General features: G+C 45.4%; 6 protein-coding genes across 15 annotated transcripts in view; 3 read left to right on the forward strand and 3 right to left on the reverse strand.

Annotated features, from left to right (window-relative positions):
- The first annotated feature begins 5,806 nt into the window (after window positions 1–5,806).
- sub1b (SUB1 regulator of transcription b) lies at window positions 5,807–7,892 on the forward strand. 2 transcript variants are annotated; one of them, XM_029133356.2, is made up of 5 exons: window positions 5,807–5,959; window positions 6,556–6,625; window positions 6,799–6,924; window positions 7,404–7,512; window positions 7,580–7,892. In XM_029133356.2, exons 2-5 carry the CDS (start codon window positions 6,557–6,559, stop codon window positions 7,657–7,659), a joined length of 384 nt encoding a protein of 127 aa, XP_028989189.1. In that variant the 5' UTR covers window positions 5,807–5,959; window position 6,556; the 3' UTR covers window positions 7,660–7,892. The 2 variants fall into 2 exon arrangements, with proteins under 2 accessions (XP_028989189.1, XP_028989190.1); XM_029133357.3 differs by lacking the exon at window positions 5,807–5,959 and adding an exon at window positions 5,975–6,135.
- Window positions 7,893–10,270: 2,378 nt separating this feature from the next.
- LOC114845400 (ubiquinol-cytochrome-c reductase complex assembly factor 3) lies at window positions 10,271–11,017 on the reverse strand. The gene is made up of 2 exons (XM_029133358.3): window positions 10,876–11,017; window positions 10,271–10,504 (listed from the first exon to the last, which is right to left on the reverse strand). Exons 1-2 carry the CDS (start codon window positions 10,984–10,986, stop codon window positions 10,391–10,393), a joined length of 225 nt encoding a protein of 74 aa, XP_028989191.1. The 5' UTR covers window positions 10,987–11,017; the 3' UTR covers window positions 10,271–10,390.
- Window positions 11,018–11,084: 67 nt separating this feature from the next.
- On the forward strand, window positions 11,085–27,767 carry zfr (zinc finger RNA binding protein). 3 transcript variants are annotated; one of them, XM_029133339.3, is made up of 20 exons: window positions 13,255–13,413; window positions 13,588–13,669; window positions 15,118–15,397; window positions 15,760–15,898; window positions 16,176–16,394; window positions 17,228–17,463; window positions 17,676–17,879; window positions 18,353–18,656; window positions 19,173–19,366; window positions 19,447–19,566; window positions 19,807–19,952; window positions 20,738–20,903; window positions 21,308–21,510; window positions 22,054–22,204; window positions 22,582–22,723; window positions 24,699–24,796; window positions 25,595–25,690; window positions 25,995–26,106; window positions 26,286–26,383; window positions 26,684–27,767. In XM_029133339.3, the coding sequence occupies exons 1-20, from the start codon at window positions 13,377–13,379 to the stop codon at window positions 26,864–26,866; spliced, it is 3,210 nt and encodes a 1,069-aa protein (XP_028989172.1). In that variant the 5' UTR covers window positions 13,255–13,376; the 3' UTR covers window positions 26,867–27,767. The 3 variants fall into 3 exon arrangements, 2 of the variants coding, with proteins under 2 accessions (XP_055360125.1, XP_028989172.1); XM_055504150.1 differs by lacking the exons at window positions 13,255–13,413; window positions 13,588–13,669 and adding an exon at window positions 11,085–11,145 and having other exon boundaries at window positions 15,084–15,397; XR_003783870.3 differs by lacking the exons at window positions 24,699–24,796; window positions 26,286–26,383; window positions 26,684–27,767 and having other exon boundaries at window positions 25,995–26,039.
- Window positions 27,768–28,062: 295 nt separating this feature from the next.
- Window positions 28,063–43,298, forward strand: LOC114845395 (endophilin-B2-like). Of its 7 annotated transcripts, XM_029133346.3 has the most exons (14): window positions 28,063–28,419; window positions 28,798–28,939; window positions 29,689–29,700; window positions 31,930–32,058; window positions 32,483–32,616; window positions 33,214–33,306; window positions 33,530–33,541; window positions 35,986–36,048; window positions 38,065–38,088; window positions 38,255–38,344; window positions 38,680–38,780; window positions 39,264–39,275; window positions 39,610–39,811; window positions 41,863–43,298. In XM_029133346.3, the coding sequence occupies exons 1-14, from the start codon at window positions 28,357–28,359 to the stop codon at window positions 41,968–41,970; spliced, it is 1,185 nt and encodes a 394-aa protein (XP_028989179.1). In that variant the 5' UTR covers window positions 28,063–28,356; the 3' UTR covers window positions 41,971–43,298. The 7 variants fall into 7 exon arrangements, with proteins under 7 accessions (XP_028989179.1, XP_028989183.1, XP_028989180.1 ...); XM_029133350.3 differs by lacking the exon at window positions 33,530–33,541 and having other exon boundaries at window positions 28,066–28,419; XM_029133347.3 differs by lacking the exon at window positions 39,264–39,275 and having other exon boundaries at window positions 28,067–28,419.
- Window positions 43,299–55,728: 12,430 nt separating this feature from the next.
- Window positions 55,729–59,052, reverse strand: LOC114845397 (lymphotoxin-alpha-like). Its single transcript, XM_029133355.3, has 4 exons — window positions 58,669–59,052; window positions 57,957–57,987; window positions 57,796–57,855; window positions 55,729–57,577 (listed from the first exon to the last, which is right to left on the reverse strand). Exons 1-4 carry the CDS (start codon window positions 58,909–58,911, stop codon window positions 57,147–57,149), a joined length of 765 nt encoding a protein of 254 aa, XP_028989188.1. The 5' UTR covers window positions 58,912–59,052; the 3' UTR covers window positions 55,729–57,146.
- A 738-nt stretch (window positions 59,053–59,790) lies between these two features.
- The window catches only part of si:ch211-158d24.2 (multiple epidermal growth factor-like domains protein 9), a 16,937-nt gene continuing 7,565 nt past the window's right edge, over window positions 59,791–69,162 (reverse strand). Inside the window, exons 3-6 of the mRNA XM_029133343.3 lie at window positions 67,094–67,233; window positions 65,161–65,310; window positions 62,367–62,633; window positions 59,791–61,521 (exon numbers count right to left, since the gene is read on the reverse strand). Coding sequence (XP_028989176.1) covers window positions 61,019–61,521; window positions 62,367–62,633; window positions 65,161–65,310; window positions 67,094–67,233 — 1,060 coding nt within the window. The 3' untranslated portion in view covers window positions 59,791–61,018. The remainder of the gene's footprint in view (window positions 61,522–62,366; window positions 62,634–65,160; window positions 65,311–67,093; window positions 67,234–69,162) is intronic.

Consider the following 69,162-nt stretch of genomic DNA (forward strand, 5'->3'; position numbering starts at 1 on the left):
CGTCTGTCCTTCCTCCTCTATACACAACCATCCTGATGGTTCCAGTGGCTCTGTCAACAAACCCAGGGTCTGCTTTGCTTGTTGTTGCTCTTCACAGCTGGAGGAGAGGCCTTTCATTCTGCACCCTGTGGTTCCCGGACGCCTCCTCGTGTTTTAGTGGGATGCCTGCAGATCAAGTCGCTCCTGGGAGCTTAACCCCTGGCCCTCAGGAACCCAGTCATGCAGACAGACAGACACCATCACAAGTCTGACCCCCAACACAAACCTGAGTCTAACCTCGGCCCTGAAGCCACCATCAAACATGTTATGCACTAAAATGCGCGCACGCACACAACAGTGATTCAGAGTGAAAGTCTTGAAAGGTTTTTGATACTCACTTCACCCTCGCACTGCAAAGGTGGATAAACAATTAGTCAAATATTATCAGCAGAACACACACACACACACACACACACACACACACACACACACACACACACACACACACACACACACACACACACACACACACACACACACACACACTACACAACCCTGAATAAACCAGTTGGAGGAGAGAATTTGCTAAAGCTGCCTCAACACAACTGTTGCCAAGGAAATGGTGGATTACGCTGACTAGCTTAGCAGCTGCCTCTTCACTTGTTACTTTGAAAACAGGAATGTCAATTATCTGAGCTTGAAAAGGAAAAGTTTGAGGCGTCTTTGTTTGCCTCATTTCTTGTGAACTGCAGTGAGTGTGGTTATAAATCAACATGGCTTCTCATTAACAGCGGTGTCAGACATGCATTCCTACCTGCTACGTCTCTACAGGTCTGTTTACGTCTGTGCTCCATGGATGCGCTGCAGACTGCAGACATCTAAGCGTTTAATGGAAGATTCTTTGTGCGTTCGTCCTCCTCGTTCTGTCCATTCATTCCCTTTTCATCCTTCACCTGGAGGGTTGAGAGGAGACTTTCTGTTCCCATTGGTCTCATATTTAAGTCTGTGTGATGTAAAACACGCAGACCTTCAGCAAGCTGACATTCATCTCTTCACCTTTTAAACCCTGTCAGACTCTGAGCACGAGGTGCCAGCTGTTTAAATGGATGAGGTTTACAGGTTCTCACTCAAACCCAGAAGCTTTAAAACTACTTTAGTGCTTCACATGTCTGTGTCCTCATTGTGATCACATTCCTTTGTGAGTGTGCCTTCGCCTCAGTATTGGTGCCATGCTGAGCCCAAAGTCTGGTGATCACCCACATACGTATGGATGCTGCTGATAGAACATGGTTCAATAATTCAACTCCCACACTGGGAGACTCTCTGTCAGATGCTTGTAATAATGTTAAGCCTAAAGGCAAGCATGCTTTCTTCAAGTCCAGCCTTAGACCTTAGTTTTAATGAAGCCTAGTCTCTTAAAGAATATTTTCTGTGTATATTTTATCTTTTTCCCCTTTGCTTAGCATGCAGCGAGGAGGACCCACCGGGGCCAGAAATGGTTAGGAGGCCGTGAATCACAAAGGTAACTGCCCCCAGTGCCCCGGGGGGGCAGAGGTAGCTACAAACAGGACGCGGGGGCAGGGCAGGCACGTCCCAGGCAAGAACTCAAAGATCTGAGCCTGTGGAGTCCATGAGGCAAAGCCCAACGAGTCCCAGGCCCCAGAATCACTGACACGCCATAAGAGCTTCAAGAGAGATGTAGAGAGACAAGATAACGAGTGCAGGTCAGCTGGAACATCTCTAGAGACACAACTCAGACTATGGAGCTGAGGTGAGGAATGAGTGAAGCAGGTGTGCAGCCAGAATGAGCACATGACTCAGGTGTGTAGAGCAGGACCGAGAGAGACAATGCTAAAGTGAGTGTCCACTCAGTGCTGATTATGAATGAACAATACTGAAGGAGCAGGCGGAGGCTTGACTTTGTCTCATGTGTTGGAAGGTCACGCTGGTTGGAAGCGTGGACGACTGATATGTGCAACACAGCAGAGTCCAAACATCATTCCCCCTGGAGACACAACGGAATGGAATGTGTGCTGTGTACACAGAGGCTAGTGGTCCCAATAACAGGACACGCAGCATCTTCATTTTATGATCACACTTGTTTACAGTCAGCGACTGCTGCGCGTTAGACTCACAGCAGCAACAGCAGCGAAACACCTAAAGACACCGAGTTCATGGTGACGGCAGTGAACACAATAATAACATACGTGTCATCACAGTACAATCATTTCCTCCTCCTCCTCATCATCATCATCATCATCATCACACTGGTCATCCCTATAGTGTAGTTAATACAGAACACGGTGAATAAAGTCTCATAACTGTAGTAACAGTACTTGTTGTTGCACTTGTTGTACTAGTATTCTGATTTTAAAACATGAGTTGTCAAATAAATGTGGTTTTAATTCATTCAGTCAGTCGGTGGAGCCAGTTCTCCTCATTCTTACATTCTTCGTCGTGCATCTGCCTTCTGCAGCTTTCTTGAGCTGGATGCCCTGCACAGATCTGTCCAGATGTGTCCACAGCTTTTTAGGATTGGTGGGATCCGTTCTAATGCTTTTGAGCCACTGGTTACAACAGACTGAGCCAAAGTTAATGGTAATGAGTCTATCACTACAGTGTGAAGTAAGTAACAATAACATAATTAAATGTGGTTTATTGAAAATCAGATCTCTCTCATCTAAATCCTTGTTAATAAATGACTTGTGACCATCACATAGATCTGTTCTGTCTCACTGAAACCTGGCTGCAGCAGGATGAACATGTTACTTTAAATGAGTCGACTCCAATGAGTCACATCAACTATCATGTTCCTAGAAGTACAGGTAGAGGTGGAGGAGTAGCAGCAGTTTATAAATCAGATTTATTAATTACTCCTAAACCTAAACATAGTTATAACTCATTTGAGAGCCTCACTCTGAGCCTTTCTCACCCAGACTCTAAAACTCACTGTATTGTTTACCGTCCTCCTGCTCCATATTCTTAACTGAATTCTCTGAATGCTTATCTGACTAAGTTCTTAGCACAGATAAAGTCATTGTAGTGGGAGACTTTAACATTCATGTAGATGTTGACAGTAACTGTCTCAGCACTGCTTTTAACTCCTTAATAGACACTATTGGTTTTACACAGCATGTAAAGGCAGAGCTTTTAGCTACCAGGCCCCACTGTGGAACCAGGTTCAGCTCATATTCTAGAAGAAGACACCCTCTGCTTTAAGACGAGGATTAGAGCCTTCCGTTGTGGTAACGCTTCATGTTAGAAGGTTTTAGTTGTGTCAGGTCTTAAACCTTGTAAAGTGCCTTAAGATGACTTTTCTTGAATTAGTGCTATAGAAATCGAAGTGAACTGAACTGACAGCCACTGTAGTTGCGTGACACAGGATATAAAAGCTAAAGCCAAAGCAAACTCATTAATAACCAAGTAAGGAGTTGCATCTTGGGACCTGTTCAGTGCTTTTACTGACATTATTTGCTCTGTAGAAAACACAGAGAGATACGAGGTAAAGAGGCATTTACAGTGAGCGTTTCCTCCACGTGTGGCTGTGAAGCCGTAACCCTAGCTCACCTTTTCAAGAGGTTTGACAGCATAGCGTTAACAGGTCTGGGCTGCTCCCTGCTGGACAACACGGAAGTGTTCCATGTGCTGTTATATGTAACTTATGAGCCGCTGTATCGCTGGAAGCCAGAGTCTATCACAGGGGTGATTCGGATAAAGAGGTGGGCAGACAGGCAGATCGGTTATTCATCCCACTGGGAAATTCACATTTTCACACACTAAATAGAAAGTAAAACACAGACAATAAGAACAATGACAACAACAACATAAATCTGTCATTAAACAGTAACTATAAAACAATAGAATGCATAATACAGTGATAAAGTGCTGACAAGGTACAGTAGCTTCCCTGAATAAATATTGCATCATGGTGTGATGGATTTTGTGTCACATATTTCGTAATGGTTATAAAATATTTTGGGTGAATGTTAAAGCATGAGTTCTACCGTGTAATATACTGTAGCCCTGTCAATGCAGGTGATGGGTCCACATCCTTGTTCCGTGTAAAGACATATTCGAACGTTTACTGGAGCCTAAAAATGACATTCAGCATCTGAGTTTATTAATGCAATCTTCAGGTTGTTTGTTTGAGATACATTTGAAAATGTGAATGCGTCTTTAACATGACAAACATGAAAAAGGTGGTTTGCATTGCCAAAGTGCACATTGACGTCTCAGTCGTCTGTAGACACGACTGAACTGTGCTGAATCAACACTGTAACGTGTGAAGATGTCGAACCTTGTTAGAAAGAGATGCTCACGAGCAGCAAGTGCCTGGGAAATGTCAACAAGGACGCCGCTCCCTGAGGGCCACCAGAGAACAGTAAATGCTGTTCAAACAGATGCCATGGTGCTTCTCTTCACAGCAGCCATCAATGATGCAGTGACCTTTATTTAATGCAGGCCAGTCTGGTGCCTTCGCTGGCCAACCTGGGTCCAAAGGCACCAACAGCAAACATCTGATTCACGGCTGGAATGTTCCTACGAAACAGAAGCTTGTTAGGAGAACATTATCCGCATGCCTAATGTTACACATCACATATAGAGCAACATTATCAGTGTTTAAACAGCAGCAACAGCTTCACTGCTAGTGATGTGCTCCTTACTGGAAAATACTTCTCATCCCAGTGGGATGAACAAGTAGAGCACACGGTGCCAATGAGGCTGCTTTAGTGTTTATTGCGTGTAATTAGGCCATGTGGGGTTTCTTAGATTCATGCCTACTACTGGTCCAGAAATAGAACACACTCCTCAGTGGCTACAGATTTTTCTTTGTTCAACTCAAAATAATTGATATGTTGTTTCCTTCAAACTGCATCTACCTTAAAACCGATGCTCAGTAACAATAACTACAGGATATATTTGAAGTTAACTTAAAACGCACGCACCCAAAGCTTGATGCTGAAAACTATAACGAGAAGAATATTCCCGTTGACCAACATCACTGTTACATTGTAGTATTAGGGTCATGTGAGATCTGGTTACTTGCACTGACATAATAATTATATGAGATTTTCATCTCGACAAAGGCCTGAGATCCTAAGACCTTTCCTTTGACCTAATGGGACCAGTAGTTTTAGCTTGTGCATGCACTTACGCATTACAAAACCTACATCGGGTTCTGTTGAAAGGTTCCTATTGCAGGAGCTCATTGGTCTCTGGTCTCAGACAGTGAAGGCCACTCCCTGTGACTACGCCATGAGCTGGTTTATCTCTGTTTAGCATTTAGTTTACCTTCTAGTCTACCTCTAGCTTAACTAAGTTAACTTAGTTTTACTTAGTTTAACCCTTGGTGTAACCTTTAGTTTATCTTTACTTTACCTTTAGTTTATCTCTTAGGATACAGTTTAGTTTAGCTTTTGGTTTACCTTTAGTTTAAATCATAGTTTAACTCTTAGCTTAACCTTTAGTTTATGCCTTAGTTTAACTTTTACTTTACCTTTACTTTGAGTTTAACCTTTCGTTTACTTTTAGTTTCCCTGTAATTAACCTCTTTGCAGCCTCTACTCTTTCTCCGTCTTTTGAGCATCTCGAACAAGCGCTGGATTCTCTCAAAATGTAGTCCTGTTGAATAAACTATAGCTATATATCATTTAAAATAAACTATACATTTCAAATAGTAAAAAGTTAATGTGCTAATATTATGTATTACAGTGAATGGTGAATCTCTTGTTCCCTTTATAATTTAAATAATGTCGTGTTTCTATCTCCTCTCGTCATATGGCCGCTGTGTGAAACACCCACAGATCCTATTCTGGATCCACGGGATCCACTGTCCGTTCGGAGCCGTTCGGAACCGTCCACCGTCCGGGTCGCAGCGTTTTCCTCCGTGTCTTCCTGCTCGACGCGCCGCTGCTGCTTCCGCCATCGCTGCTCCTGTTTCCGCTTCCTGTCACTAAATCTGCTCGTTGCGTCGCTCCACGTAAGTTTACTGTTTACGGACCAGGCGCTGGTCGCGCGTGTAACGAGTGTTGGTTCGTGGGAACACGCAGCTTCTGCTTCGTGTCGGGTGGAACGAGGCCCGTCTCCAGACGCCGCGCCGTCCGGTGCCGTTAGCTGCGCTACGAGCCTTTAGCTTCGCGCCGAGCTAACGTCCATGTGAGCGTCGTTTCACTGCAAATACCGTCAGCTCGCCGTCCGTGAACGCGACGAACCGTGTGTGGACGCGACGCAGCCGAGCCGCGCGCGTCTTTAGTGGAAGCAGTTCAGCGTTCGCGGGTTTCACCTGATCGCGCTGAATCCCGGGCCTAAAGCTAAAACCACCTGTGTCCTCTGCTCGCAGTCAGTGGGGCTTCACGGACTCACACCAGTGAATAAACATGAAAATGAACCAGTGTTCGCTCAGTTTGCACAAACTGCGTAAATGAACTTATGGCGCATCCCTTCGACGGGTCGTGTCACTGTATTTGAGCTGCCAATCATTCCGGGCGTTATTATGGGATGCGGTTTGGCCGCTAGCACGTTGTAGCTCATGTGATGTCTCCACGCAGCTCTAATATTTGATCCCTGTTCCAGCAGAATGCCCAAATCAAAGGAAGTGTTGTCCTCCACGTCTGGAAGCGACTCAGACAGTGAAGTCGAGACCAAGGTTCGTGAGACACTGACGCCTCATCCGGACGTTTCCCCCAAACGCTTCCAACGTGTGACTTGAGCAGTGAAGCCCTGGGACACAGCGCTTTGCTCCCTCCTGCTGCTGTGCTCTTTACTGAGACGCGGCTGATGGAAAGGAGTCACATAATAATCAGTTTGTCTATTTTCCAGGCAAAGAGAAAGAAGCCAAGTGCTCCAGAGAAACCTGCCAAGAAGCCAAAGAGCGGAGAGAGTTCCAAGCCGGGCGACTCGTCCAAAGGCGGCGGCAGCAGCAGCAGCGACGACAACATGTTCCAGGTGCGTTGGGTCTGTCGTCGTCGTCACTGCCAGCGCAGTGACTGCGATCGGCCTTTTTTAAGGTTAGAGTAAAATGTTCAGTCTCTGTTAAAGGCTAAAACATCATTTCACTTCCACTCAAACTCCAAATGATCCAACCAGATATTTGTGTTTGTCAAACCTGTGAACCTTGGCTTCTGTTTATCTCCACGTGGACGCGTAAATATGACTTTCCTCGTTGGTCTGTTGTGGAACACGAGCGTCTGATGTTTATTCTGATGTCCAAACCACTTCATTATTTATATAGCACATTAAAAACAACAAGGTTGACTAAAGTACTTTACATAAATTGAAGACAGGGCAGCGAAACCCATAAAAACCACCACAATGATTCAAAGATAGTCGACCATCTACAAATAAATATAAATTAAATGAGTAAAAAACTCATTAAAACCCTTTCAGTTTAAATGGATGTCAAAGTGAGCAGATGTTTCTTACAGATCGGAAAGATGAGGTACGTCAGCGTGAGGGACTTCAAGGGTAAAGTCCTGATTGACATCAGAGAGTACTGGATGAACCAAGATGGGGAGATGAAGCCAGGGAAAAAAGGTAAGCCCTGCATGGCGCACGGGTTCAAAGCCGCTTCAGCCAAATGCACTGATCACATGTCTTGTAGGCATCTCCCTGAATCCGGAGCAGTGGAACCAACTGAAGGACCAGATTTCAGAAATCGATGACGCCATTAAGAGAATATAAGCATTTCTTTGACTGTTGTCCGTTGTGCTAATTGAAGACTGTGGTTGTTTTCTAAAAGACCCGTTTATTTTGTAGTTGTATAGATGTAGAGTCATCTGAATAGTCCTGTTTTCTGTGTTGACCTTGTTTTTGAGCAGCTGTAGTTCAGGCGTGGGTGGATGAGTAGGTGGCTGGTGATGTGGGGAGTAGTGATGTTTTTTGTATTGAATAATAAAAACAAAGCACTAACTTCATTTTGTTGTTCTCTTAATGGTAAATTAAAGGAATTTCATAACAGTCCTGATGAGACATGTTCAAGCATTTCATTATTTCTACAGAATTTTGAGAAAATTGCAATTTATAATTAGTGGGAGAGCTGAACAGCTCTCACACTATTGAGATCTTCGCTCTTTATTATTATTATTTCGCCCCGTTTTTCGGCCGCTATCTACTTCTCAACGCTTTATCGTAGAATCATCGTTCAACGTTCTAAACGTGCGTCATCGTTAGACGATGCAGGTTATTACTTTTCACGTTTTCAGCTTTTCAACTTTTAACGTTATTCAACGTTTTCCGTCGTTTTTTTATAATGCTCGTCTATGGGAATCATCGTTCAACTTTCTGTCAACTTCCCTCTTTTTATCAGCGTCTACCATCGTCATACTTTGGCGTAGAAACGTCATTTCAACGTCAAAAGCGTCTATCATCTTTCAACGTTCTCCGTGTAAATCAGCGTCCTCGTATCTTTTATAGTTTTTCGACTTGTGAGCGTTTAAATATCGTGTGGTTTTTGTTAAATTTTCAGCTTTTCCATTAGTGTGTATTGCGTCTGCTAGAGTGCGTGATGTCACAGCTACAGTGAGAAGGTGCGCTTTTTTAAGACAGAACTTCTGTCTCTAACTTGTCACTACAGCCACAATTTTTACTCTATCAACGTAATTACTTCACTAAATCGTAGTCATACTTGTCTTCTTTCTAATGATGTGTCTGGATATACCCTCAGACCTATACTTTAGTCGCTATCAACCTCAAAGCACAGAGACATCCTGAAATTCTCCCATAGACTCTAATGATAATTTTTGGCAGACGTCTGAGGAGAAAAACAGAGGAGACATATTTTGAAATTGCCACTGTGGCTACAAGCTTTTGTCCTTAAACATAAAATTCACACCATTTGCTCATTGAAGCCTTGGGACTCGTAAAATGAAATAATTTTTGTGATAACTATCATGGTTTAGCTGAAACAAGCCTGTTTATACAGGGTGAAACTCTGCTTTTACAGAGCAGAGTGAGCCTGATTTTCCCCGCCTTTCGTCTCCATGGCGACGGCGCAGCTGCAGATTTCACTGACAGGTCAAACTCCTGATGCTCAGTGTAGACAGCAGTTCCATGCTTATTACTGATTACTCAACTACACTATTGGATTGTGTAGTAATTAAGCACACACTTCCTCTAAATCCTTTCAAAATAAAAGCACCAAGCCAAATAATTAGCTTTAATAGCAATATTTCTGCTTTTAGATGGGTAATTATGACTGTTTAAATATAGATTAACAGTTTAGTAATGACCCACACATGCTTCCTCTACATCCTTTCAAAATAAAAGCACCAATGCCAATTATTAGCTTTAACTGCACTGTTTTTGCCTTTGAATGGGTAATTATGATTATTTAAAGACTAGTTGACAGTTACGCTATTACCCCCACACATTTCCTCTAAATCCTTTCAAAATAAAAGCACCAATTACAATTTTTTACCTTTAATGGCAAGATTGATTAGAAAGTTTGTGGTTCTGAATACTAACCAATCGTTAATGAGATTACTTTAGAGTTCAGTAAATAGCCACTCAAACTTATTAGGGTGCTTTTATTCTGAAAGGGCTAAATCTAAATCTTTTGCTTTAATAGGGCTATTGTTGCTATTGAATGATAAATTATGACTATCTAATGACTATTTTATAATTTAGTAATCACTCACACACAACCTCTAAATCCTTTCAAAATAAAAGCACCAATGTAATTTATTATCTTAAATGGCAAGATTTTTGTTTCTGACTGGTAAATTTTTAATAGTTATTTAACTATTACATAGTTAGGTAATTATTTACAAATACTTTCTTCAAATCAAAAAGCTAGTCAGCTTATTTATGATTGTCAACAATGCAACTTGGTCAACTTTTTAATCTTTGACATCTTTTCAGCTTGGTAAAATTAGGAATTTTTAAATCGCCATCTTTTGTCATCGTTTTATTCTTTGTCAACGTTTTCTCGTTTTCATCTTTTTGTCGTAGTCAACTTTTGGACGCAGTCAACTTTTTGACGTCAGCGGCTTAATCAGCGTTTGTCATCGTTGCGGCAGCAGATCAGCTCTCCCACGTAATTTCTCGAGAAATTACTTTTTCTAGTTACAGTATCTCTCTCAAACTAAACAGAATTTTAGTATTTAATTTTTTTAACCTGACTAAAAGTGTCAGAGTTGCAGGAATCCTTAATACCTCCTGTCATGCCGTCATCACATAACTCGATGAATAGAAACTGGCCTTTCATGCGATACTTCCCAACTAAAGTGTTTCTGCTTCAATACAGAATACGTGAGTCTTTCTTCACTAGGTTGGTTTGAAATAAGGATACTGATGAAAATGATCAGAGTATATTTCATGGTGAATCCCTTTCACAACAATCTCACTGTAAAATAAACTGACGTCCATCTTTGTTGGAGCAGGCACCTGCAGCAGACCCAGAGCTGTGGTCCCTTTACTTGAAGGGGCCTTTCAGGTCTCTTGCCAGGTTGTCTTTGCTTTCTGCAGCATCCTTAAGCATCTGCACCATCAGAGCCTCCGTCTTCACTGTGTGTGATCCAGGTAAAGTCTGATGGGCAACAAGACGCACAACATAGAATCAGTGACTACATCACTGCAAAAGAGGCACACGTTAAAGACATGCAGCCAAAGCTCCAGTCTCTGTGTGGAGGTCACTGCTATTTTTGAGCTCCAGATATTACAAAACTTAAGAAACTTATAATGAAATACAAGTTACAATGGCTTCAACCAAGAGCAGTATTTTGGGAAGAGACAGAATATTCAATATCCAGTAGTGACTCAGTGCTTCTTTGGGTGTACGTGTGTTCAAAAGGCGCAAACTGCGCCTTCGTGTTTACTGTGTAACACGTCAACTGGAAGCAGATGATTAAAAGAATTAAATTATGTTTCATAACAGAAATATAAAACCTGAGCCGTCACCTTGAGATCCTTCCTCCTGTGTTCTGCTGGAACCATGGCGAACCACAGCCCGAAGCCGAGCCCCAGCACCGCTATAGCAGCGGAGCCGAGGGCGGACCGGAGGCCGCTCATACCGGACAGCGTCTACCACAGACCCAAAACGACACCTGCACGGAACCAGGCCACCTCAATCCTGATGAACAGAACCGTGATCGTGCCGGTGACGCATCTTCTTCTGTGCTTTAATGGCGGTTGGCGACGTACAACGTCAAGGCGCACTACCGCCCCCTGGTGTTCAGGTGTATACACATAGTAACAGGCAGACAGATTAAAAATGTCCAGGAAACACTCAAGATCAAGTCAGGTGTAGATCAGATTGTCAGATAGCTGGGACAACTGTCTTGTTTAAAAACCTAAATTTATCACACAATTCCCTTCTCACCAGTTATTTCATCTGCTGCCACTATCACACCCTGAATGAAAAGAAGAAAGCATTCAGGTCATTCAGGGAGGCAGCTAGGAGTGTCCAGAGAGAGCTGTCAGTCTAAATTAGACAGGTGAAGGTGGTTAAAAGGAGGAAACTGGACCACAGACACAGAACAACAACACCAGGGAAGTGTGAGGAGCATGAGGACCATCACTGGCTACAAGTCCAGCAGCCAGTGACTGAGGGGTCCAAGGACAGGGCCAGTGAACTAATACCTTCTTTAACAGATTCCAGGTTGGGCCTCTAAACCCCCCGCTGCCCACGATAGATCCCCCTCACACCACTCACAGGGTTCATTCACCCCCACCTCACACACAATCACAGGTGACAGGATGAGATCAGGTGAGAAAGGAGCTGAACAAGCTTCATCCAACAAAGGCTGCAGGACCTGATGGAATCAGCCCAAGGATGCTGACAGTCTGTGCTCCTTTTATAGGAAAAATATTTCTTCCTTATTTCTATGCAGTTATTATATGATTTATGACGTATGTTCTGCAATTAATATCTTGTGTTTTGTCTTACTGTATGTATTTGACATTTCACCTAGTTTGCTCAATGGTTGTCTCTTCTTCCAAACCCAAGGCCGGGAGTTGTGTCTCTGTCTGTTGAGACTTAGTGCTCCTTCCTCTCTGATAGTCAGACGCCAGTGATGCAGGTGTGAGAACGTAAACATCTCTACACACACAGTGGCAGGGATGAGATGGTGCATCAGTCTGATTGGGCCACACAGACGTTCCAGCGTACACGGACAGAGGGTTAAAAGGCAGAAGCATCTTGAGGACCGTGGGCTCTTTGCATCACACCTTCGTGGTGTGTGCACTGATCTCACAGCTGGTTTTTGGTTTGTTGATGTGCACGATCAACATCCATGTTTTTGATTTGCTTTCCCCATTATTCTTGTTTTCCTTTATTTTTATAATAAATCACACAAGAGACAACTCTCTCATCTGCTCTTAATTGGAAATTTCCACCACAGCTCCCCAGCGTTGTGGTGTCCTCCAACACATCTTCAACCTGAGCCTGCAGCTGGAGAGAGTTCCTCTTGGGTGGAAGAAGTCATGCATTGTGCCAGTGAATGACGCCACGTCCCAGAGTCCTCAGTGACTTCAGACCTCTGGCTCTGATCTCTCACATCATGGAGGCTTTTGAGAGGCTGATCCTGGACGTTCTGTGGTCAAACCCTCAGTTGACCCCCTTCAGTTCACATATCAACCCCATCTAGGAGTGGAGGATGTCATCACATATGTGCTCCATCCCACCTACAACCACCTGCAGCCTGGAGCCTCAGTGAGGATCATGTGCTTTGGTTTCTCCAGTGCATTTAACAGCATCCAGCCTGCGCTGCTGGGGGAGAAACTGAAGGACATGCAGGTGGAGCCCCCCCTGATCTCATGGGTCATGGACCACTTCACCAACCGCCCCCAGGACGTCGCCTGCACAACTGTGTGTCTGACACCTTCAGCCAGAGGCTGATCAGTATTAGGTTCTCCACAGAACGCCAGCAGAGGTCCTTCCTACCGGTGCCATCAGCCTGTACAACTCCACCTCTGTCTGTGAGGGTTGATCTTCATCCATGCAATAACATGTACAATAAATCTTTAGCTAGTAATTAGATGTGAGTGTGTAAGGGTCCATCTGTAATAAAATTTTAGGCAGAAATATTGATGTGATTGTGTGTACTGTATGTGTTTAAATTTGTGTACCTCTGCCTGGGATAGAAATCAAGAGTGGAAAACAATTTCCTTCTGGGATTAATAAAGTTTTTTAATCTTAATCCTGAATCTTAAATCTTGAATAAAACAATTGGTGATTGCAAATGAGCTAAAGTTGTCAGCACCTATCTCACACTCATTGTCCAAAAAGGAACAGCTTATTATGTTACGCATGCGCACAAGGAGGGAGTTAAGACAGATCAGGCCGCGCCCGACTTCCCCGGTGCTCTCTCATGCGCATGCGCCAGGACTAGCGTTTCTGGTACGACATGTAATATAAAGGCTGGTCTACTGCTCGGGTGTTGGAAAAACATATTAAGCCAATGATTCCTATATGCCCAGTAGTCTCCTTCACCTATGGTAAGTGTTTTCAAGATTAATTTATAAACATGGATGACGAGTTTAGAAACTTTAGTACCGCACAAACAGTGTTACGAGTGTATATTTGTGAATAGTCCTTGAACTGCTGGCTTTAGCCTGCTGCTAACGATTAGCTTAGCGTCATCCTGCAACTGTTATGTCTGTCCTCCGCAGTGCCCAGCCGGGTTGGTGAAGATGCCAAAATGGCTACCGGCAATTACTTTGGATTCACCCACGGTGCTGCCGCCCAATATAGGTGAGCGTGCATGCGGGGCCGGTGGGTTTGGATCCACCGCGTCCCACACGGGGCTCCGAGCTGAACGCGGCTTCATTTCTGTTGTCTGCTCACTGCTACCATTGTCGGGCTGGGGGAGGGGGCTTCTGCTGCGGTCGGCCGTGCCGCTGACGTGAACCCCGGGTTCACACTGGAAACGGCACTGCGCGTTTCTTTGCGCAGTGCCGTTTTCCAGCTACTTCGGTAGATTTAGCACAAGATCCAGTGATTAGTGAGGAGGCTGCGTTTGTGCACAATGTAATTGAAGGTCAGCGCTTTGGTGGAATTCCTGCCTGTGTTCACAACATACCTGCGTCTGCAGCTGAAGCCACAACTTGGCCGACGAACAGTTCTTTCGTGATTTTTAAGCCAATGTTGACGTTTCAGAGTAATTCGATTTTTACAAATCAATGGAATTTAAGGGTTCAGTTTAGTTTTGTCATGATGATCATGTCAAATTTAATACAGATTTACCAAACAGGATGAATTTCAATAACAAAAAAAGGAGGTGTATTTATATATTAACGTCTGGATACTGGAAAATTACTTTACCTCGTTATTGTGTACATAGCACAAAAATAAAACTGTCCAGATAGATAGATTGATAGATAGATAGATAATTAAATAGAAACCAAATCCAAGCTGAGCAAGTGCTGCACCAGTAGGAAGGAACCAGGGTTCGCTTGGATGGATGTCTGCCTTAACCATGGTGGAGAAGAGACTAAAGAACAACTGGTGACAAGCAACAGCTATAGTTTTTTTTTTTTTTTTTTTTTTTTTTTCATTTTTCAGATTGTTTGCTTTTAGAGCCATCACCTGGATCATGAATCTGTAGAGCCCAATGGAAAAAGAGCTCTGAATGAATGCTTTTTTTTTTTTCTATACGCTAGAAACAAACTGTCTCTGCATCTTTTAATGCCAGTTTAAATGAATGCGTTGACAAATTAATTCCTACAAACCCGTATAATCATCTGGATTCATTAATTAGTTTAATTGATCAAGCAATATAATCCAGGAAATAAACATGCTTGTGCTTAACATGCTTAAATTGTTATTCAGCACTTTGGCTTAATCCAAGAAGTTAAAACGGTAACTCTAAAGTCTGACAGCTCAGCCAACCTCCAGCTGATGACTGTCAAGGAAAGAGCGTCTCAGGTCTCACCAGTTTTCTCCGTTCTTCTCTGGTTGCAACATCCATCCACAAATCTTTAGTGAAAGGGACTAAGCCTGCATTCCACTAGGACCCCCTCCCCTGCCTTAAGAGAATTAAATGTCTAGTGGACTCCCTGCTCTGCCTAGATGCAGACAGCTCACTTCATACTGTAACGCATCAACACATGTTGGCGCATCCACATGCACAGAATAAAAGTGATGTTCTTAATATGCGACTTGCCAGCTAATCTTGATATGTTTCGGTTCTGCCCTTCCAGTCAGCAGCCAGCTGCCGGGTTAGCCTACACACATCCTACCACAGTGGCCAGTTACACAGTTCATCAAGCCCCTGTAGCAGCACACACCGTGGCAGCAGCCTACGCTCCTACTGCAGCCACAGTTGCTGTTGCTAGGCCGGCCCCCGTTGCCGTGGCAGCTGCTACTGCTGCAGCTTATGGAGGATACCAGCCAACCCACACTACCACAGACTATGGCTACCCTCAGCGCCAACCTGAAGTCCCTCCACCACCTCCACCGGTCACCTCACAGAACTACCAGGTGCAGTTTTTGTTGGCTAAACGAGCACTGTAGTTGTTGACCTGTGAGTGAATTGAAATAGACAATGCATCATTTATCACAGACTGAAATTATGACAATGTAGAGTGAGAAATAAAATTGAATTTTGTCTTGGCACTAAGGATTAAACTGCGCACGTGACTGCTATTTGTTTTTATAATTGGCATGTAAAACTAGAATATTTTGGTAGAATTCATCTTTCCAATTAGCATATTTGTATATAACATGACATATATCATAAGAGTTAGGTTCAGATTGCAGCCACCACTCAGCCAAGACTGATCACAACAACATTGTGTCACAGCTTCCGTCTTAACAGCAGTTTTATCGTCTGTCTTTTGCAGGACTCTTACTCGTATGTCCGGTCAACAGCTCCAGCTGTGGCTTATGACAGTAAGCAGTACTATCAGCAGCCCACTGCTACAGCAGCTGTTGCTGCTGCACAACCGCAACCTACTGTGGCAGATTCCTACTATCAGACAGGTACGGTGTATTGGTTTTCTGATGGTAACCTTTAGTGCCTGATAATCTTTCTTTTTGTGCACATGTATTGAATATGTCTAAGTCTGCTGAGTACTTTCAAAACAAACCTCTGATTAGTCAGTGAAAACCACCACTGTGTCATCTGTATATAGTCTCTGGTACGTTAAACTTTATTTGACAGGTGTTGTAAAAAAATAAAGAAAATTTTGACTCTTAAACATAATTCTGGACTTGAAAGAAAATAATTTTGACTGGTATTGATTCACTTGTTTTCTAGCCCCCAAACCAGGATATAGTCAGGGAGTGACGTCCTACACCCAGAGCCAGCAGACTCGACAGGTGACCGTAATAAAACCAGCTGCTCCCAGTCCAGCCTCGTCCACTTTCTCCATTTACCCAGTGACCTCCACTGTTCAGCCCGTGGCTGCTGCTGCATCTGTGGTCCCTTCTTACTCACAAAGCCCAACCTATAGCACAAATGCTGTCACCTATTCCGGTAAGTGTTAATAGCTTTTAAAGTATTACTAAGAAATTGTAAGTAACATTTTTGCAAAATAAGTAAGATGGTGCAAATGGTCAGACTGATCTGATATTACTGCACATCAATATCATTTTTAAAATGGAATAAAGATCTGTGAATGGAAATTCAGGTTTTAATAGAATTAGTCAAACCACAGAACCAATTTTTAGTTTAATTTCACTGTCATCTTAGTTCAATTTGCACATCTGTTCATAAAAGCTATTGGGTAATTCCCTGCTATTAACAGCCGCATCATGGAGTGTGTTTCCCCAGTAAACCCATTTGCAGGATAATAATTACATTTAAGATGTTATTTTTTTATATAAAAGCACCAAATCACAAAAAGGCATTATAAGGGATAAATAAATTAAGTTTGCTCTGATGGAATGCAGAACTTTTTTTACAAAATAAGAACCAGATGTGTTGAGCTTGTGGAAAGTGTACAACTGTTCAACTCCTGAATTGTTGTGAACCACATACCGACATGCAAACCGAGTACATTTCATAAATCTAAACATTGTTTTTGTTCTACTGGCCTAAAAAGCTGTAAATACACACAGTTTATAATTTCATCTTTGTTTTTACCTTTTGAATACTGTTTTGGGAGAACTGCATTGGCTGACCCTCTATGTCCTACAATGATGCATTAAATAGTTTAAATGTTTTTTTCATTTATATGGTCCTTTTTAACCTTTTTAAATGGAGAGAATTGTTCAATTTTGAGTCTGCCTGTTCCAAAGACAAAAACAATTGGGTAACATTACACCCAGAAGGTGAACTAACCTTGGTCTGCTGGATTGGTCTTCCAGGAACATCCTATTCAGGCTATGAGGCAGCTGTTTACTCTGCAGCCTCCAGCTACTATCAGCAGCAACAGCAGCAGAAGCAGGCGGTGGCTGCTGTAGCAGCAACAGCAGCATGGACGGGAAACACGTTCACCAAGAAACCTCCATTTCAGAGCAAGCAGCTTCGGCCCAAGCAGCCACCAAAACCTCCTCAGATCCACTATTGTGATGTCTGTAAGATCAGTTGCGCTGGCCCTCAGGTTAGTTCAATGGCGGGGACATCATTAGTCACACACTTAGAAAATTAGGCAAATTTGGTCATGGAAGATGGTTGTTGTGAGTTTTTGTGTAACTTTTAATGTTGGTAAACTGATGATAGTAGATATTGTCACATTAGATTTCAATCATTCACCTCACTGAAGATCAAAGATTCTCTCCCTCCTAAACATGACCCTTTTTCTTTTCTCATTAGACGTATAAGGAGCATCTGGAAGGCCAGAAGCATAAAAAGAAGGAAGCGGCACTAAAGGTTTCTCAGAGTAGCAGCACCAGTGCTAGTGGGGGAGGGGTGTTGGCCCGAAATGCCCAGAACCAGCTCCGCTGTGAACTATGTGATGTTTCCTGCACAGGAGCTGACGCTTATGCTGCGCATATCCGAGGAGCTAAGCATCAGAAGGTATGAATATGAGTGGAGATATGTTTATCTAGCTGGAAACAATCAGGGCTGCAAGGTTACGGCTAAAATTACAATTTGAAACTTAGATTTGGTCAGAAAGTTCAGTCTTCATAATGTGTTATTCAGTCTCTATTAATGGTGATGTGCTTATTGAACCTTAAATCATAATTGAATCGACAGAATAAGTTATATGTTTTCTTATTACATTCATGAATATTAATAAACAGTCAAGTAATGCAAGGCATATGTTTTCATTGTTGGTCTGTCAGTCGGTTTAACTGGTAAGGCTCAACAACAGTTTTTTTTTTTTTTTTTTTTTCCCCCCCAACAAATCTCACTCCCACCTGCTTTGTTATTTAGAAATTTATTATAATAAATGACCTTTTGATGCAGCAGTGGAGGGAAAAAAACGCCTCTAATGGAAGAAAATACTAATTTGCTAGAGCGGTCTGTTGTTTTCTTCCCTTCTTCAGGTTGTGAAGCTCCATACCAAACTTGGTAAGCCCATTCCTTCTACAGAACCCAGTATGGCCACGCAGACCTCTTCCACCACAGCTGTTCCCAGCAAAACCACCACAGCCACCCTAAACACGACCAGCTCTCTCTGTGTAGCTTCCTCTTCCCCCTCCATCACCAGCTCCGGCTCCACATACCTAAAACCTGTCAACATTGTTGGCAGTGGTGTAGGTGCCAAGAACCCAATAACCAACAGCCTCTCTGCTGCAAGCTCAGTCTCAGCCGGGAAGAAAGTGAACACACCCAAGATCAATTTTGTCGGTTAGTAAATATGTCAAGATTTGTACAATAATCCAAAGGATTGTTGCGGTTTCTTTATTGCAATTATTGTCATAACGTTTAACCATCTAAAATATTTGTCTATTTTATGTGGCAAAAAAAATAAGGGTGGGCTTGACTTAGATCAATAATGCTGTATTGATATAAAAACATTTTGATACTGAATGTCAACAAATAAGTTATTTAAGAGACTCAAAAGTAAAAAGAATGAAACACTTTCTTCACAGCCGTTCTTGTGTGTATTTTGTAAATCCCTCCTGGTCTAGACCCAGTGCTTTTCCAGGCTTGTGTTGCATGTAAAATGTTGACTTAGTCACTAAGCATGCGTGTTGCTATTATTGCGCGATCATAGAATCTTTTATTTAGTATCAGTAGATTTTGAATTTAAAGATGTGCAAATATAGAATATTGAGTGGAATTAAGAGAAGTCAATGGAGCCATTTTGTTGTGCAATGCACATCAGTACATAACGCATGATAAACCTATTCTCCAATGCAGGGGGAAATAAGTTGCAGACCACTGTGAAGATGGATGAGACCAGAGTTGAGGCCAAAGTGGAAACGTCAAAACCCACTACACCCTCATCGGGTATTCAGGAACCCAAGGCAGAAGTTTCAGATTCTTTGTCCACATCCACCCTGGCTGCGTTGCAGAGTGACGTCCAGCCTGTCGGTCATGACTACGTTGAGGAAGTAAGTGCAAAGTCAAACAAAATCGTTTAAAACAGTAACACTTTGATGTTTTGAGTTAAATATTTTATTCTCCCTTCTAGGTTCGAAATGATGAAGGCAAAGTTATCCGCTTCCACTGCAAGTTGTGTGAATGTAGTTTCAATGATCCAAATGCAAAGGAAATGCATCTAAAAGGGCGCAGGCATCGATTGCAATACAAGGTTTGTGGCTGCTGTTTCTTTCACCATTCTACAGAATTTGAGAAATCGATAAATGTTGCAAAGCAGGTTTTTAGTTAAGAATTTAGCGTTGTGTACAAATGCCTAGTGTGAAGAAGGGAATAATTATCCATGTCAGATTTTAATCAGTGACACACAGCCATGATTGTCTTTGCTTCAGAATTTTTAGTTTTTACTAAAGTTTTACTTTTTTTTTCTCTCTCACATCTTCTTGTTTTGTAGAAAAAAGTAAATCCAGATCTGCAGGTGGAAGTAAAGCCCAGCATCCGAGCCAGAAAAATTCAAGAAGAGAAGATGAGAAAGCAGATGCAAAAAGAAGAGTACTGGAGAAGAAGAGAGGAAGAGGAGCGTTGGAGAATGGAGATGAGGTACAAATGTTACTTGCCAATGGCTGGAGGACAATAGCTGAATAATGACATTTATACTAGGGCTGCAGTTAACGATTATTTTGATAATTGTTTAATTTCTGATTTTATTTTTTCGATTAATCTGATAAAAAAATATATTTTTTTTTTATGTTTTGCTCATGAGAGACACTTTTTTTTATCAGGGTTTTTTATAACTAAATTTAGATTTAGAATTGATAAGTGCAAATCATTATCGATCAATTTTGGTCATCGATTATTATCAATTGTTTTTGCAGGCCTAATTTATACCATATCAAGATGTTGAAAGGAACATAGTTTAGCCGCATGGTCTACCATCATAGTCATCAGACTAGAATTAAACATTACTTAACTATGATCCAGGAAGTCTGACTGACAACTAACAATCCTAGACTTAAAACCAAAGTTGTGTCCGCTTTTGTGAATTTCCATATTTACATGGTTTAGTCATGTTTGTCAGGAGAGCTACTTGCCTTCTGACCTCAGCAAAAAGGGAACTGGTTTCTGTAACTAGAGTAGATTAGAAAAAAACTAGTTAACCTTTGTGGATGAAATTAAATAATCTGGCTGAACAGGCTTTGCTGCACAACAGGTACTCGGTACTAATGAAACCTTTTGAATAAATTATTAGGTTTTCTGTATCTAAATCAATTTCAGTGCGGGTAGTACTTGTATAAAAATATAAATAAAGAGTGCACAAATTCTAACATTTTGGAAATTACATTGTAAGAAGTTTTGATATTGATACTTTTTGCATTTTTTCTTAGGCGTTATGAAGAGGACATGTATTGGAGACGTATGGAGGAGGAGCAGCACCACTGGGATGAGCGACGTCGGCTCCCAGATGGAGGCTATCCTCAGGGGCCTCCTGGGCCTCCTGGTTTACTTGGTATCCGGCCTGGGATGCCTGGCCTGCAACCTCAGGGTCCTGTGGTAAGACAGTTTAGCTCTGTATGGTGCCTGGAAGGTCTCTCTTTATAGCTGATCCTTCTTAATTTAGGTTGTCTCATGCCTTTGCCTATAACTTGGCTTTGGTCCTTGGTAAGGACTACATTTAACTAGTCTGCATAAGTAAAATGTCACGTTTGTATTGGGTCAAATGGCAAGTGAAATGATACTGTATGCAGTCTCACTCTATGCATTTGAATGCAAAGAGGAAATCTCTGTTGAGGATTCTAACTGTTCAACTACCTTTTGTGAAGTAATGTTAAACTTCCTCTCAGCTATGTATTAAAGTCTAATTTATCACACACTAACAAGACTGTGTAGTTATAATAAAAGGTTTCTGTGATAAATGTACATCATTGTCAACCCTTTAATCTTTTTTTGTGTTGCAGCCCCCACGTCGGCCGGATTCTTCAGATGATCGCTATGTTATGACCAAGCATGCAGCCATCTACCCCTCGGAAGATGAGCTCCAGTCTATCCAGAAGATTGTGTCCATTACAGAACGTGCCCTGAAACTGGTCTCTGACATAATTACAGACCAAGACAAGTCCAAGGAGGAGGACAAAGAGAAAAAGGAACCTAGTAAAGACAGGTGTGTTATCTGGTCACACGTTTTACGTCATTTAAGGAATGCAGTGATGAGCTTGTTTTGGAGGGAAATACGCACAGAATCAGTCCAACAAGCCCAAGATGGACCTGCATGTGTTATGATTGTGACATGTTTGAGCTGCAGATGTTTAAAGCAGTCTCGTTCCTGGGTACACTGACAGACATCATGCACTAAACTGTTCTTGTTGACTATACATTGACTGTATAATACTGTAAAGTGTTTACCTTTAATACTTCACTGCAGTAGGAAGCGGGGCTGCAAATTTCTGCAGCACAGCTTCATTTTAGATACGAAATGTATGCATGTTTCCAGCATGAATGAGCGTTGCACCTGCCTGAGGTTTTATCCACAATCTTTTCCTCATTTCTTAAAGACCAGTGTTGGTATTTTCAATATGGTTATTTTGAAATTAAGTAATTGAATATGAATATATAATGAACATATTGAAGAATATACTTTAGGTGAGGATGTTCACTACATGGTGGTTTTCTGGCCTTCTAATCGTTCCTTCTTCTAACATTCCAGGGCCTTAAAGGGAGTGATGAGGGTTGGAGTCCTGGCCAAAGGCCTGCTGCTTCGTGGGGACAAAAACGTCAATCTTGTCCTCCTTTGCTCTGAGAAGCCCACCAAGAGCCTCCTCACTCGCATTGTGGAGCATCTGCCCAAACAACTAACAGTACTATCTTTACCAGTGTTACTCCACATCTATTTCTTGACGGGGCTCTTTTTGCTTTTAATGTGTGAGCATAAGGTGGAATGAATAGCATGTATGCTTAAAGTTATACTCATACACTTGTATTGCATGAACTGAGCTGTTCACCACCTGTTTAAAGTATGATGATGGCAGCAACACGTAAGGTATACATTCAAGACAACAGTCATTGTCAGTGCATGATTAAAGCCCTGAATACTATAGAAGACCTGCAGAGTGACTCTAAGATGTCAGTTAGTCTTTATGTGTATAGATCAGTGGACTGGTTAACCATTTACAGTTTACCTGGTTAACACGCAGTGCAATGACTGTCAAATAATTGTTTACACAATTTCTTTCAGATGGTGACTCCTGAAAAATATGAGGTCAAAGGATCTATCCAGGATGCAGCAATAATTCTCACATCCTGTACAGAGCCAAAGATGCAAGTGACAATCACACTGACTTCGCCTGTCATCAGAGAGGAGAATGGCCGGGATGGAGGTTGGGAAAATCCACCACAGCTTCCCCCATTGCACCTCGTTGTCTTTCTTTTCTATGAAATCAATTTCAGTATGTTGGTTGACACTTTGCAGAGCTTTGACCTGCTGGCACTCCATGTATTTTTTTGTTGGGCCTTGAATGGTTTTCCTAATATATTCTGGCTTGTGTATTTGGATTTCAGAAAACTTAAACAATGGCTCAACATATTGGATCACACCAGTTGCTGTCTCTTAGGCTTACTAAGAAGGTCTGTGGTAAACCAAATATTTCAGTGTAAACAAATAAAGCCAATGACTTATTCATAGTCGAATGTATTGGTATGAAGTACAAGCCCCAGGAAACTGCTAACCTAGTTGCTATTCTCCGGTAAAGCTCCAGTGACCTAACGAGACACCGGTGTGAAGTGCCAGCAGCATTGCTCTTGTGCTTTTTGCTCTATAACTTTTACCTCTCAGATGCTATCTTTATCCTTTTAAACAAAGCATGATCAGTGTTTGCATTGTGTTAAGTCTAGTTTTCCCAGGTGAGATTTTGTTTTGTTTCCTGTGTTCCAGGGGATTTTGTTTCCATTTTATTGAGGGTTATAGCTAAAGTCTTTCATTGAAGCTTTCCACATTGTCTTAAGGACAAAAAGGCAATTCTAGCAGAAGATGAACAAATACATAATAGCAGGAGGTGCTTATGTTCCTCGATTTTTACCTTTCAAATCAATCAATCGTTGTGTTATCAACCTTTCTCAAATCCAAATTTGGAGGAAATTCGATGTTATTTTCCACAGGAAACAAATCTTCCTTTGTGTCCTGGTGAACAGTTCACCATGCTGAGGTCCCCTGTTCTGGAGTGCGCCTATGAGTTGATGTCTTTCCTTACACAGATTGCTTTCAATAGGAGCTCACATTTAGCTACATTCAACGAAATTCAAACTATCTTTGATTTCACTGACTGTAGAAAGATGGAAAATCCCTTCTATTTGAATTGACAATGCGAAGGTGAAAGTGAATCATACGCTGTAATGTTTTTTTTTTTAAAACTGATTCTTAGGAGACTATTGTTTAAAACATGAGGCAAGAAGGAAAGAAGAAATCATTGGTTGGACCCGAGTATAGCGTTTGGTATATACTACGTTGTTGGGGTCTTATTGCAACTTACTGATGAATGCATGCAGTGATATCCTAACGCCTCTTGTTTGCTGGTAGTTCTCATGTTTCGTTTTTTTTGTTTGTTTTTAGTTTTGTTTTTTTTTTTTTTTTTTCCCCTCTTCTTCTTCAGCATCTATTGCTTCCCCCTCTTTATATTCATAGTTATATTTCCAAGTCCTTCAAAGGCTTCCTTTTTTATTAAACAATCCAGTAATTTGTGTCCCATCAGAGGTTTAGTAAGGCCCAACAGCTCTGGAAGGATTTTTGACCAAGGTTTTCTTACATCCCAAAAACTTTGCCACACCTACTACTGCCATGCCATGTTTTTATCAGGTCATAATTAGCCCATAGCACCTTGTTTTTGTGTCGGAAATATTCATCATTAGCTACAACATCCCTTAAGTGGAGGAAAACAAAACAAGTCAAAGTTTCTATTTCAGTTACCAGGGTAATGAACACAAACATAATTGCCTGATAAAATGGTATTGGCTTGAAAACATTTGGCAGCTTGACCCAAAAGTAGTTACATTATTGCCTCCTAAATTGATTTCTAAATTTGTATGGTTAAAAGTTAAACTCATCACTTTAGAGAATATTATGACTTTACATGTTCTAGGCTGAAACCGTATCTGTCCACCTCCTCTGGCATCATAGTGCAGTAAGGTGAGGTCTGTCAGGTTTTTTGTTTTAGTGCTACAGAAGCAGTTGTACTTCAGGTAGATCTGGGGGTGGAGAATTTGGTATGTGTGGCAATGTGTTTGTTCTCTGCCAGCTTCGCTGACCTGGTCAAACACCCATTCCTCATCACCGTTTTGACACTTGAAATCCATTTTTAGATGTAACCTCGGGTATGGTGAAAGACCCAGCGGACGTCTTGGACAGGCAAAAATGCCTTGACGCTCTGGCTGCTCTGCGCCACGCTAAGTGGTTCCAGGTTCGGAACATCATTTTTCTTTCTTACTGTAGCCTTATGAGATGCCTTATGATTTATTTGTGTGTTACACATTTGGTTTTCATTTTTGAAAAAAACACCCCAAAAACTATGAATATTTAATGCAAGAAGAAAATACATATTCAAGGATGCCACTTATCACTAGGATCTGAAATAATGTCCATTATGTATTAATCGTCAATTTGAGTTAATCAGAAGTGTATTTGTTAAAAATACTTTGGCATCCTTGTATTCCCATTTCAATTGTCCAAATGCCACATTGTAGTTATGATTCCATAAGGCTGCACAATAACTTGCACAAAGTTGTGTGCATATGTATTGTTTTATTCTATGTTTTGTAGAATGGGGATTGAGAGGAAAAGGAATATCTGAGTAGTTTCCTGTGGTTCTGCTAGCTGAGCTGAAGCACAGAGAAAGTAAAGCAGATTTCCTTAGCTCTTTCAGTCCCTATGCTCTCCTCTCAGGTGGACTCTTGTACTTTTAAGGACCTGTTTGTGAGATACCCGGATAAACCTGGGGTCAGGGTTTAGAAGATGGCAAGAAAAGTTCTCTTTCTTGTGCATCTTGCAAACTTTGGACCCCTTTACTAACTATGAGGTACAAGACTACTGGGAATGGCAGCTGTTTGCAGACTTAAAGCCCATACACACGTCAAACCATATTCAAGCTTCCATTATGCACAGTAGTGTTTGGACCTCGGTGACAGAAATGATTCTCTTGTTTGGGCCATCTGTTGTCCCTCTTGGTCACTCCATCCAACTAACTTTATTGCATTAAAAGGCTAGGGCCAACGGACTTCAGTCCTGTGTGATCATCATCAGAATCCTGCGTGACCTCTGTCAGCGAGTGCCTACCTGGTCATCCTTCCCAGGATGGGTAAGTGTATTGTTTAACTGTGGGACTCCGTGGTGAGAAAAGGGAAATCCTGACCATCTGGAAAAAGGTCAAGCTAGAAGAACGAACTAAAACGTTTGAAGCCAGTTCTTTGTATTTTAAACCCCTCTCAGGCCGTAATAGCTGAAATGAGCCTACTGTAACTATAGCCACACAACTGCTATGACCTCACAGCCAAGAATTTTGTGGCTGTTTCCAACCCCTGCCACTGAGAGCATACGTGTGTTTGATGTATGTTTTCACATGCACTCACTGATTTACCAATGTTTTTTCTTTGTCTGTTCAGGCCATGGAGCTCCTGGTTGAGAAGGCCATCAGTAGCGCCTCTGCCCCGCTCAGCCCAGGTGATGCACTCAGACGCGTCCTAGAATGTATTTCTTCTGGAATTTTGCTTCCTGGTAAGTTACTCTTTTGCTGCTTGTTGTTGTTAAAAATAATAATTATTGCTGCTTATTTGTTTCTAATGTAATTCTGTTCTCAGAGTTTTGACATTTAAATTCCAATTTTTGTCTCACACATCTTTAGCACTAATTCAGAGGGTTTTTGTGGTGACATCATGTTATGCTCTTTGTAACAGGTGGACCAGGTTTAATAGACCCTTGTGAAAAGAAGCCTGTGGATACACTAACGCCCATGGGAGAGCAGCAAAGAGAGGAGATTACCTCAAGTGCCCAGGTACAGGCTCTGAATTCTGTAAAAACTGTTAAAATTAGTTTGCTTAAGCCTAATTTCATTTAGCCTCTCAAACTGCATCATCTTGCATTTAAACAGCCGGTCAAATGTGTCAGATTCCTTGAATGATGCAGCATCTAAAGTAGACTATATGCTGAGGAGTGGCTGCTGACATAGTTAACCTTCTCTGTACCTTTTAACCTTAATTTGCTAGAATCAACTTCCTCATCCTTTACCCTCCATTGTTGCGTAAAAAGCGCTATACGTTAATCTCTGTTATGACCTTTTACTCTTTCTTTACAGTTTGCACTGAGGCTGCTGGCATTCCGTCAGATCCACAAAGTTTTAGGTATGGACCCTCTGCCACAGATAAACGCACGCTTCAACATTCGCAACAGCCGTAAGCGTCGCCGGGACAACAGCGATGGCACAGACAGTTTCGAGGGTGAAGGGAAAAAAGACAAGAAGGATTATGAGAGTTTCTAAACTTCTTCAAACCATAATTAATTTAAAGTAAACTCCATACAGAAATGTACTAACATGTTGTATGCCCTTTCTCCTTTGTACTGCATTTTTTTTGAAACTCCAGATGTACCAGTAGAACTGCAGCCTCACTGTGTTATACCAACAAATGTCAGTTTGTAGAGCCTTTTAGTGTAGATTTCATCCCCCTCTGCGCTGCGTGAAGCTCTTACCTGATGTGCTTCTTTGATAGGAGTGTTTAATGAAAGTGGCTTTTTAAGCTTCTGCTGCTGCTCTGGTCTCATTGGTTTCCCTCTGATTTAAAGCTGTGGTAAGATGGAGGTCACAGCATAAAAAACAGAACATCCAAGAGTAAACGCAATGATAAATGTCAATGCCTTGTTCATCTGTATCTGAGTGTGGACTGTTCTAGTGAAGTATTCATTTGGCCAACACTTTTCAAAACTTCTGTTTTCAATATGATACTGTGCTTTTTGCAAGTGTTGTTTGATGCTGTGGACTTATGTCTTGATGCTAAGCTACATTTAAGCTAAAAGAACCTATGGGACATTGCACAAGGATTCAGAAGAACTGTTCTTAGTCTTTGCTAGTAGTGAAGTTACCAGTGGTTTCGTCTCCTCATTTTCATATATACGAAAGTATTTGTATATACCTTAAATGAATAATAGTGTTTGGTTTGTGGTAAATATAGCCATGTACACATTGCATAGTTTGGGCTTTTGCTTTTGTTTGATTGAATTGCTTGCCTTTTGATTTGGTTAGGTGCTAAATTAAATGGAATAAAGTACTAAAAGTGGTGACTGGGAATGGAATGGTCAGGAATGTAATTACCCTTCAGCTTTGGTTGCTGTGGTCCATATTCTGCTTTACGTTTCATTAGCAGAATAAAAGTCATTTCCGGATAGACTGGCTGTATTTCATCATTGAGTCCTATAGATTCATCTGTTACCTCATAATGAAATAGTTTGTAGTAGTCCTTAAATCTTAGTGAGTCATTTGACCCCATTCTAAACTACAGCCCCTTTTGCACCGGTTTGTGCTGACAGTTTGACTACAGGCCTCTCGTAGTTACGGAGCTCTGTGGAACCAGCTCCGTGTTCGGGTTCAGGTCAGACACCCTCTCGTTAATGAAGCCTATGCGTAAAATAAAAAAATATAAAAAAATAATGAAGCCGAGAGACGAGGGTCTTTATGGTTGACTTGACCTGACAGCGACATCCAGTGACCGACACATTTAAAACACATTTATATCGCAATATAAACTATGTTCAGTCTGCTTAAAAATATCATGCGATTGAAATTACTTTACGAAGAGGCTGTTTATGAGGAAATAAACATCTGCGGTTTTGTTTGACGTCCTCTCCGTACTTCACATACAAAGAAACCGTTCCGCACTGCTCAGACTTGTCGCTGCGTCACGCTGGTCACGTGACCGAGGATCGCCGTCCCGCCGCCGGTGTCCCTGAGCTCCGCAGCTAGCGCTAACGAACAACATGGATTTCAACGTGAAGAAACTGGCGTCGGGCGCTGGGCTGTTTTTCACGCGAGCCGTGCAGGTTTGTTCTCCGGCGCACGTTGTAATGTCACCGTGGTTCAGCCGAGTCCAACTTCACGGTCGACTGGCTTCGCGGCGCTGCAGTGCTGAGTTCACGTAATGTTAGCGGATAATTACGTTGCTGGAGTCTGGGCCTCGGCTAAAACGCGTCCAATGCTCGTAGCGATAGCAGTCGGTGCTACACGATGCTAGCGGCGCTTTAACTGCGGTAACTGGACTGTTACGAGACGTGAGCCGAGCCACGGCAGCGGCGCCCACGTCACGACACGGATAACGTTAGCGTCAGTGATGCACACGCACACGCACACGCCCAAGAAGCCAGTCGACCGTTCGGTTCGCGTCACCTGTGAGACTGACCGGGACGTGTGCTCTGATCCAGTTCACGGGGGAGAAGCTGGGCCAGGCGGAGAAAACCGAGCTGGACGCTCACTTCGAGAACCTCCTCATCCGCGCAGACTGCACCAAAAACTGGACCGAGAAGATCTACAGACAGTCCGAGGTCCTGCTGCAGCCGAACCCAAGTATGACGTCACAAACGAGACGGGCGCGTTAGCAATGCTGTTGTGAGTGGGTACGGGTTCTGCTGAGTCAGGCTTCCGGCTGGTCTGAAGTTCCGCAGCTCAGCTGATGCAGGTCATCACAGAGACTGAGCCGAGCAGAACAAGGCCCGGCCCAGTGAGGACCCCTAACCGGGCTTGTCCCACGCAGCTTCTGTGTCCCTTCCATCAGCTCTGCGTCTGGCCTCTGTGCTGCCTCATCTCTTCTGGCACCTTAAACCAACTCCACACGACTTGCTTCCAGTCATCTTGGCTGACGACACTTTTCTACTGGACTAAATAATTCTAGTCTGTGGACCGACTACACTCAGATTGTGTTGTTTGTTCAGTAGTCCTTCTTCACACAGCCAGACATCATTCATACATGATAGAAGTGGATCGCTTACATTTTATATGATTTAAGATAAAAGGCACGTTTTAAATTATTTGCTATTTTATGTGTTAGTTTGTTTTCTAGTGTAGAAATCTGAAGATGTGCTGTTTCAAAGCCTGGTTCTGCCAGCGTAGTTCAATTTAAACCCACTGATATTCAGAGTGATTGGGCAGAAAGCCATTAACGCCTCATATCTAATGACCTCGTCATCATCAAACATCAGCCACCACAGCTGGAAAACAGCGTGATGGAGTCCTAAAAGCACATTTTCCTCATTTCAGTGAAGTCGTATTAACATAACAGGGCTCTAACATGTGCCTTTTGATTCTCCATGCTACAGTCGACCACACTGGTGAGTACTCTGCCTCCTGATTCTAGAGCTTTTGAGCGTTTGAAAAACCTTCATATATTTAAACTCAGTACGGGGAGATTGATGACGTCGGTTTGCTCAGAAAGATACTTTCTTCACCTTCTTTTAGAAGCTGCATTTATTTATTGAACTAGTTCTTGGTGTTGGTAACAATAGTGTAAACGGTCTGTTAGCATCTCAAACAGCTGTTTGCCTGAGCTAGCTCAGCCTGGCAGCAGCGGTGTGAGCGTGCTGGGCAGAGGCTGGCAGGTCGATCCATGTCCAATCTATTGTGCATGTTAACGTGTTAGCTAATTAGGCTAACAAGGCGACTGCTATGAAACACATCCCATGTGCACTTGACTCAGTCACATGATGGCGGTAGAGTTGGACAGACTCATCTGCCAGCAAATGTCCTAAAATACTGACACAGTGAGAGTTGGCTTTTTTTCACTCTCTCACACCACACTATACTCAAATTGTAAATATTTGCCCATGTTTATTTCAGTTCGCCACTTTAGGAAGGTGTGCTGTATGTTTCTATGACTGGGGTTCATGTTTACACATGCTGACTTTGTCGGTGGTCTGATCCGGATTGTTGACCTCGTCTCGTAGACCACGGTCTGTGGTTGTGCAGCTGAACCTCAGGCTCTGTCCAACACCAAACCTACTTCTCCTCATTTAAGTGTCTGCATCATCTAGTTGAGCAAGTTTTCCTCATTGCACCAACATCGTCTAACAATGTGTGATTCTCTTCAGTTCTGTTTTATTTGTGGAAGTTCCACATTAATATTTTCCATCAGTCTGCAGCAGTTTGGCAGAACAAAACAATTAAACATTCCACACTAATAATCTTATGTTGCCTTTGCTACATTTTGCTCAAGCACGTGTGTGAGCATTAGAGGCTTCAGGGGCATAGTGTTAATTGGATTTCTCTATTGATTCCTCTGGAAACTGGGAAACACTTCTACACTCCAGCCATGATGGAAAATATTTAGTAGACCTTTAATTTACTGATTGTATGTGTGTAATATATACTTGTGTTAATAGTTAATAGTCAGTTCTCTATTCCCTGGGTTGGTTGGTATTTATAGTAAATGTTAGACTCCACTGGTTGTCTGATGGGAGTAAATCCATTAATAAAAGCTGTGGCTTGGTCAACAGATTCTTCAGCTCTTAGTACTGTTCTGTGCAGCAGTGAGCAGTTACTGCAGGTATCTGCAGCCCCCCAGGGCCTGATAGGAGGGACCCTGCTTACATTAAGCAGCTGACTTTCTTTGTCTCATCTCTTATAATGTTCTAATGAGTAGGTGTCATTTAATTAAGACACAACTCAAGCCTAAAGCATTCAGTCAGTCACGTGATTCTTATGGTCTGTTTAGACACCGTAACACCAGTCATTGTGTTAAGTGTAGTTGTGTTGTGGACCCGAGTCCACATCATGTGGAGCTCATTTGATTTCAGTGAACAAATCCCATCTTTAAGGTCTCACTGGTTCTTACTACATGCGTCTTCTTTTAAAGTTACTTGATGATGTTTTCTTGTAAACACATTTCAAGCTCTACTTATTTTTCCCCATGAACTGTGAGCTTTGTGTTGTTTTGTTCACCAATATGTTTTTAATTCATAAACATCATAGAACATCAGTTCAATACTGTTTTAATATGCTAGGCCCAAAATAATGTTTGTCCTATGTCCTAATTTAATAGAATCACAGTCCTGTTTGTTTGGTTGTTTGTGTTTTTGGAACTTTATCTTTCCCACATTGGGTAAAGTAGCCTCTGCTCTTAACCCGTCCCCTGTGGGACCACTGCTCCTTCAGGGGGCGGGTTCAATGCAGGCCGCAGGGCCCCTTGGACAGCTGCACAGTGGCCAGCCTGGGCCGTGATGGTGCCAGCTGATGCTCTACCATAGGTGGACCGCTCTACCTCCTGAACCTACAGCTCGGGGGTAGAGCCGATGCTGAACTAACAGAGCTACCAGGCCACAAAGCCATTTTTGGCCACTATTAGCCGTTTGTCAGATTAAATCATTATGAGAATTTGGTGAAAACCTATTATCAAAGTAGTATAATTTGTTCTTCATATACTGGTTCTTTCACTAATAATAACTGCACATGAACCATAAAGGTGTTGGTATCTTTACACATATCCAGTCCTGCAGCCGCTCTCTGTGGAGGTGTGTTGTCTGGCAGCTGTGCTGAGAGTAAAACCTTTGTGTCTGTCTCTGCAGGTGCTAGAATTGAGGAGTTTCTCTATGAGAAGTTGGACAGGAAGGCACCGTCCCGAATTACCAATGCAGAGCTGCTGGGTCAGTACATGCAGGACGCAGGCAAGGAGTTTGACCTGGGAACACCATACGGTGAGTATCTGTCCCAGGACTGGTCACTTAGTCACACCCATAGCCTGACCTGCTGTTGTTTCACATGAATCCTTATCACTGAAATAAAATCTTTCAGCATTCTTATTAAATGAAGTACTTCAGACATTTGTAGGTGTAGGCTGTGTTAACACCATCATCAAGTCACTTTTAAAATAATAAAAAGGAAAATGTATAATGTAATGACTTCTATACTGTAATGGTGGCTCAGTTCGTAGAGCTTTGGAAGAGTGTCCTTGAATTAGACACCTCACACTAGTTCCCTGGGCACTGCACTGGGGCTGTTTCAATTGACTAGCCATTTTTTTATTGTTTTACAGTGGCAAGACGTGAAAGGCTTTGAATACTTTCTAACGAGTCTGGGTTTCTTCAAAGAACTGAACATTTCAACTGATCTGTTTTACAGGGAGCACCTTGATGAAAGTTGGGGAATGTGAGAAACGTTTAGGTGCAGCAGAGAGGGAGTTCCTCCAAACATCAGCCATTAGCTTTCACACCCCCCTCAGGAACTTTCTGGAAGGAGACTGGAGGACCATCTCAGTGAGTCGTATTCCCATAGCCTCCCCGCTGTTACTGGATGATGGGTTATTTATTGAAGTCCCTGAGGTTTAGGCCTCACAGAAAACAACAGTAGAGTTATTTAGAATCCTATCGAAAACCTGACAGAATCCCACTTGAGTAGATGACACAATAAGAGGCAGGACCAGAAGGTGTAGACTGGAAACACAGGGTTCCATGTCAGACGGTCCCACAGTGAGGAAGAAGCTCAGCTATGGTAGAAGATAGCAAGTGGATAGAAAGAGCAGGGCGAGCATTCAAATGAATCCAATGAGGACTGACACGTTAAGCTAGAAATATGCTCTGTAGAGAAGAAGCAAGACTGAGTACATGCACATGAATGATTTATACGGTGGTGAAAAGATCGAGAATATTAATATTATAAGGCAGAAGATGTGAGTGATTTCTGTAGCTGTGACACTAAGATGTTGCATTTGACTTTACAACCACCAAATGAAGTGACCTGTGAAACAGGCACCAGCCACTAGAGGGCAGCACAGTGTTGATGGACACCACAGTCTACCCCACAGCATAATGGCCTTCTTACTGCCACTGTGTGCGTGTGTGTGTGTACGTCAGAAAGAACGCCGCCTTCTAGAGAACCTTCGCTTGGACCTGGATGCCTGTAAGGCGCGTCTGAAGAAGGCCAAGGCGGCCGAGGCCAAAGCAGCGGTGAGTCATTCAGACCCTCACAACATCCTCACTCCAGTTCCTCCATCGTGTGTGTGTGTGTGTGTGTGTGTGTGTGTGTGTGTGTGTGTGTGTGTGTGTGTCTGTGTCTGTGTGTGTCTGTGTGTGTCTGTGTGTGTCTGTGTGTGTCTGTGTGTGTCTGTGTGTGTGTGTGTGTGTTCTGCTGATAATAAGTGACTAATTGTTTGTTTATTCACCTTTGCAGTGCGAGGGTGAAGTGAGTATCAAAAACCTTTCAAGACTTTCATTCTGATTCACTCTGTTTCCTCCTGTCACATAATTTACTTTACGCTTCACTGATTTATTGGTAGCAAGAAGCTGTGAATCAGAGTGTTTCGCTATCACTGACATCAGGATTACAAACGAGCTGTGGAAATCAATTGACATGCAGCAGTGCTGATGCATTGACAGCTTATATCCATCCATCCATCCATCCATCTGCTTATCCAGGGCCTCCTACCGGTGAGACATACCTGGAACACCTCACCAAGGGGACGCCCAGTGTGCCTCTGAACCAGATGCCTGAGCCTCCTCAGCTGGCTCCTCTTTATGTGGAGGATCAGCGATTCTACCCTGAGCTCCTCCCGGGTGACAGAGCTCCTCACCTTATCTCTAAGGGAGCGCCAGCCACCCTGCGGAGGAAGCTCATTTTAGCCGCTTGTATCCGTGACCTTGTCCTTTCGGTCATGACCCAAAACTCATGACCATAGGTGAGGGTAGGAACAATTGACTGGTAAAATAAGAGCTTTGCCTTTCGGCTCAGCTTCCTCTTCAGCACCATGGATCTGTACACTGACCGCATTAATGCAGGCACCGCACCGATCTGTCTGCCAATCAGACTCCTCAGACATGGAGGAACTGATTCTCATCGCAGCCGCTTCACACTCAGCTGCAAACCACCCCAGCGCACGCTGGAGTTCCTGGCCCGATGAAGCCAACAGCACAACATCATCTGCAAAAAGCTGAGACGCTCTCATGTGGTCCCTGAACCAGACCCCCTCCAGCCCCTGGCTAGAAGTTCTGTCCATAAAAATAATAAACAGAACCGGTGTCAAAGAAGCAGCCCTGCCAAAGTCCAACATGCACCGGGAACAGGTCTGACTTACTGCCGCAATGCCAACCAAGCTCCTGCTTTTGTTTACAGAGATCAGGCAGCCCTTAGCAAAGAGCCCTGGACTCCATACTCCCAGTGCACCTGAGGCCCCTGGCTCTGCTTCCACAGCAGAAGGCCCTCAAAGTGCTCCACCGTCCCATGACATCCTCAGTTACCTGATCGATTCCTTCTTCAGCTTGATGGCATCCCTTACTAGTCTGTCCAGCCTGCTTCTCTGCTCAGTTGACAACTCAGCCCCTCTCTTTACCTCTCTTTGTCCAAAATATTTGGCCAAAGGTCAGATGACACGACTACAAAGTCTATCGTGGACCTCCGGCCAAGGGTGCCCTGGTACTATGTGCACTGATGGACACCCTTATGTTTAAATATGGTATTAGTTATAGCCAAACTGCCTACCACAGAAGTCCAAAAACATAACATAAATAATAAAACCCCTCAGGTTCAGATCAGGGAGGCTGTTCCTCCCAATCATCATTGCCCACATGGGCATTGAAATCCCCCAGCAAAACGCAACTCTCTCCAAAAACCCCAAGAAGGCCTGGTACTGGCCCATAGACACAAACGATGGTGAGTGACCTGTCCCTGACCCGAAGGCCCAGGTAAACAAGCCTCTCGTGTACCGGGGAAAACTCCAAGACTTGGCGGCTGAGCTGGGGCGCTTTGAACCAGCCCACAGCAGCCGCCTCCTCTCCCTGTGTGCAACTCCACAGGAGAAGACAGTCCTTCCCCTCCCAAGGAGTTGGGTTCCAGAGCCCAGCTTGTGCATGGAGGTGAGCCCGGCTATTTTTAGCCAGTAGTGCTTAACCTCCTGCACAAGCCTAGACTCAGTACCGCCCCCCACCCCCCCGTGAAGTGAAGTGATGTGACGCTCCATGTCTCAGGTTAGATGGTCAGATAGTTGTCCAGACATTGAGTTGCTGAGCTCACGTTTTTGAATGCTGCCCAATCTGCTTAGAACCTTGTAGCCTTGAGTCATTGCCACTGATCTTACATAGCCACATCTCACTTTTTTCTGTTATCCAACATTTTAGAAACCTCAAGTAGTCTGGTCCTTCATTAACTGTAATACTGTGTGAAATCACTTTTGAACTTTTTGTTTTACTTCTGGTCAGAATAAAAGTCTGACTTCATCTGAGTTTAGTCAGCTGGTTGCTGACTAAGCCGTACGTTTTGCTGACTGGTTGATTTAGGCCTGTGTGACCTTTGTGCATGTTAGCATGTGCATGATGATTTCTACAAACCACCACAGTCTAGTCTTCATGTTAGTTTACATTAAACCTGCCAGTGAGTACACAAGCCGTTGCTTTGGGTAGTGGTGGTTAACACACATTTGGGTTCTTTCATCACCTGCACCTTTTAAGACACACTCAGTCTAATAATATGTCAACTTCACAACGTGTGCTACACAAACCTAAAGGAGGTACAATACTAAAGGAGGTATTGGACAAAACAAAAAATGGACTTGGAGTGGAGTTCTTTTGGCTTCACCTCTCAGCGTTTGCCCAGTTAGTCATGTGTGGATAATAACATCCGTCTTCTTTCTGTAGATGGCTCCAGATTTTCAGGAAACCAGACCTCGCAATTATGTTCTTTCTGTCAGCGCCTCTGCGGTAAGGACACAACTGCTCTGTGATAGTCACCGCATAATTATTAAAACCATAGTCACTGTCCGACAGTCATTCTGACATCATGTGTTATGTATGGATTTAATAGACATGTTTTACTTAAATGATGTGCTTTTGCACAGCTTCTGTATCCACTTAATGTATGTTTATGTGCCAGCACACAATGTCGTTCATGTTTATGTGTTAAGTTGAGTCAGGGACCTTAGGCAGAGTCCAGACGCCATGAGTCAATACCCAGGTCGCCTCAGTGACGTCACTGAGAAAATATTTAGAGAAGTAAATTCTGATTCCAAAGCATGAGCATTAGATGCATCAGTGTAAATGCTTTTATTTATTTACTAACTTCCATATTTACTTCCTATTTGGATCTTGACTGTATTTTGCCCTTTCACATTCTAAAGCACGCGGCCTTAGTTTAGACAGGTGTTGTTTACTTCTGTCAGATTTGATTAATGTGAGACTAGAGTTCCATTCAGGCCTCTGTGTAATGTCATGATGGTGAAAGTTGGTGTCTCACAACCGGTCTCTGAGAGCAGCGTCACTCAACGAGACTTTTAAATTTTATTACTTATATTTTTAGTTGTACAACGTAACATAAAACATATATAAATAGTGAAACTAGCATTTAATCGAATATATCACCATGTTTTGAATTTGAAGGAAGTAATACAAATATCTGGGCCACGTTGTGTTTTTTGTTTTGTTTTTTTAACAACTGTAAAAAACAGAGGAACAAGTGTTTATCAGAGGTGAGTTGTCCTTTTTACTGATGCAGGTTTGTAACTGCTCAGTCCTGGCTCTCTGGCCAAGTGTTTTCTGATGGTGAGGTCACCTTAGCACATACTGTTCTGTGAAGTCATGGCGTTTTGATGGATCGGTATGTGGTTTAGTATTACTGAAGCAAACCTTCCCTGGAGTGATTTTGGTCTGAATGTGCGCATGTGTCACTTTAGAGCATCTATGTCCTTATCAGCATTGAAGCATTGATGCAGCCTTTCCATGTGCAAACACATGCAGGCAATGTTCCCCCCTGAGCAATCCCTGGGACCACTGTGAGCGACATCAGAGCGCTCACACCAGCACTGCATCCATCCAAATTGCATGATTTATTAATGCTAATTTACAGCATTTACACTTGTGTTAAAATACCAACTAAAAGACAACATAAATTAAACTTAAAGTGGTGAGGTGCGGGACTGAACCTCAGACCCTCTGTTTCATAGGTCAACGCTTTACCAATGGCCTTCTGTAAAACCTCAACCTTCCAAACTTCAACTTTCTATTTAAATGAGTGTCCATCTTCCAGTCACACTCGGATTTTGGTCAGTTATCTCACCTGTAACTGCCTGTTCTGGCTGATCCTTAACTCTCTGACTCTCCCTCTGCCTCATTGAATGAAGGCAATCACGTGCAATTTCATTATTACTGATACTACTTGACTTGCCCTGGAGCAAGAAATACTGGAGCGGAGTACGTGGAGTGAGGCTGATTTTACCACCAAGAAGCGAACAGCGGCTGTCATTTACACTGAACAGTCAATCAGCGTTCACTCACTAACTCACGTTGCAAAATATCACAGAATGAATTGTTTTTTTTTTTGTTTTTTTTTAAATTCAGGTTGGACTTTTTTGTGCGCGCATTCTGATTTCCTGCGCGCGCCGAGCGTGTCAGCAGCAGCTTAGAGGGAGTGGATGCAGGCCTTCAAAGGTCCCCTGATAAGAAGCTGCAGTTCACCTTACTGCAGTGACAGCTGGCTCTGGACATTATTTACCACAGAGGCTCACATGCCCAAATAGAACATAGCTGGTATTTAGGTTTACAAGTTGGACACATCTTAGCTGCCTTTTTGTGGGTTAAGTTCCAGTACGTCAGTACATCTCCAACGAGCTGAAAAGCACTGTTTCACTACCCTTCTTGAGTCTGACCACACTTCTAGAACCTTTTGGAAATGGTTGTAATAACTTGTGCTTTTTCTCTTCTTCTTTTTCTTTGTCATCTTAGCTTTGGAGCGAGGAAGTGGAAAAAGTGAGTAGAGCAATGACGTTGACAGTAGTTGCATCATTCATCGTCCTGAGATTAGCTTGTTGTTTTAAGCTTATTCTACAGGTGCCTGAACTGTACGTATTTATGAAATTGTCTCATGCATCAAATCTCAAGGAATAGAAGTAAATAGCTGTTCTGATTGTTTTAGGCTGAACATGAGCTCAGAGTGGCTCAAACGGAGTTTGATCGGCAAGCGGAGATTACGCGTCTGCTCCTGGAAGGCATCAGTAGCACACACGTATGTATGCACATTGGGGGTGTTTGTCTGTGAGGTGTTTGGTTTGTCGTCTGCCTGCTTGCGGTGGCGGCCTGGTAGGATCACGTGCAGCTTTTTGGTGCTGGTGTTTGTGGATGTTATTATTCATGGGTGGTGGTAAAATGACTGATTGGATAAATAGTGGATTGGAAAAAGTTGTTAAAAAAAGTTAGACGTTATTGTTTCAATACATTTGATGCCATAATTTCATGCTGACGTGAGACTGGCCAATCTTTAAAGAGTGTCTTTAATATTTTGTACAGTGTGAATTCAGTTTTTCCTAATTAATGAATGACTGTGTTGCTGCTTCTCTTCAGGTAAACCACCTGCGCTGCCTCCATGAGTTTGTGGAGGCCCAAGCAGCGTACTACAAGCAGTGTCATCTCCACATGCAAGAGCTGCAGAACGAGCTGTCCAGGTGAGAAGCACAGTAAACTGTCTGCAGCTGCTCCACTAGTGTGTGTTGAGCTACGCAGGAATTCAGGAAAACAGGAAATGGGAGCCAACAGGTTTTCTGGTTTTAGCCCCAGGCTAATTACAGTGACTGATTGTGTTTTGTGTATAGCTAATATAAAAAGCTGGGCTCTGACAGTGACTGCAGAGCTGCAGGGCCACTATTCAAAGCTGTAACCTGATTTTATGTGTTCACTCTCATCAACAATGGCTTCTCGTGTTGATCCGTGTTCCTAGAACAGACTACCGCAAAACTAAACGTGGGCTATTGTTAGTTCCCAGAAATATTCACTTTGTTTTTTAAATGAATGTGAGTGACGCTGGTTCAGTGTGTGGTCAGTTTTGCTTCCTACACAGACGAGGTGAGCGGCTGTTTGAACTGTCTACATAGTGACTGACGTACTGTTGTTTATAACAGCGACTCATTTTTATTATCACATGCTCTCAGTGATGAGAACCTGTAAGTATCGCTCCTGACGAGCTCATCTTCATGTGTGCAGCTTCAGTTCGTTTCTCTTGTTCATCTGTTTGGGTTTTGCTGCTGGAGATGAACCTTCTACCTGAATGTTCAGAACCGTGTTCTGTTTTAACCTGATGACCTTTTTGTACTAAATAACAGTTCCAGTAGCTTTGTCTCCTGTAGTTCTGTGGCACAGCTGCAGCCAAAACCCAAATGCGATTGACTTTCTATATTTGTTCCTGGTTTGTGGGGCCTGCTTGCTACTGTGCTTGTTTACTACATAATTCAGAATTTAGACCAGTCAGACAGACACCTCTCCCTGTGTTCCTCCCAGGGTTCCTAATGCCTTTGCACTGAACTCCAGTCACTCCATGGTTACTGCCGGCTCTCAGGCAGAAGGCGCCAGCAGCCCTGCAGAAACGGATACACTGAAGATTGAGGAAGTTCAGCCACCAGCCACAGGAACCCGCAAAGCCAAAGTCCTCTACGACTACGATGCTGCTGATTCCAGCGAGCTCTCACTTCTGGCTGATGAGGTGAGACTCACCGATGGCCTTCCTGTGTATTTGAATACTTAAAGCTCTGTGTCTGGGTTTAGTAATGTAGTTCCTTCAGTGAAGCCTTCAGTGCCCAGACTTATTTTGGTTGTAAAAGTGATTCAGCATCTCCCACAGTGATATTAAAAACATCAGGAAGCGCTTCCATTACTGTGGCCTGGTTCTAACCCGGCAGGTTTGGTTTTGGTTTTCCTGTTTTGAGTTAGTAAATGTGTAAGATTCAGTTATTTATGTCAATCAACATCAGCGACCTGTGCATTTAAGGATTAAGACTTTACACAAGAATCCTCCAGTTGGAATAAATTCTTTCTAGAAATCCAAGCTTGTGGAGCTGTAGCTTTCTTACATTAGGCTGTCTTTTATTTTACCCTCTACCTTTTACAAGCCTGCTGAGGACTATCCCCTTCAGTGTTGTTGATGTGTGTGACGTCAACCTTCTTCCACCTGTCCTGATTGTTTCATTCTAAAGCTTTGACTGAGCCATGTCTGCTGCTGAAGCTGGTTACTCCTTCATGGCCATCACAGTCTGTTTCTTGATGAAGAGGGGTTTCAGTGAACTGTCCCTATGTTGTTTGAGCTGTTTGTTTGTCTTCGTGGTCCTTAACCAGCGACTGGCCCTTCCAGGCACACTCCTTTCACTCCTTTTGCACTCAGATGATCCCACTTTCACAAAGTGTGGGGACTGCTGGCACGAACCTGAGGTTGAGTCCTGGCAGCTGGATTTCTTTCGGTGTACAGTTAAATTCCTGTTTTCACTTTGACATTGAACTTTTTGTCACCAATTTATAATCTAAATAAACATGTCTTGTCTGTGGAGGTTGGAATTCCAGACAATCTGAAAATCCCCTATTAGTCATATGATACATTTTACACTAGGTTCCATTAAAGATGAAAAGGCAGGTGATTATCTTTAATGTCTTGGAGGAAATGGAGAGCAGTGTGATTGGAGTAATACTAGTTTTTTTTTCCTACTTATGATTATCTCATCACTTTATTTGACATGTTGTGGCATATGCGGCGTAGCACCTGAAGGCAGACATCCAGATAACTTTGGCTCATGGCTTTTGTCTTCTGGCTCTGAATCCTGTTAATACAGGCCCCAGAAAAAGAAACTCTAAGAACACACTGCTGCTTCTCTGGAATGGGTTATCAAGTTCCACACAGTCACAGAGTATGTTAAATAGTGTATGCGAACATAAAATACATTACGTTAAACACTTGTGGGACACAGGATGTTTTTTTTGGTGGTTGTAGCTCAGATACGGAAGCCACAACTCAGTTTGCTTCCAGACACTCCGTTTGTCTTTGTCCTTTAGAGAAACAAACCTAGAATCAACAGCAGGACCGTTGCCTTGGTTCTTAAATGTCTTTGATGAACAAGTTTAAGTGGTCTATTAATAGTAGCCACTTCTCTGTGTGTACTGTAAAGTGACTGAGTCCTTAAATCTTTACAGGATTATAACTTTAACCAGCTTTCCACCTACATGACCAGTAACTCTGTTCATGTAAATGCACCTGCACAGTTCAATTCAAAGTTACTGGCTCGTGAGCAAATCAAACAAAACCTTTATCTTCACCACAGATAAACGTTTAATTGCCACCAACAGATAAATGTAGCACGACCCAGGACATGCTGGAGACGCTATGTCTGTAGGCTGGCCTGGGAACGTCTTGGGGTCCCACTGGCAGAGCTGGAGGAAGTGTCTGGGGAGAGGGAGGTCTGGAACTCTCTGCTCAGACTGCAGCCCCCGCGACCCGGCCCTGGATAAGCGGATGAAAATGGATGGATGAATAGATAAATGTTCTAAAAAGATGCAGTAAACAACGATGGTTTGTACACGGAGCTGCTGTCCAGCTGTGCAGCACAGAACACGTGGGGCTGTTTGTTTTGGAAGCTGTGACTCAGAGCATCACTACAGAGAATGACCCATAAACACAAACATCAGCTGTCCGCGTTGTCCCGTTCAGCGTTTACTCATCAGCCTTTGCTGGTGCAGGTTGTGAGTGACCTCTCCTTGTGTGTGTTGCAGCTGATTACAGTTTACACGGTGCCGGGTATGGACTCTGACTGGCTCATCGGAGAGAGGGGAAACCAGAAAGGAAAGGTTCCGGTCACATACCTGGAGCTCCTCAGCTAGCTTCCACCGGCTGGCCTCTGTATTCTTCTGAGGACATTGATTTCTGCATCTTACAGTAACGTAGGCCTATTTCTAACCCACAGCTGACTGAGATGTTAAACGAATCATCTACACAACTATAGAAACACATGATCACACCCCCCCCCCCCACACCCACCAAAGTATGTGTGAGAGTGGGTACTGTTAATGCCATGAGGACATTACCTTCACCTATCAATTTCACACCGGCACTGACACGTCTTTTATGACTCAGTAACTACACACACACACACACACACACACACACACCAATCAAAAGGTCTCATGGTTACGGCCAGTACAGGAAAATTCCACATTCCTTTTAGTGACGTGGTTCATTGTGGTTGTGTTTACTTTCTCCTACTTTCTTATTACAAACCAAAGGTCCAGGTGGCTCCTTTCATGGGTGGATGCAGCTGAGCTGTGCTAAATAAGAATTCCTATTCTTCAGAAGGCCGCAGTGCAAATAAAAGGAACATGCAATAAAAAAGCCTCTGATGTTTCAGGTTAAAGGCGTATAACAGGGAAACATATTTCATTTGGGTGTGAACTCACGTCAGCATGAAAGATGATTTTACCAAACCAAGGCCTCTGAACCCATCAAATGCATCATCGTTCTCATGGGGTTTATTATCATGTTGCTCTTGAGTCTCTTGTACAGAATTCTATTTCATGTCAGTATTGTCATCTACTCAATAAAAATATGAATATGATGCTTAAAGAACAGCAAAAATTGGAAAAAACAGATTTTCCCTAATTGAACCCTTCGTTACTGTAAGTGAAGCCGGTGATGTGTGAATGGAGCCGTGTGGTGCCACACACATCACACGCCCTCTCCTCTAACCAGTAAGCACTCCCGTCAGACTGCCTTAGAACCACGAGGGAGAACGGACGAGGCTCCAAGCGTTGACCACCGCGTACGGCATGCAGCACCACACCTCCTCCTCCCGCGTCCTCGCTGTTTTTTCATTTACTGTGTTCTTATTTATTGCACTTTGTGTGTTCAAACTTGAGTGTCTTCAGTCTTCTTGCTGCATGTGCTGCTCTAATGAATGCGTGTGAGAGTGGATCGCTAACCGTGGGAGACTGCACAGGAACTCCTGCTTTCTCTCTGCTGTGTGTGTTTTGCCAGCATGCCCTCAGGAGCTTTGCAGAAACGAGCACACGCTTCTGCTGTGGTACTGCTCCTCTCAGAAGGTCTTACTACTGCTGTCGTGCCTCCTGTATTAATGTTACTTTGTCTAAATGTGAATTGCCTGTTCTTTAACTGTTGTGTATGGGGTTTAATAAAATGATTTATTGGAAATGTGTTCATCTGGTCAGGTTGTTGAGTGCATCTTGTCGGTAGCTGTGTTGCTCTGAGGACGTCACACAGTCACATTTAACACCAGACATGCTGTGTGATGTGTGGCTTAACCTTATTGAACTGCCAACATTTTCTCTCTCCAACCTCCTTCAGTTAGTTGCCGGTGGTTTCCCATCACTGTCCATCAGTATTGTGAAGGGGAGCAGTGGGAGCGTCACTGCTGCTTAGGCTCATTTCATGCTCTCCACAGACGCTGTGACTCTGCTCTGACTCAGTGTTTGCTCTGTGATGGACCAGCAGCCTCCTGCGATGTTGGAGCAGGACTGGTTCCTGCAGCAGTTAAAGAGGCCTTGTGTTATGCTTCATATTGATCTATGCACAGAGCTGTGACTACTCTCTCTCTTTTGCGTTTTGCAGTCTCAGATGTGTCTAGTTCTAGTTTTACGCTTACTCCTTTTTTGTTTTATTTCTAAAAGCTTTCTTTTCTAACTTACAGTGAAGGGAAATGTATTTGATCCCTTGCTGGTTTGAGCACTGAAGGAATTCTAAAGTCTGTCATCCTTCGTATCTGACCCCTTGTTGGCATCAGACCTCAGGTGGTTGCTGGAGTCGACCACCAGATATTCTCCCACTCGTTCAGGTTTCGGGTTCCTCCACAGATTTTCTGTAGGATCAGGTGGAGCTGATGGAAAAGACCTGACTCTGTCCCGCTCCTCCTCCTACAGATGCTGGAAGCCTCAGAAAGGCCTGTACCTTTGTCTGACTGAACACGGGCCCTGCGGCTCTGCAGGGTCCAGGGTTCAGGTCTCTGTCGTCCCTGTTCTCAGAGCCTGTTCCATCCCAAACCGTTCAGGGATTTCCCCACTGGCGGCAGTGATTGTGATCTTTCATGGTTGACAGCTGGAATGAAGGCGAACCAGTGATCGAGGCATTTGCTGAATGTCAGACACCTACAAAGGCCACAGGCTCAACCTGCAACACTGTATCAGTATCATTACATCACAGCCAATCAAACGAGACTGTGGCTTCCAATGTAAACGCTGCTGTCATGTTATACCACGCACGCATGCACACACACACACACACACACACACACGTGTGCTCTCAATGGACGTTTTATTACTTTAAGTGCTGTTAGATAATCACATGGTCATGGTTATGCTCTTATAATTGGATGATATTGATGAAACTATTCCTTCTTGTCATGTTGGTACAAACACATACATCTGTTACAATACATCTGTTTAATGCAGGTTTTCCGCAAAGCAAGTGAGCATTAGTGGCAGAAACCCAGGTTTGGCTGTTTAGTGCTCAGTGTGTGACTCCGTCCCCCTAGTCAGGCCCAACGGGTGCAGGTTCTAAATGCACCGTTCAGATCCAGAGTGTCTGCATGCAGCCTAGGGTCCCAAACCTTCAACAAGGAGTGGATTCAGTGGTTTAAAAGTCGGGTCCCGAGCGCCTTCTGTTTTTAGCCTCCTGCTAACGACCGACAGCCTGAACAGGACACTGCTGTGCTGCAGAATGTTAAATTAATCTATGGTGTGTTTATTTATTGCCCAGGACAGCGAGCCAGAGGACAAAGTTTGCTCATCCAGGCAAACTATCTCCCCAAGGCCTTACAACAGCACAGGCATGATTTTCTTGTGGTAATCTAGAGATAAAAGCTGCTATAAAAGCCCTTAGAGGACGACAAGACGGAGCTTGTAGTGAATTTTGAAGCTGGAGCTTTGCGTTGTTGCAGTGAGTCCGTAAATCTTCCCACAGGATTCAGGAAGTGGCAAAGAGGCTCCTCCAATTTACTTTGGCTGCAGAGTTGCTCCAACCCTGTCCCACCTAAGTTTTTATCACAACCTGTCAGCTTTTCAAGCTTCCTTTGGAAATGGCCTTTATATAAGAGATTATGTAGATACGGAAAAATAACAGGCAGAAAAACATAGGAACCAAGCAACAGAGGCAAACAGACGCACCAAGATGGAGCAGCGGGCCACATAAACATCACCACTATCAGCAGACGAGGCTGAGAACGACTCGGTGGTGGTCGGCCTCGGAACCGAGCCAGAGACGAACTGGACTGCAGGTACCAGCAGTCAGTGGCCCAGTTACCAGGCCCCGCACGGAACACAGTCCAGATGAGATGAGATCAATATAATAAAATCTATAAAGAGAAAGATGAAGGAGAGGAACAAACCATCACGAATGAAGACAGAAGGTGAGACGCTGAGTTGTACAGTATTCAGTCCTGAAGGGTCAGACCAGGACAGACAGGAAGTGAGACGTTCACCTTAGGTGTAAAGTTTGTTACTGTTACTATCAGCTGGCGTTGCTCCGTATGATCTGCAGCCGTTTGTCTTTGCAAATGCTTTGGTGTTTGTGATTTGCGTCTATTTGCCTCCACGGCAGTGAGCGGCGTGTGGAGACGGGGTCCACAGCCCACAGAACGAGCTGGAGAACCAGGTCCACCTGCTGCAGCCGCTCCATCCCCATGCTGTGCTGAAGAACAATAATCCCCATAATGCAGTTCAAACGTACAAGACTGAAGCATGTGTGGTTTCAATTTTGGTTTGAATCTTTCAATGAGTCAAACTAAGCCAACACTCTCCCTTGAAAGAGGTGAAGATCAAAGGAATGAACTCATGAAAGTATGTGACCGGCACCTGGAAGTCTACGCCCACGTTTTCAGGACATCCATGACATCCATTCCTGAGATTCCTGACACTGTGTAGGTGGCATAGAAAGTAATGACAAGCACCAGGAAAGGTTATGTTCATCAGAACAGCCAGTCTCGGTTTGGGTTTTGATGAGACCAAGCCCGCTGCTCGTTGGCAGACCAGGAATCGTGGTGACTAATGTTCAAACAATTCAAACATGCAGCACATTCCACACCGCACTGGTTTAACAGAACGGGCCAATTAGGAGATAGCGATCGCAGAGCGTCGGCCAACAACACGTGAGTCCCTAAAAGCCATTGAGTCATCGGCTGCTGCACTGGTGCTGCTGATTTCATAAGGCTGCTTGACAGGGAGCTCGCCGTGCAGCCCTGCCCACACACTCAGCTATGTGTATGTGTGCGCTCCTCAAATAGTCCAGGAAAAGTGTAGGTGGCAGTGAAACCGGTGAGCAGAGGAATTCCCGCTGAACCAGCTTCTCTCAGTGCACTGGAAGTTTTTTTATAGACGAGATGAATGTAGGGCGGAGGACGAGAAATCCAGTGAAGCCATTGACACGGTAGAAAGTTGTGTTGGTTCCTGTGGCCAAGTGTGACAGGAAGTAGCAGCACCGGCGGGCACACGCACTGTGTGGCATCACAGTGACCCATTTATTAAAGCACCATGTGGCTTTATGGCTGACGGTACCAGCCAATAATGCTGTTGTTGGCCTGGAGAAACCATAAAGTAGCTTCATCTGAGCTCATGCTAATGAACACAAGGCTGGAAATGTGCTAAAATGTGCTGCACCTCCACGCGCTCCTCTGCACTGGCGTTGATGTGTAACACTCGACTGGCTGAGAATGTCCTCGTTCAGGCGCTCGGACCGGAAGCCCAGAGCAAGAGCTCTGACCAGGAGCCCGGACCAGGAGCCCGGACCAGGAGCCCGGACCAGGAGCTCGGACCAGGAGCTAGTACCAGGCGAGCTCCTGGTCCAGGTCCAAAGTGACTGTTGGCGCTCGTCCCTCGTGTTCCTGCATTGTTCTCATCTCTGAGCCCTCAGTTTTTGGTTGGTGTTGGGAAAAGACCAGCTTCAAAGTTGAATTCAATTCAAAATAACCGAATAAAAAGCAGGCACAGAAAAAGTAGCATAATTAATAGAATGGTTAGTTCAGTCTTGGTTTTCCTATGGGTGATTTTGGTCCCCAGTGTTCACGAGCATGACTGCTGTTGCTCGTCCTCCTTGAGCCTTGCTGCTGATGGGAGTCACCTGTGGGGGGTGTCACAGTCTAGATCATTTAGTCACTGTAATTACTCATTTCCGGTTTTATTTTGTCACCACTTCCTGTCGCAGTCATTGTTAGTTTCAGTCAGCCTTGCTCCCAGTTCTAATCTACTCACCTGTCTGTCATTTAGTCATCACCATTTAGTATTTAAGCACCACCTCTAAGCCCAGCACCTTGCCAGATTGTCTCGTTGTGTTATAGCCAGCAGTCCAGCATTCATTCCTGTATTGTCTCGTTACCGATCCTGTTTTCCTGACCTTGCTTTCCGCCTCACCTGTGATACCGCCTTGCCGTAAGTCCGACCGAAGCCTGTCTTTGACCACCGTTTGCCAGATCCTTGCCTGTACTGAAACCCGCCGTCTTTGTGTACCGACCCTTGCCTGCCTGACCACGAGCTCGAATAAACCCTGTTGTTCACTGAGCCTTGTCTCCGCTGTGCGTGTGGGTCCGCTACCTTGAACTCGTGACAGGGGGGGTCCTGTGTGACTCCTCTGGAGTCACATCCCATATTGTATTGGTGCGTTCGAACTTGGACCAGGAGCTCTGACCAGGAGCCCGGACCAGGAGCTCTGACCAGGAGCTTGGACCAGGAGCTCTGACCAGGAGCTCTGACCAGGAGCTTGGACCAGGAGCTCGGACCAGGAGCTCTGACCAGGAGCTTGGACCAGGAGCTCGGACCAGGAGCCTCCTCTGGAGTCACATCCCATATTGTATTGGTGCGATCGAGCTCGGACCAAGAGCTCGGACCAGGAGCTAGGACCAGAAGCCCAGACCAGGAGCCCGGATCAGGAGCTCTGACCAGGAGCTCGGACCAGAAGCTCGGAGCGAGAGCCCGGACCAGGAGCTAGGACCAGGAGCTTTGACCAGGAGCCCGGACCAGGAGCTCGGACCAGGAGCTCGGACCAGGAGCTCGGAGCAAGAGCCCGGACCAGGAGCTCGGACCAGGAGCTAGGACCAGGAGCCCGGACCAGGAGCCCGGACCAGGAGCTCGGACCAGAGGCCGGACCAGGAGCCCGGACCAGGAGCTAGGACCAAGAGCCCGGACCAGGAGCTCGGACCAGGCGGGCTCCTGATCCAGGTCCAAAGTGACTGTTGGCGCTCGTCCCTCGTGGTCCTGCATTGTTCTCATCTCTGATCCCTCAGTTTTTGGTTGGTGTTGGGAAAAGACCAGCTTCAAAGTTGAATTCAATTTAAAATACCCGGATATAAAGCAGGCACAGAAAAAGTAGCATAATTAATAGGATGGTTAGTTCAGTCCTGGTTTTCCTATGGGTGATTTTGGTCCCCAGCGTTCACGAGCATGACTGCTGTTGCTCGTCCTCCTTGAGCCTTGCTGCTGATGGGAGTCACCTGTGGGGGGGTCCTGTGTGACTCCTCTGGAGTCACATCCCATATTGTATTGGTGCGTTCGAACTTGGACCAGGAGCTCTGACCAGGAGCCCGGACCAGGAGCTTTGACCAGGAGCTTGGTCCAGGAGCCCGGACCAAGAGCTCTGACCAGGAGCTTGGACCAGGAGCTCGGACCAGGAGCCCGGACCAAGAGCTCTGACCAGGAGCTTGGACCAGGAGCTCGGACCAGGAGCTCGGACCAGGAGCCCGGACCAAGAGCTCTGACCAGGAGCTTGGACCAGGAGCTAGGACCAGGAGCTCTGACCAGGAGCTCTGACCAGGAGCTCGGACCAAGAGCTCGGACCAGGAGCTAGGACCAGGAGCCCGGACCAGGAGCCCAGACCAGGAGTATTGACCAGGAGCTCTGACCAGGAGCTCTGAACAGAAGCTCGGAGCGAGAGCCCGGACCAGGAGCTAGGACCAGGAGCTTTGACCAGGAGCCCGGACCAGGAGCTCGGACCAGGAGCCCGGACCAGGAGCTCGGAGCAAGAGCCCGGACCAGGAGCTCTGACCAGGAGCCCGGACCAGGAGCCCGGACCAGGAGCTCGGACCAGGAGCTCGGACCAGGAGCTCGGACCAGGAGCCCGGACCAGGAGCCCGGACCAGGAGCTAGGACCAGGAGCCCGGACCAGGAGCTAGGACCAGGAGCCCGGACCAGGAGCTCGGACCAGGCGGGCTCCTGATCCAGGTCCAAAGTGACTGTTGCCGCTCATCCCTCGTGGTCCTGCATTGTTCTCATCTCTGATCCCTCAGTTTTTGGTTGGTGTTGGGAAAAGACCAGCTTCAAAGTTGAATTCAATTCAAAATACCGGGATATAAAGCAGGCACAGAAAAAGTAGCATAATTAATAGGATGGTTAGTTCAGTCCTGGTTTTCCTATGGGTGATTTTGGTCCCCAGCGTTCACGAGCATGACTGCTGTTGCTCGTCCTCCTTGAGCCTTGCTGCTGATGGGAGTCACCTGTGGGGGGGGTCCTGTGTGACTCCTCTGAAGTCACATCCCATATTGTATTGGTGCGTTCGAGCTTGGACCAGGAGCTCTGACCAGGAGCTCGGACCAGGAGCTTGGACCAGGAGCCCGGACCAAGAGCTCTGACCAGGAGCTTGGACCAGGAGCTCGGACCAGGAGCTCTGACCAGGAGCTCTGACCAGGAGCTCGGACCAGGAGCTCTGACCAGGAGCTTGGACCAGGAGCTAGGACCAGGAGCTCTGACCAGGAGCTCTGACCAGGAGCTCGGACCAAGAGCTCGGACCAGGAGCTAGGACCAGGAATCCGGACCAGGAGCCCAGACCAGGAGCCAGGACCAGGAGCTTTGACCAGGAGCCTGGACCAGGAGCTCTGACCAGGAGCTCGGACCAGAAGCTCGGAGCGAGAGCCCGGACCAGGAGCTAGGACCAGGAGCTTTGACCAGGAGCCCGGACCAGGAGCTCGGACCAGGAGCTTTGACCAGGAGCTTTGACCAGGAGCTTTGACCAGGAGCTTGGACCAGGAGCTCGGACCAGGAGCTCGGACCAGGAGCCCGGACCAGGAGCCCGGACCAGGAGCTAGGACCAGGAGCTAGGACCAGGAGCTAGGACCAGGAGCTCTGACCAGGAGCTCTGACCAGGAGCTCGGACCAGGCGGGCTCCTGATCCAGGTCCAAAGTGACTGTTGCCGCTCATCCCTCGTGGTCCTGCATTGTTCTCATCTCTGATCCCTCAGTTTTTGGTTGGTGTTGGGAAAAGACCAGCTTCAAAGTTGAATTCAATTCAAAATACCGGGATATAAAGCAGGCACAGAAAAAGTAGCATAATTAATAGGATGGTTAGTTCAGTCCTGGTTTTCCTATGGGTGATTTTGGTCCCCAGCGTTCACGAGCATGACTGCTGTTGCTCGTCCTCCTTGAGCCTTGCTGCTGATGGGAGTCACCTGTGGGGGGGGTCCTGTGTGACTCCTCTGAAGTCACATCCCATATTGTATTGGTGCGTTCGAACTTGGACCAGGAGCTCTGACCAGGAGCTCGGACCAGGAGCTTGGACCAGGAGCCCGGACCAAGAGCTCTGACCAGGAGCTTGGACCAGGAGCTCGGACCAGGAGCTCTGACCAGGAGCTCTGACCAGGAGCTCGGACCAGGAGCTCTGACCAGGAGCTTGGACCAGGAGCTAGGACCAGGAGCTCTGACCAGGAGCTCTGACCAGGAGCTCGGACCAAGAGCTCGGACCAGGAGCTAGGACCAGGAATCCGGACCAGGAGCCCAGACCAGGAGCCAGGACCAGGAGCTTTGACCAGGAGCCTGGACCAGGAGCTCTGACCAGGAGCTCGGACCAGAAGCTCGGAGCGAGAGCCCGGACCAGGAGCTAGGACCAGGAGCTTTGACCAGGAGCCCGGACCAGGAGCTCGGACCAGGAGCTTTGACCAGGAGCTTTGACCAGGAGCTTTGACCAGGAGCTTGGACCAGGAGCTCGGACCAGGAGCTCGGACCAGGAGCCCGGACCAGGAGCCCGGACCAGGAGCTAGGACCAGGAGCTAGGACCAGGAGCTAGGACCAGGAGCTCTGACCAGGAGCTCTGACCAGGAGCTCGGACCAGGCGGGCTCCTGATCCAGGTCCAAAGTGACTGTTGCCGCTCATCCCTCGTGGTCCTGCATTGTTCTCATCTCTGATCCCTCAGTTTTTGGTTGGTGTTGGGAAAAGACCAGCTTCAAAGTTGAATTCAATTCAAAATACCCGGATATAAAGCAGGCACAGAAAAAGTAGCATAATTAATAGGATGGTTAGTTCAGTCCTGGTTTTCCTATGGGTGATTTTGGTCCCCAGCGTTCACGAGCATGACTGCTGTTGCTCGTCCTCCTTGAGCCTTGCTGCTGATGGGAGTCACCTGTGGGGGGGTCCTGTGTGACTCCTCTGAAGTCACATCCCATATTGTATTGGTGCGTTCGAACTTGGACCAGGAGCTCTGACCAGGAGCCCGGACCAGGAGCTCTGACCAGGAGCTCTGACCAGGAGCCCGGACCAGGAGCTCTGACCAGGAGCCCGGACCAGGAGCTTGGACCAGGAGCTCGGACCAGGAGCCCGGACCAAGAGCTCTGACCAGGAGCTAGGACCAGGAGCTCTGACCAGGAGCTTGGACCAGGAGCTCGGACCAGAAGCCTCCTCTGGAGTCACATCCCATATTGTATTGGTGCGTTCAACATTTGGGGCCTTTTGGGCCTTTCAGGCCACCTCTTATTCTGCTTCCTGCTGGTTCCCTGCAGCTGGTTCCTCTGCTCTCCACGGGACAGACTTCAGCCGTTTGGTTGCATATCTGGGCTGTTTCTGATGGTTTATCTTTGTCTGGATGCACTTTCAATTCTGCTCAAGAAGAGAATTCTTTCACGCCCATGTACTCAGGAAGGAAACGGCCTTTTATGTCAGAACAAGAGAATGTCATGTATGGATTGTAGTCCTGCTACATCTGCAAGCCTTCCTTCCTACTTGAGTGTCATCACCAAATATTTGCTCATGTCTTCTGTCCTGCTGTGGTGTTGTTGCTTTTATGCTCCTTCCAGCGTTCTCTGGCCTCCTGAGTCTGAGTCAGCGCGGAGTCCAGACCAGAACGTAAAAAGCCTCTTCAGATCTGGACCTTCTCAGCGCCTCCTTTCTTCTTCTGCTGCCTCTGCTTTGCATTTTTCACATCCTGGCTTGATCCTTCTGCCTCTGGACTCTGAACCTTTCTGATATGTTTCCTCTGATGCTCCAGGTTTATTTCTTCCCTTTGATTATGACATGACAGCTCCAAGGACTTGATGCTTCCTGAACCCTTTCTGTTCAATGCTGCTGTGGTTTAACTCCATATACATACATAAGACAGACGTGATACAAGGTCCTAATCTGTGCATCATCTATTGAGGTACAGTAAGTACTTTATAAAGTATTAAACCTGAATTAAACAGATGCTAAAACTTTAGCTGAATGAGCAGTTGTACTGAGCTGAACATTTCCTGGACTTCCTTCACAGATGAGACTGTCAGTCAAGAGACATGTGACACATGGTGTGAGGCAAGGACTGCTTAGGATCAATGGTTTCACAACGTCCATCTTCATGGGTGGTCTTCGCTGCAGCGTCCTGCTGCTCTGTCCCGTCTCCCGGCCCAGAACCTGTGAGCCTCTCAGCTGTGGACGCCATCGCTGCTGTTTGGGGAGCTCCCACATCGGGTCAATGTTCACATGAATCTGCCTCCCTCCAGGTTCTGACTTGGCTTGTGTCACATTTACCCTATGTTTCAGCCTGTTGAGCTGCATTAGTCATCCAGGCCTGAGGGTCATTACCGTGTGTTTGCCTCAGCCTCTGCTTTGGGGCCGTATTCATGCTCCTCTGTTCCTATGACCTGTGCCTCAGAGTTCTGGTAGTGGCTTCTTCCTCATTGTAACGCTTGTGTTCGTGTCATCCTGCTGTCTCCGTGTGACGTATGTATGTGTGTGTGAATAAATCACCAAACGCTACAAAACCAACATAAGCAATAAGCTCAGTCACGGGTAAACAGATTAAAGACTTATTCTGTGAGGTGGAGCCCACTTTCACCCAGCATATATTAGTCCTAGTGGCCTTTTAATAATAATAATAATAATAATTAATATTCAGGCTTAATTGGTTTTATGAAAGTTGAAGTTCTTGTCAGAATATGTGCATTTACTGTGATTGCTGCGGTTCTTCAGCTGATAGTAAAGGTAATGTAGTCCATAGCATGTAGTGTAAAGCTGGCACCCACCGCTTCCCTACCAGCAGTGTGGGTGAAGGAGCAGAGGTCAAGGTTGGATGCGCTGGAAGGAGATCCTGTCACAGTCTGGGTTTGTGGCCACACATTTCCTGTTTTATTTTGTAGTCGTTTTCGGTTCCTGTTCAGTCATGCCCGTTTACCGCTTTACGTTTCAGGCACGTGATTCCTCAGCTGTTCACAGTCCGGTAATTTACTTCAGTACTTAAACCTCAGCTCCCTGCCAGACCGTGGGTTTTTGTAACCCGTCCCAGCGTTTCTTGTCCAGCCTGCCTGTTGCCGTCTTGCCGGCGACCCGACCGCGTCTTTGGGGTTTTGGACCACCCTCTCTGGTACCGTGGCCTTGTGTTGGACCTGATGTCCTGTTTGTGCCCACCCGCCGGCCTGCTTCCTGTGTACCTCTGCCTCTCTGCTGACCTGGTTTTGACCCACACCGGTACCATGACCACTCTAAACCTTAAAGCTTCTTCCACCTTCCTGGACGTCTCTGAGCTGTGCATGTGGGTTCGCCATCTGCGTTCCCATCGCAATCGTGACAGATCTAGATGCCTCTGGGACCATTACTCAGTCAGGCCGACACGTTCATTCCGCTGTAGCCTGGTATCAGTGGGATAAAGGAAATCTGATGGTCACTTAACAAGTCATGCACCAACAGGAAGCTGACTCATCATCACCCAGTGAAACTGCCATCACTCAGCTTCCGTCCTGACTGACACTGCCTTGGATTGTTCTGTTAATGGTTATTTGTATGATTTTGATGGTCAGAGCGGACAGGGTGTGCAGACGGGACGTTCAAAGAGGATGAGGTCATCTGCATTGGCCCCTGAAACAAAACTATTTGAATGGAGCCTCTGTGGTCACGTATCTAAGAATGAGTCACCGCTAATCATGGTTGCTCAATGTCAGGGCGGGGAAAATGTGTTAATCATGGTCAGCACCTATAAAGCTAAAATCCCTGTGCTCTTATTTATATCTGTACATCAGTAGTTGGACGTGAGAAAATGGAAATTAGGTTGAAATCATGTTTCTCCCACAAACAGCTTTATTACAGTTTGCCTGTTCCTCATCTCATGCTACTTGCAGCATTAGTGCCCAGTGCTATTAATGCTCTTAATGAGACTCCCACCTGGTATTTAACCTGGTTGGACGTGCAGCGAGGGTTGTGTTGCTGGTGGTTGGACTCTGCTTTTACTGTACCTATGATATGCAACACAATCACCCCAGATGGTGTGCTGCCGTCCATGTGCGCGTCACTTTGACTTGCATCACACCATTTTATGTTGTATGACAGCATCAGAATAATGATTTTCCTCTGAACACAAGCGTTAGCTCTTCTCTCTTGTTCACTGAATCGGAAGGAATAAAAATAAACCTTGTAAACACTCCCGGAAATGATCTGTTTGTTGTGACACACCATTATCCTGAATGTGTTTCTAATTTAGATAGATGAAGCAGATTCCATATTAGGCAATGGCTGTAACAAAAGCCAGCATGTAAACAAACCCACTCACTCTTAGTCAAACCATGTCCTCACTCTAACATTATACTAAACATTTTCCAACCCGTTCCCTGGCTAATCGTTATTACCTTCTATTTATAGACCCTGCATGTTTCACTACAGCAGATGTTTGCCTGATGTTTCCAGATTTAGGCAGATCATCCCTTCACCTTTTGCCTTATCGTCACACAGAGAGGAGAGAGGCAGACTGTCTGGTTGATGATGTTGGAGCTTCACTGTTGAAGGCAGAGAACTGGAGGAAGTCAGCTCCTGGTAGAACTCAGAGGTCCACGGCCCAAAGCAGAGAACCTGCCCACAGTGTTGAGCCTAGTGTCTTTTAATCTCAGCAGCAACAGCTTTATACGTCTGTATTGTTTGCCAACAGCTAATCAAAATACTTCCCACCTACAAAGTACCGACTGACAAAGCTCCATCGTATCTTAAAGGCCTCATACAACAGGAGGCTTGGTTGCCAGTCAAACCACAGGCTGCACTTTATTGGTCCTTCAAGTGCTTCTCATTCATTCACCAGTATATCGCTTTAACTCTTTTATATGTGAGGTAGCAGATTCTCTTCTATGCAGCTAAAGCTGGATTCAGTGTTTGGCCCAAGGACACTAAAAATAGATGAACAGTATTTGTTTTAACTAAAAGAAAAATACAATAAATAAATTCCAATATAAAAGACTTTAACATATGACTGGCCTTTACTAATACAAAGAAAATATTAATAATATCCTGCATAGAAGACGCTGTCAGCATTGAACAACCCAAACACAAACATTACTATATTACAATTGAATTTGTATTTGAATACATTTGTGATCACCATAATATAAAGAAGTACTTCTGAGTTATTTCTAAATAATAAGAGACACAAATACTACATTTCAGAAAGGTTTATTATAAAAGTACAATAACAATGCATTTTCGGCCATTCTTTGCGTAAGATGAACAAATATCCTAATTCCAAGCGTTTGTAGCAGAGTAATAAAACCTCCCATATTGTGTTTTGTTGATGATTAGAAGGTCAGACGATGCATAACAGCTCTGCAACAAGGCTTCTGATCCTCCCCAAGTATAGAGTCATCTCAAAATAGGTTGTGTTGATCAGATCAGTAAGTTGGTGAATCACCTAATAATAAACTGGAGCTGAGTTAAACATCTGGACTTCTGCTGCCTGGTTCGGGAATAAAGCCAGAAATCTGAGCTAGTGACAGAAAACATTTGGCATATGGACAACTATTTACATTGTCAATGAGAGAGACACACCCGTCGTTACTAGCTGGCACAGCTGCGTGCCTCCTAGTTGAATTATTAAACCAAACACACAAAAGCGTAGAAATATCACAAGAATATTAGGATGATTTGCATAACACACCAACTGAGAGGCTGTCGAAGCAGCAGGAGCACCTCGTGTGTAGAACAAAGAGAAGCCGCTTCTATATTGATCAGCTGTCCTGAACCCCAGTCACACACACACGCACACACGCGCACACACACACACACACACACACACACACACACACACACACACACACACACACACACACACACACACACACACACACACACACACACACACACAACAAACACAATAAGCAGCAATGGCTTCATGATTTCCCAGAATTTCGCTGACAGTGAACTAACCACACTCAACACCTGGACATGAATGAACAATTATGTGGTGTTTTACTGCAATGACTTTAGTGAATTTCTGCTTTAATTTCCACAATCAAACACCTTGAATTTTTAATAATGACCAATTATTTACAGTACTTGTCTTAGTGCTCAAACACAAGAATCAGTGACCTTCCACCTCTGGAGCCGACTCGGCAAAATAACAGCTACATTGACTTTAATTGTCTGGCATTCAGCACCAGCACACAGATGTTGGCTTGATAACTGTGATAACTGGATGTGTCACAGGTGTGACTCCTGCACTGGTGTTTACACACAAGTGGAGTCTAATGTGGGGAACTTAGCTTTAACAGGTTTAGTAACGTATGTGTGTCAGACACAGACGTGGGGACGAGGAGGGGGGTATTTTAACAAGATGTGGAGAACTGATCCGCATGAAATATTACAGTAATATTTTGAGCCAAGCTGTGCCACGTCAACCTGTTATTAAACTGTGGAGTTCAACAGCTCTGATCATGAGTGGACAGACCTTACATCTGATCCTGTTGCTGAATTTACCAACTAAAGAAGGTCAAAGGTCAAAAGGTCATAGGATGCAGCTTCTCTGATTTTTACCTCATGTGATGAAGCAGTGGAGCAGATTAGTAAATTTGGAGCAACGTTAAGGAGGCAGACGTTCGGCCCCAAAGAACACATTGTGTTCCCACTTCGCAATGAGTCCTGGGTGCGATGAGGTCACGCGTAGGAGGCTGTTAGCCATCAGCTCAAATATGCCAGACGTATAGAGGGACTTGGGCCACTGTTCATCACAGCCTATGCTGCAACTCACCCTGTCGAATGACGACAGGATGCATTTATCTTTTGCATGACTGTCATGGTAGTGAAGCACCTTGTTGCGGAGCTCCAGCTTCTCGCACTTGTCCTCGCTGCCGCACTCCTTACTGTAGGTGATCTGCAGGAAGACTCTGTAGAAGCCGTCTTCTGGCACCACCAGACTTCCCTTCGAGTAGCTGAACCCTCCGTGACAGAAGGCTGATCCCGTCTCATTCTCCCACTGGAGGTATTCCCCCTGAATGACGTTATCCGGGGGAGCTGAGGACCAGAGGGGCACAGATGAGATTAGGGATCTATCAGTAGCAGATAATTATTCAATTAGGTGTGTTTTTACAGCAACATTACAGAACAATTACTGAAAACACATGCATGCTGGAAGTGGCTGCTTCTCTTTATAAACTACAGAGGTCTCATGCTACGTAGTTGGGTTCTGTTAGGCTCGTTTGGGACCTGTGTTTTGTTCCTGTGGGCCGTACCTGTCAGCATGGCCCTCGGACTCCCCCCGTCTCTGAGCTGCTGCCGTTCAGCTTCACCTCCTGGACACATGCAGAACCTGCAGTTTTACACACTGTCTGCTGGTTTACAGGCCACAAAGCCACAGCGCTGTAATGTCACTATGGATCAACAACATATTTACCTGGTGAGAGGTTGTCAGGCTGCTTTGCAGGCTGCAAGAAGACAAACAAACACAATCAGGAACGATCAAACAATGTGCGCAGAGAATGGAAAAATCAGAATCAGAATTAACTGTATTCGTTTGCACAGAACGACAAGGATGACTCCGCTCCGCCGTTGTCTCTTTCGTGGCATAAACATGAATTATTTAGATATTTATTTATTATAGTTTAGTATTTACATAAATTGACAGCACCGAGAAATTAACTAAAACAGAACAAATCCAATAACGGATCTGTTAGAGGTGAAAGGTTTAGCACAGATCTACATCAAACAAAGTCAGGTGAAGGAGGATGAATCTGACCAAATGGGCACCAGCCGTCACGTCCACACCCACGGACGCACGCGGGGATCTGCTTTTATTAACTCGGCGTGACCGTGAACACGTCCCCGTCTGCGCTCGCGGGTCCGCACGCGTTTACATGAAAAAGCATCGTAAACCGACGATGCTCTGGCGCTTGCAGCGCGCGCGCAGGACGGGAACGAGCCGCTGCGCAGTAGCGCGTGCGGACGGTTCCAAGTCCGACTTGATCAACTTTAGCTTCCAACAACAACGGGAACTCAACCGGAGGCTCCGCGGTCCCCCGTCCGTCCTCTGACGCAGACGTCCGCGAGAAGAAGCGCGTCCACCGCACGCAAGTAGCGCGTCGCAGACGTCCGCCGGCGCGTGTTACCTGCTTGGACGACGCTCGATCATCCCGCACCACCAGCACGAACGCGATCACGGAAGCCAGAGTGAGCGAGGTGAGCAGGACGCACGCCAGCGCCAGCAGCCGGAGGCTCCTCTCGTAGCGCTGGAGGAGCTGCGGGCTCTGGCGGCGGAAGCCTCCGTGGGCTTCGCAGCAGCTGCACTCGTCGTGCTCCATGCTGGACTTCCACTCGCGGATCAAACTCCCGCCCGAGTCCAACATCTCCATATATCAGCGCGATCTCGCCCACGTTGAAAACCGCAGCTCTGCCAGGGAGGCTCGATTCAAATGAGTTTCACTGAGTGTCAGGACTCAGACACGAACTTCCTCTTCGTGAGGGTAGTTTTCCACATAGTACTGACCCCCACCCCACCCCACCCATTCCACGCAGCAGCAGTCCACAGCGTGAGATTTGCAACAGGACGGTTGCCGAGAGCAAACGCAACGTGCCGCTGCAGCGTCAGGTTAACAGTGATACACCATCACATGATTCTGAGGCTCACAACATCAATCTTAACGACACCAAGTTATGAAACAGCAGCTCTGCGCCACAGGCGCAGACAGTAAATGGGGTGAATCACAGAGAGGATTTATGTTTGCTCTTCATGCGGACAAATGGCTTATTTCATCATTGATATGTACTGAAACATCACTGTGTCAAAGGGCAGGAAATGAAGCGGCTGTTGCCAGAGCATTTAATAATAATCATAATCATAATCATAATAATAACAAACCTGGCTCTCCAAGGCTCACAGCTGCTGGATGCATTTATTAAAATGTTTATTTAGATCCTTACCTCGGTGAACAATGCATGAACTGTGCCTTAAAAGGAAAAGTCACTTGACTTTGTGCAAAGTTCCAAATAAACCCAGATATAGTTTGTGTGTGAATGATTTTGAACACTAGGAAACTGAGAGTGCCACATTCAGACGAAACTGCAGAAGATCAGTCCAGTCAGCAGTTTGGCTCATTTGAAAGCTCCAACACTGTGAATAAGTGCTCCCCTCATTGTTGCAACACGCTAAGCAGCCGGGCCGGCTGTCAGAACCCGGGATGACCCGGGATGACCCGGCGACTCCAGGTGCAATGTGTGACAAGGAAAGAGAGAACAGTTAAACCCATGTTTATTTGAGAGTTGAGCTCAAATGGTGACTGTGGGGCATTGTTCAATTCTAGGTTCTGAGTGTTGCCTCTTAGCTGCATATATGGCAAAAAGTGTGCTCATAAGAATAAATTAAATTACAAAATGCTGTGGGCTGTTTCATGCCCGGGGTGAAGGTCTGGTGACGGTGCACACACAGTTCTCTACCTGTACAATAATAAGCTACTATTCACATTCATCTGTACAATAGTCATATTTACAGTGATTACATCAGGAAAAGAACCGGTACCTGAGGAGTTAGTTCCAAGATTAGCTTCACTCATTCACTGTGGTAAACAGCCTATAAATACACAGTAACATAAGCTCCAGGTGTGAATGGTTTTACAGCAGGCTGGTTGCACAACACTACGCTTTAGACATGGAGCGGTCCAATCACTGTCTGAGTCATAAAACCCAGCCTTTACAAATGTCCACAGGAAAATAGCTCTGGATTATTTAGCTTTTACTGAACCAGGCAACAAATGCAGATTAGATAGGAGCAGAGTGGATGATGCAATCCCAGCATGAGTCACTGCCCTGCACTGGTGCCAAATATTAAGAGTCTGTAAGTGGCAGAAGCAGTTTCTCTGAAACACTCCTCTCAGATACTTCAGGTGAGCTGGCACGTTTTAACAAAAGACAGGAAGGGACACATAGAAAATGAGGTCATTTAAATAGCAGTGCCAGCGGCCACCACCCCATCACGCTCTCCAAAGCACATAAACTATACATGAGGAGATAATCAACAACACGTTAAGATAAAACACAATTCATTAATCACGTCATACATGTGCAGCATTTCTCTCCAGAACGAAACATCAACCACTAAATAACAACTAAATCAAATGTATTAAATAACAATCATTGTCTCGCTCCGTTCACGTGACCACTCATAAATTAAACAGGTTGAACGAGTTCATTTTAAAAATGTGTGAAATGTTGAGCTAGAAGTCCTGGAAGCAGAGCCAGGCCCGCTGTGCATCAGCGCCACGCTTCCTCGGGCCCCGTTCACGGACTCCACGCGGAGCCCAGAAAGGCCAGGCTTTCAGGTGCACCTCTGTCCCTCAGTGTAAAGTGCTGCCGAGCGCTCGGGTCTCGCCAGCAGTCACACACAGCGAGCTCTGGGTCGGGCGCCTCCAGCAGCAGCCTCGAGTCGCGTGTCAGCCTGTGGGTCCAGCTGGGCACGGCGCCGCTCTAGGCCTTGTAGCAGTTGCCCTGCGTGCTGAGCGCCAGCTGGCCGTTGGGCGCCACCTCGTTGGCCTCGTCCTCCAGCAGGCCGGACACGTCGGCGTTGGGGATGCTGTCGTGGTAGCTGCTGAAGCTGATGTTGTCCTCCTTCAGTTCAATGGTCCAGAAGGGGGCGTTGAGCTTGCGGTTCTGATACTCCCTGTAGGTGTACACACCTCCAACGAAGCCCAGCAGCAGCACCACCATCAGGATGATGACGGCCAGGATGATGATGTTGAACTGCGTCCAGGAGACCTCGGTCAGCGCCGCCGTGGTGTTGTCCGTGGGGCTGCTCAGGCTGGTGAGCAGGGCCTGGCTGGTGGCGGCGGTGGCGCTGGCGTTGCCCCTGGACGTGGCGGCCGGGACGCCTATGGCTGTGGCTGAGGTCAGCGTGGTGCTGGTGAGAGACGTGGAGGGGGAGGGGGCGCTGGTTGTGGTCGGAGCTGCCGGGGTGGGAAGCAGGCGAGCAGCTGAGGAGAGAAAGGGCAGCGTTAGCATGGCGCTAAGCTGTCTCCAGGTATAGTCAGAGTGAGCTGCGCCACCCTGTGGCCAAAGCCCACCTGGAGGTTACATGTAGGCGTTAGACAGAAAAACACACAAAAATCACACACTTTAGACGAGGATCAGCTTGAAGTTAACATAATGACTCAGCAACAACAAATTGTGTTTGGGAATTTTTAAAGGAGCTGCAGAAACCATTTAAATAAAAAAAATAATTAGTTAAACTATGAATGAGTAAGTGATTCATTTTGACAACATTTTTGAACAAAATGTTAAGTTAACTGGTGAAACTGATGTGAGACCAGTTTCACTAAACTGGACGTGGAACTACAGCGTCTGTTCAACTTCACGTGTTCTCAGCTACTTTATTGTACATCACAGGTCTCTCCACAACAGCGCTAGTCACTGGTGTGTCTAAATAACGGAGTCACACATTAACTCTAGTTTGAGGATGTTGACCAGTCATTCCCTCGATCCAACGTTCTGCTATGTGTGGAAACAGAACACCTTTGTGGTTCCGTTTGGGTTTCGCAGATGTTCTCTTGCCTTCTGGGACATTTATTACTATTTGCTCTGTTTTGTTCCTTATTTGATCTTGTGGGCTCCATATTTACCTGATAAATATGTTATCAGTGAAACTGGTGTTTCCCCAAATAGAGACACAGTATGTAGTTAAATGTGTCCCAGTCATTGCTGAATGGTCTGTTACTAACCAGCAGCTTTAGTTTAGAGCTGTTATCCATCGGCTGCTGTAAACACCCGACCCAAAGCTGTGACAGCGCATCAACGACCTGTATGGATGTCTGGTCTGTACCTGGACGTGTGCAGTTATGTGCTCGGGCGTCGCCTATGAATCCCGGAGCACAGAACTGGCAGTTGGGCCCAGCGGTGCCGTTCACACAGCGTAAACAGTGTCCGGTGTCGGGGTGACAGAGCTGGGCCGGACCCTGAGGCTCTGCATTCCCACTGCAGTCACAGGGAACACAGGCCTCAGAGGCTCTGTAGAAGCCAGCGCTGCAGTTGTCACAGTGAGCGCCACTGTAGCGAGGCAGGCATTTGTCACACACTGGGCCAGTGGGGTCTGTGGAGACAGAGGTGTAGAAACTGAGGTCAGGTACAGTATGTGGCAGACTGAGACACACGACATGAGGCATTCAATAACATAAACAAGGGAGGAGGAAGCAGCTCCAGTGTGCCGGTCACAGGCTGCGGCTGCTCTGCCTGGACATGGTGCTGCCCACTGGAAGCTGTGGACCGACCATGACTGACAGCCAGCTTCCCTCCACACAGGCAGCAGGCGTCCTCCAGATGTTGAAGGGAGCACAGACAGATGTGTGCTGACGTACGCTCGGCTCCGTCCTCTCCTGCACAGCACGTCCGTGGCAACGGACCAACTGCAGGTCCCGACCACCTCAATAATCACTGGTCCACTGGAGTCCAGCACCGTGTCCCTGGTCCTGGTGTTGAGCTGCAGGTGACTGGAGACGCACCCAGCCACTGTGCTGTGTGTGATGGAGTGGTGACCTGTCCAGGACGCTGCCTCTCTGAGTGTTGTGTCAGGTCTTAATCCTTCACTAAGAGCCTTGACATGCTGTTCTCATGGCCTTACATTATCATTATTATTATAAGTATATGAGGATCTTCTGTATTCTGCTGGTGCTGTGGAGCACCTGCCAACAAGGATGCAGAGCACCACCAGTGTGGGTGTGGGTGTGTGTCCTATCACTGGCTGCAGTCTGGCTTCAAATGACTGATGGTGTGCTGCCTTCAGACTGCAGTCCTCAGCACAGGAGCCCAAGTGCTGAATGATTTACACACAGATAAGTGACGTCCAGTGGCCTAGATCTTGGAGTGGTTCTACTGTAGTCTGCTCATGTGACTGTTACATTCCAGCATGGAGCAGCCTGACGCAGCCTCTGCTGGGGTTCAAGCAGCACCACAACGTCCCTCCCACACGCAGCCGGAGAAGGTGGGGGCTGGGACCGACAGCAGCAATGCAAGAGACAAATATTTAATGAACCCAACAGAAAAATGTGCTGCTCAGCCCAGGAAAACACCAGCAATGCCCCCAGAAAACCAAAACTGGAAGCAAAAAGAAGTGACAGGAAACTATTTCAAACCATGTCTGGACAACATGACCATGCAAACATTAAACTGGAACAGCACAACAATAACAATGGATTCAATAACACAAGGGCGTTTGCTCACGTCCCCCATCTGTAAAGACCCTCCTCGCGTAGAGGTAGAAGGAGCATGTCACCTTTCACGAAACTAAAATTTATGTTATGTAAGAACAAGGACAAGATTCTACACCTCCATCCGTCGATGGAGAGGGAGATGTCCTGAATGCCACTTACAGGAACTAAGCACTGGATGAGGCATTCACCCTCTCACTCACCAGAAGTAAAGTTCCTCTGTACAGAATCTACGTGTTAAAGGTGGACCGACATCACTAAGGAAGAGAAGTGATTATGCTACCAGTCATAAGCTAAAACCAAGCACTGTCCCATCTGTCTCAGTGTTACAGGTAGGTCCCACGACTGAATGTTCACTATCACTCACTGTTCAATCTATCCACACGTAGGCAACACAGGAGGCAGCTGCATGGATGCATTCTGGTCAAGGTTAAAGGTCAGCTGAGGTCAGAGTTGAGTATTGGTTCAGGTTAGAGCAAGGGTTAGACGTCTGCCTTTAGTTGTGATGGTGATGGTTAGGGTTAGAGTTAGGGGCTAGGGAGGCATTATGACAGTAGAGGTCCTCACTTCCATGGAAGTACAAGGATATGTGTGTGTCTGTGTGTGTGTGTACATGATGAACCTCAGGACAAACTGAATAAGTCCAAACATTCTGTGTCACTGACTACAGCTACAATCACACATGAATGGTTTAATATGTGCGACCCACATTCTAAAGTGGTGAACGCTCCATTTCATGCCTCACTGTGTCAGTGTTGAGAAACACACGGTCCCTATGGTGATGATTATGATGGTGATGATGATAGAGATGATGATAGAGATGATGATGATGGAGCCTGTAGTGGTGAATGTGTGGCTACCTCTAATGTTTTTACTGTTGCCTCTACTGGCCCCAGTACAACCTATTCTGACCACCGTACCTCTGAGCCGTTGCTGTCTGATGCTGCACCCTGCAATGACCCAGCTCTGCTCAGCTGCTGGACGTCCCTCACCCCCTCTGCCTGAACCTGAACTGACAGCCTAAGTGCATCTACATTATGCATGTCTGTTGCCAGGCAGGCCACAGGGAGAGCAGCAGGAGAAGACTGCGATCTGTGATTGGTCCAGAAAAGAGAACCACAACATGCTGAAAAGTAACGGAGCAGAATGAAGGTTAAATGAAGCAGCAGCGTGTGGACCGAGGAGCTAGCACAGGGCGTCTTGCTCAAGGACACACCTGGTGACCTGGTGACTGAAGCCGGATCTGAACCCGTGGAGCCGCCCGGCGGCTGTGTTTGGTTTCCAAACAATCACCCTGAGAGGTTGCATCCACGAACACATTAGAACACTGTTGATACTACCTCAGTCACGCAGTCATAAACAGAATGGTTGTGATCACCGGTCCTGTTGGAGTGGTGCTGTCTGTGGACTGACCGGTGTGGCAGGTGCCGGTGGATGTGGAGCTGGAGCAGGGACACGGTGCACAGGCCTCAGTCAGGGCGGCTCCAGGTCTGCGGTAGAAGCCTGACTTACACTTCTCACAGTTGGTTCCCTGGGTGTTGTCCTCACAGTTCAGACACCCTCCTGGAAGACAGGACAAAGGTCGGATGGTTAGAGGGAGGGAGGGAGGGAGGAGGCTTCCACTGGAAACGCTTGTTTGGTTGAAAGTCATTCCAGCAGCTGCTGTTCCTCATGGGCTGTTGACCATGTCCTCCTCGCTTTACCCCTCCATTACTGCCTACATCTCCCATCATGCTTAGCTTACTCCCTCATCCACTGCATGATCCCCACACACAGCTTTTCTGTTTGTTATATTTCATGAACGGATTCCAGTACTTTTTTACTTTCTCTACATACCTTTGTTAATTTATTAATTTTGGCCATTTGGTGCCTAAGACCCAAACTGAACACCTCCAGCTTGATATGTCACACCTCGTTAGGTATAAAAACAGCTGTACACCACATTAAGCACGTTACATCTATGATTTTCAAAGGACAACTGGTTCAGAAAAAGGCGAGTTTATGATCAGACTGACTCTGCAGCGAGCATATTTGAAACGCGATACCCCGAGGTTATCGGGGCAGCATCAAAGCTTGGTGTGGAATCGCCATCGGGGACACAGACGTGACTGAAGCTCTGTCTGTTCCCAGTGCAGTCTTTAGGGTTGGGGTCATTTGCATTTGAGCAGAGCTTCCTCATGTTTTCAGCTGTGGGAAAAGCCCAGGGTCAGTATTTAAAGGAAGCCGTCAATGTTGAACATGGCATATGGCTTCTAAAAGAAACCACCCCGTTAAAACTTTAAGCCTGATCACAGCGAAGTGAGCAGAAATCCTCTTCATGTCATCAGGGGTGAACAACGAAGTCGTCCTAATCCCACACTCGCTTTTTCAGAATACATTTAATACATGTTACTGCCATTCTTTGCAACACACACACACACACACACACACACACACACACACACACACACACACACACACACACACACACACACACACACACACACACACACACACACACACACACACACACACACACACACACACACACACACACACACACACACACACACACACACACACACACACCCTGGAGGACTCTCGTTAATCCTTAATTCAACATAGCATGTAGCTGCTGGTGTTACCCTGCACAGTGTAAATGATGACGGAGTTCTTGGTTAACCTTTGCTGTCTTCCTTTGCAGAACGTCCCAATCCTACATAAACATGAGACAGCAGACTTTACCGCCAGTGAGTCAATCTGAAATGTACATGTTGTATGTGAAACTTCACAATTACTATCTAATTCAAATAGTGAGAGTCCAGACGTATGGGAGGCGGTACCGTGTTTAGGAAGGAGACCTGTCCCATGCTCCAAAACAAACACAATACTGATGTTCATGACAGAGGTGTAAGATGAAACCACTACTCCAGAGGAGGTTTGCTGAATGAAGGAATGAAACAAGCCGGCGGCAGTATGTTTGTTCCAGCCTCACTGGTCCAGGGCCACTACAAATAGCTGACGTTTTACAAACAAATTCAAGCTGTCCATCAGTGAACTGCAGCTTAATAGAAAGACAACAATTGAACAAGACACAAAAAAAAACTGTGTAGGCAGCATAATTCTTTCGGAATGATGTGAGAATCCTGAACGTTTGTATATAAATGCTGTAGAACAATCTGAAGCACATGATTCACAACAGGAAGCCCAGATGAAGCAGTTCTAAAAGGAAGAATGAGGTAATGCAGCTAATAAATGCATGACACACACGTTTCTACAGAAAGGACCTACTACCAGCTACCCAAATATACAGTACACCAAGATCTGATGACAGACCCAGTACCCGAGCGGCACTGGGCACACTCACCGGACTGTGGGTGGCAGGAGCTGGTGTGGTTGTGACACTGGCAGGGCTGGCAGCCGGTGCTGCTGAAGCGGAAGAAGCCCGGGTGGCACTCATCACACTTGGGTCCATACACTCCCGTCTTGCACTCACAAATCCCTGAGCTGAAAGAGATGGAATAGAAAATAAAGTAAGTGCAGAACATGCAGTGAAACACATGAATGGACCTTGTGCCTTAATTACTGCACCTGCAACTTCTCTTTCATTCCATAAATCTACTGCTAGGGTCCAAAATCGGTTATGGTCCAAATTATGTAACATTTTTTTTATGCCCAGCATGATGTAACACATAAAAGTGGATGCTGGAAAACTTAGCCGGTATTTATTCTAGAGATGTCTCTTTGGCCAAGTGATCAGTGCATGGACCCTCTTTCCAAAAACACTGTCAGTGTTATCAGAATTATCCACAAAGTAAATGTAAACTGTTTATACATATCCATCAGCACAATGAGTTCAACATGAAGAAGGTTCAGTGTGAAAGCAACAGAAATCCACAGTCTCCTGGTACAGAGCCTGCGGAGCGCTGGCATGATGCTTCTCTGATACCTGCTCATTCAGAGAGGAAGCAGAACGTGATGCGTCTAGTCTGTTGACGCATGTGGTTCTTTACTGAGGTTGGATTAGTTTAGGATCAGCTTTATGTGCGTTCACCACGAGGTGATGTGTAGCCCACTAACAATACACAGGTTCCTAATCTGCGTAATAAAGAAACACGTCCATGTTATACACAACTAGCATCTATTTATACACATGAATGACAATGACTTTATAACATTATGAAATCTAAACATACACGTCGCTCTCATCTTATCGTTTCGAATGAGGTCCCATCCTTTCAAAGAGAAAAACAGTGTGTGTCACTATTGGACCCTATCTAATCGAATGCCTCCAAGAATGCTCAGCCAAACTGAAACTGCTCAGCATTAATATGTGTCTACAGGATTAGACTTGCAGTCTCACTCCATGTAGCTAAATATAGTGGACGCATGCTCATTGTAGTGATTGATCAGGGAAGAGCCTGACGACTCCCTGAACTCAGACAATGGGCTCACAAAGACAATAACTCCCAAACAACTGAAGTAAATCAGGAGTGACCGCAGCATCTGTGTGTGGTGTCTCACAATCAGGGCTTTGTTAAAACAACTGCCCTTAATGCAAATGAAGAGGCCCACGGTCACACTTAGTGGGGCAGGGCCACAGCTGAGGACCGGCTGATGGTGCACTCACACTGTCAGGCTTGGGCAGACGTGGGACCCACATGCACAGTACACAGACGTGTTGAGAATGAACTCAGGTTTTATTTCCACAATCAGAGTTAGGCGGTCCAGGTCATACACAAAAGAGCACGGTCTTAAAGCACAGTCAGAGGCAGGCAATCTCAGGTCCAATAAACAGGCAGGGTTCGGTACACAGAAGAGCACAGCGACAGTACAGACAAGGACTAGGCAAACTCACAGGTCAGATAATCAAGCAGGGTTCTATCCAGGCGAAAGTACAGGCAGGGTTCAGACAGGATTCGGAGGTCAAGGTAATCAGGATCAATACACGAGAGGCAATACAAGAAAACGCTGGAAAGAAGTACTGGACTTGACAATCTGGCAGCTAGAGTGTGTGTGAGGTGAAGGCTATATACCGGTGCTTGATTAACTAACTGCTGACTGGTGTGTTAAATGATGGGGAAGTGAAAAACTGAACTGCGAACAGGAAGTATTACAAAATAAAACAGGAAGTGGCATAGAACATGACACACACGCACCAGCTGTGGAGAATTCAGTTAAACCAGACACAATGTTACCGAAATGATTGTCACGAGACATTCTCTGGTTTCTACAGTTAAATCCATGAAGAAAAGCTTCTGAATAACATAAAAACTCTGCTAGCAGATGCTGTGTGTTGAGAATATAGTCATTGTGTTTAGTTCACACAAATGTGCATCAGTAACAACAAATTTAGACCAAAATGCCAAATTATCAAAATGGATCAAATGCAGCATCACAGACTGCCGCCAGCGCTGATGTCAGGTTCGTCTTCTA

The sequence above is a fragment of the Betta splendens genome, chromosome 19, assembly GCF_900634795.4.
Source record: "Betta splendens chromosome 19, fBetSpl5.4, whole genome shotgun sequence".
NCBI classification, from domain to species: Eukaryota; Metazoa; Chordata; class Actinopteri; order Anabantiformes; family Osphronemidae; genus Betta; species Betta splendens.

Excerpts from the sequence above, each read along its gene's own strand:
- sub1b (XM_029133356.2), top strand. The coding sequence starts at position 6,557 with ATGCCCAAATCAAAGGAAGTGTTGTCCTCCACGTCTGGAAGCGACTCA. Across the intron at positions 6,626-6,798 it reads ACAGTGAAGTCGAGACCAAG|GCAAAGAGAAAGAAGCCAAG; the intron begins GTTCGTGAGACA and ends TCTATTTTCCAG. Across the intron at positions 6,925-7,403 it reads GCGACGACAACATGTTCCAG|ATCGGAAAGATGAGGTACGT; the intron begins GTGCGTTGGGTC and ends TGTTTCTTACAG.
- LOC114845400 (XM_029133358.3), bottom strand. The coding sequence starts at position 10,986 with ATGAGCGGCCTCCGGTCCGCCCTCGGCTCCGCTGCTATAGCGGTGCTG. Across the intron at positions 10,505-10,875 it reads ACAGGAGGAAGGATCTCAAG|ACTTTACCTGGATCACACAC; the intron begins GTGACGGCTCAG and ends GTTGCCCATCAG.
- zfr (XM_029133339.3), top strand. The coding sequence starts at position 13,377 with ATGATTCCTATATGCCCAGTAGTCTCCTTCACCTATG. Across the intron at positions 15,398-15,759 it reads TCACCTCACAGAACTACCAG|GACTCTTACTCGTATGTCCG; the intron begins GTGCAGTTTTTG and ends TGTCTTTTGCAG. Across the intron at positions 25,691-25,994 it reads GGTCATCCTTCCCAGGATGG|GCCATGGAGCTCCTGGTTGA; the intron begins GTAAGTGTATTG and ends TTGTCTGTTCAG.
- LOC114845395 (XM_029133346.3), top strand. The coding sequence starts at position 28,357 with ATGGATTTCAACGTGAAGAAACTGGCGTCGGGCGCTGGGCTGTTTTTC. Across the intron at positions 38,345-38,679 it reads AAGGCATCAGTAGCACACAC|GTAAACCACCTGCGCTGCCT; the intron begins GTATGTATGCAC and ends GCTTCTCTTCAG. Across the intron at positions 39,812-41,862 it reads TCTCACTTCTGGCTGATGAG|CTGATTACAGTTTACACGGT; the intron begins GTGAGACTCACC and ends TGTGTGTTGCAG.
- LOC114845397 (XM_029133355.3), bottom strand. The coding sequence starts at position 58,911 with ATGGAGATGTTGGACTCGGGCGGGAGTTTGATCCGCGAGTGGAAGTCC. Across the intron at positions 57,988-58,668 it reads ATCGAGCGTCGTCCAAGCAG|CCTGCAAAGCAGCCTGACAA; the intron begins GTAACACGCGCC and ends GTCTTCTTGCAG. Across the intron at positions 57,578-57,795 it reads TCCGAGGGCCATGCTGACAG|CTCCCCCGGATAACGTCATT; the intron begins GTACGGCCCACA and ends TCTGGTCCTCAG.